Source organism: Pteronotus mesoamericanus, unplaced genomic scaffold (genome assembly GCF_021234165.1).
Source record: "Pteronotus mesoamericanus isolate MK-2021 breed Mesoamerican mustached bat unplaced genomic scaffold, CSHL_Meso_final contig_134, whole genome shotgun sequence".
Classification (NCBI taxonomy): Eukaryota; Metazoa; Chordata; class Mammalia; order Chiroptera; family Mormoopidae; genus Pteronotus; species Pteronotus mesoamericanus.
This window is the reverse complement of record NW_026555061.1, coordinates 1,177,530-1,245,524: the sequence shown is the minus strand read 5'-3', so window position 1 is coordinate 1,245,524 and position 67,995 is coordinate 1,177,530. Positions and strand designations below refer to the sequence as shown.

The window sequence follows — 67,995 nt, the reverse complement described above, 5'->3', positions numbered from 1 at the left end:
TGTGGCCGGAGCCCCGTGTCCAGGCGTCCGTGACCCGCGCACTCTGTCCACTTCCTCGTAAGCCCCCGAGGTCCCCATCGAACAACCGACAGCCACCTCGAGGGAGTTCTCTTTCCATCAGTGTTTAAACGCATGGCACTTCAGTGGGTCTGACCTGCCAAGGCGCAGCCGTGCCAGGCGTGCTGGATGGACGGGGGACAAGGACATGCAAACAGACTACCTAGGGAACCAAAACAAGGAATAAAATAAAAGGCAACTTTCAAAAACACTGTGGATCCAGGAACGTGGGAGCTGCATTTGAAGTTGCATTCGGAGCCCTGGCCGGGTGGCTCTGTCGGCTGGAGCATCGTCCAGGTGCCAAACGGTGGCGGGTTCCCTCCCCAGGCAGGGCACGGCTGCGGGTTTGATCCCTGGTTGGGGCATGTACGGGAGGCAACCAACCTACGTTGCTATCTCTCTGTCTCCCCCCCGCCTTCCTCTCTCTCTAATATCAATAAACGTATCCTCGGGCGAGCGTTAAAAAAAATAATCATAAAATAAAACAAAATTGCATTAGGAAACACAATTAGAGGACACTTGTTCTGACAGGAAATAACGAAGATGTCTAAAATCCCAAAGGATTAAGCTCCACAGAAAGAACCAAAGAAACCGCGTCTGACGATGAGCGTGTCCAACTAAATTCCAGGAAACTCCGAACCACTTTCTTAACACGAACATCACCCTGTGAAGCTGATTTCCAAGCACCCGCCCCACAAGCACCAGCTTCCAAGAAGCCCTTTGCTGGAGAGAGTCCTTCGCGAGGCGAACCGGCCGACCAGCTGCTAGGGGACTGTGTCACGGCCCCGGTCATGAAGTCACCGTGGACTGAGATTTGTGATGTAGCCTCAAGCTCACTGAATCCAGCTCCCAGCACAAACCGTCACTCTGAGGGACGGGAGGTGTGAGGACCCCGCGTGCTCGCTGCCCCTCAGGTCATAAAAAGCATCTCTAGGTCACGGGAGAGCCGCCCCCGCTCCCTGTGGGTTTCTGATAACCCGACGGGAAGCTCCGCCTCCCGCAGGACAGATGTGGGCGTGAAGGCCTCGGTCCCCGGCCCTGCTTCTGCCACGGACCTGGCGTCTCTGAATCTCGTCCCCTTGGCGGAGCGGACAGGGCAGCAGCGCTGACATCTCCCGGGTGACGCGGCCATAAAACAGCGTGGGAGGGACTTTCGCGATCCGAGAGAGGGGACCTGGTGCTTGGGGGCAAAAAGGGCCTGACATCGTGCTGTGATGGACATTTTTAAATGACCCAAAGGCTCCTCCCGGGCTGGCCCACGTTGCGCGTTAATGGGCCCCATTGCCTTGGCAACCGCTTTCATTTCTAGCCGGCGACCGCTCCCCAGAGCTTCCCAAGACTCTCCCCAAACCGCAAATGCAACTGACTTTAATTTGGACAAAAAGATGTGCTATCCATTGTCACAGGCTGAATTGTGTTCCTCTCCCCCGCAAAATCTTTTTCGCACATTGACGTTCGAAGCCCACAACCTCCATGTGGGGCCTTATTTGAAAGTAGGGTCTTTGTAGCTGTAATTTCTTCTGAGGAGGCCACTCCGGGGCAGGGCGGGCCCCCACCCAAGATGACCGGTGTCCTTACAGAAGGCGGGGTGCGGCGCGGATGCCCCAGGATCTGCGCTGTGCGGAGACTGGAGGAGGCGGCCGCCAGGCGCTGCGCAGCCAGGCCCCGGAGAGCAGCCTGGCACAGACCCCCCCAACCTCACCCTCCCCACCCCGCGCCTTCAGGGCGGCCGGCCCTGCCCGCAGGGGACCGCAGCCTCCGGAGCCAGCGACGCGTTTCTGTTGGGTAAGACACCCAGCCTGTGGGGTTTGTGACGGCAGCTGAGCTCCCACAGCCCCGGGAGGCCGAGGAGGGAGAGACCTTGAGCCCTAGGGTCGGGGGAGACGGCCTCCAAGACCCGCATCTCCGTCCCGTCTGCGGGCCCGCCCAGGGGCGTCGGTGTGGTTGGCAGCAGCTGAGCTTCAGAGACGCCCCCGACGCCCCCCCCCCGCCCCCCCACAGAGGCTTCCAGCAGCCACTTTCTGCGAGAACGCTCTGCGGGGTGGTCCTACAGGCCGTGGGAATGCAAAGCCGCCTGCTGTGCAGATCCACCCAGAGCCCCATTTCCAACACAGCGGAGTCTGTGGAGCCCTTGCTGCAGCTTTTCCCCAAACAAATTATTCACAGGGAAGCAAAACAGGCGGAGAGCAGAGTAAACAGCCTCCCTTTATTATGAAAGGTGAATTGTATGCTGGGAGAACATTCGAAAAAAGGAGCTTTGACTGCTAGTCTCGTTACTGAATTTTCTCTGGCTGCTGAGAGAGGTCAACGTGACCCCGCCGGGGCGGGTCCTCGGGCTGCCTCCTGCCCAGCTCCCCCTGCGGGCGGCGGGCGGCGAGGGGCCTCCCTCTGGGGCACAAACCGCCCCGAGCAAATACTTAGGGCGCCCGGGGCGCGATCCTCATGCTGAAGATAAGACAGAACATGCACAAGATGGGGAAGGAATGAGAAAGACGAGGCACCCCCGGCCACCTTTCCAAATCCCTCATCTTAGAGAGATCCTGAAAGGAGAATAAATGTATTTCTAGATTTTTTTTTCCCCCAGAAAAGCACTTCCTGTGGAACCAACCCAAGTTCCTTTTGGAAACAAAAATATTAATGTTGATACTCGCACGTTGAACATGTAAAATGACTTTTTAAGAAAAAACAGTGTGAAACTGACGGAAACAGCAGACCCAGCATCTGGCAGGGAGGATGAGCTGGCGGGGTCGGGCCCCCGAGCGGCACTCTGGGTCCCCTCCTTCCGAGCCTCCATTGACTTGGTAGGAGGCTGAGAATGGAGGGAGGCAAGAAACCAATTCATAAAAACGGCCGAAGACGAAAGCTGGAGACGGTGGCCTCCCAGGTTCCCCACGAGGCCACGTGAGACTTTGGAAGGAGCTGGAACGAGTCAGAATTTGTTCCAACCTCAGAAAAGTAATCCTAGGCCTGATTAATTCTTAAGGGCACTTGGTAAAGCCTTAAAATCCTGGTAGTCACTTTCTTAAAACACAGACAACTGCTAGAAACATGGTATGTATAGGAATCTTCCAAGTAGCTGCCCCTGGGGAGTGGGTTTGAAGTATGTCGGGGTGTGCACGATGACACAGCAGCGACCACCGAGGCGTGGGATCCCCTTCCGTAAGGAACGGGAGACATCTGGTGGGTGGGGGGGTCCTTGGAATCCGCAAATGGATGGGGCTCCGGGAGAGAAGCACGCAGGACGAGAGGACCCCGACGCGGACGCCGACTCCCCGGCCCAGGCCACGTCTCCCCCCGGCCGAGGGTCCCGCCCGCTGTCCACGTCGACTTGCTTTTTCATGCTCTTGATTTGATCTGCTACCTCTGATTTTTAAACATCTTTTATTTATTTATTTTTAGAGAGAGGAGACGGGAGGGAGGAAAAGAGGAGAGAACATCGATGTGAGCGAGACACGTCGACCAGTTGCCCCTTGCAGGAGTCAGGGCCGGGAACGGAACCCGCCCTCCGGGCCCGCGCCCTGACGGGGCATCGAACCGGCGGCCGTTCTTCAGTCGGTGGAACGGCGCCCAGCCCACCGAGCCACATCAGCCGGGGCCTCTACATCTGATTTTTTTTTTTTTTTAAAACATGAAGGCTTGCTTATCTCGTGAGAAGAATGGTGGAACGGAGTGGGCAAGCTGACCTTGACCCACGGTCTTCCCGCGACGAAAGTTTCTCCTGAAGTGTCTGGGTTGAGGCGTGACAGGAACAGTGAACACGTGGGTGCGTCCGTGTCAGGACAGAAGTGGAAAGAACACACAGAACAAAGCCGTAGAAAGATGCCCGCAGGACAATAAACTAACAAACTCAAGGACCACCACGCCCACAAAGCAAATACTTCCTGGCACTTGCCCTGGGGGTTCTCGAAAGGCCTGTCCTCTTGTGAGCGGGTGAATGGGAGGCGCAGGGGCAGGGCCAGTGAGCGAGCGCCACGGACCGGCTGGCCAGGCAGCGGCAGAGCCCGGGAGGTGGGAGGCGGTTTGAGACAGGGACCCGGCGACGGTCCCGCCCGGTGGGGCACGGAGGTGCCGCAGGCGGGCGCGGGCACCGCTGTCTCTCCTCCGCAGGCGGCCGCCGTCCCTGCCTGCGGGCAGCGTCTGTGTTTACAAACAAGCAGGGCTCTGATCGCCTCCTGGGGACAGGTCCCTCTGCCTTCCCCAAAGTGCCCCCACGGCGCTGGGCGCACATCGGTGGGGGTTCATAAGCGTGAATTGGTCATTTGCGAAGGTAGTTTCTTAGGGTACCAACAAAATCGTGTGTCCGTGTGTGCGCGCGCGCGGGCACGCGGGAGGTCACAGAATCGTCCCCCGGCCCCGCGCAGGACGGGGATCCCCAGGGCGCTCCCTGCGGGCAGGGTCTCATGCGGCCCCTGAGGCCCCAGCGGCCAAGGCGGCCCGTGGTTGGCGTTCCGTCTTCGGGGGCTTCGCCCTCAGAGGACTCTGGGGCTCTGGAGGCTGCAGGTGGCGGAGGGGGACCCGCGGGCCTGCCTCCGGGGCAGCGCGTCGATTCCCGACTTCGCCCACGCGTGGCGATGGAGACTGTCCCCGAGTTCCCAGCACGGATTCTGTGAGACGAGCGAGGACGGCCGTGAGCGCGCTGGCGAAGCGTTGCCAGAGCAGGGCGTTTCCCTGAAAAGCTAGGGGCCCTTCAAGGGCACCACGTTATTTCTGGAGAAGAGTTGGCCCTAAACCCGAATTCTCAGACCAGCCTAGGGAGTGACGGAGGGCGTATTTCTTGTAAAGACAAAGAGCCCTGGGAACAGCCCATTCAGGTGTCCCCGAGTCCCCAGGGGACCCCACACACCACTACGGGGGGCGTGGGCCTGTGGCCCCGGACGGGGCAGATGCGGCTCCCGTGCCGGGCGGGCAGGGCGGCCACGCCAGGGCGGCCGTCGCGGTGCTAGGAACCGGGCTGATTCCCGGGGGGGCACCCCCAGAGCCCGGCTCCTCCTCACCGCCCAGCCCCAGCCAGGCCCGCCGGCTACTGCTGCCTCCACACGGGTTCCCCAGGTGACTGGAGTGGCCCCCAGCTCTGTGTGGTCACCAGGTAACTGAGGGGAGGCCTGAGAAGGTCCCCAGGGGCCTGGGGTGGTTCAGGACTTGGACTCAGAATTCATTAGTCCACAGAAGCTAAATGCAACGTGTGCTGTGCAGCGGCCTCCAGGGGCGGGGCTTTCCACCCACCAGGCGGAGACCAGAGTCAGGCGTCCCTCAGGCCGATGCTGGGGGGCCGCGCCCCGCAGCCACTGCCTCACTGCGGGCAGGTCCTATGCGCCTCCTGGACAGCAAAGTCCCCTGAGCCGCCGGGCTGGCTGGGCCGCCTGGGCCGGGAACAGAGGTGGCCTTGCTCTGCCCAGCGACTGCCCTTGAGCCTCGCGTGTCGTGCCCACAGCGCGGTCGCCAGCCACCCGGGCCGGCCCACCTGGAGCCCTGAGCGGGAGCGAGCAGGCACGTCCTCCCCGTCGTCTGCCGGCCGTTTCAGCCCATGGCGAGTGCGCGCACGGACCTGCGCCCCCTACACGCCCGGACGCCGCGTTCAGGCTCTTTGAAACAAGCCCCGAAGCCTCTGATTCGTTTGCTCCAATCGGCTGTTTTGCTCCTTGTTGAGTTTCTCTAAAAGTGCCTTTTGTCCTGTGGGTTGGATGCCTCCCTTCCCCACGGCTGATGGCACAGCCTTTTAGATGGCGACTCCGTCGGCCTGGGAGACGCTGCTCGGCTTGTTCCTTCTCCAGTGAAAACAGATGTTTTCCAATGGGAGTTGATGCGCATCCTCCGCCAGGTCACGTGCCGACGCGCCCGTGCGACTCTGCTCTCTCGTCAGTGGTGTTTTCCAAGTGGCCTTGGAAAAGCCAGCAGGGAGGACAGGGACGCGGGGTCGCAGGCCATGTGGTGAGCACACGGGGGACAGGGCCGTAAGGCAACACGCCCGCGGGAGGCCGGAGGGGGCGGGGACGGTGGCCCGAGCCCGGCCCGCAGGCTCCCACAGATGTCAGGGCGCCTCGCGGGAGACGGCGCCTCCTGGCCTCCTCTCTGGGCACATGCCTCCCCGCCCCCGACCCGCACGAAGGCGTCAGCCCCTGGGCCGTGAGCGCGGCCAAGCAGGGACCACGGGCACGGGGCGAACCGCACTCGCCGGAACCGCCGGGAAGCCTTCCCGCCCTATCCAGAGGGAGGGCAGGGCGGGACCCAGGGGGCGGGCCGTCCACTCTTCCCTCGGGGACCCTGGTCTCAGCCCCACCCAGGGGGCAGCGCCCTCCCCTTTGCTGAGAGCACCGGTCACGCCCGGCCTCCCCCAGCTTCCCTCAGGACGGAGTGCGGAGAAGCCTCCGCAGCCCTACTGACCCCCGTGACGGGTCAACGGCGCCCGTGACCTTCGAGGTGTCCGCAGCGCGGTCCGTGCGTCCGCGGCCGGCACAGCCAGCCGGGGGGAGGCCCGGACAAGGGAGACGGCTTCCCCGCCCCAGCAGCCCTTAGGTTGGAGGAACCCCAGGGAACACGCAAGTTCTCCGCGCAGGTCCCACGACGATCGGAGCGTGGAGCGGGAATGCCGGCCAGCAGGGGGTGGCGGGGAGACAGAATCTAGACAGAGCGGCCGGGGGTCTCGCAGGGGGACCCGGAGGCCGGGGGAGCTCGGTCATGGCCGTGTGGGGAGGGTCCCAGCAGGGCGGAGGCCTGCAGGCTGCCGTGCGCACTGGGGCCTGAACGCGGGGGTGCCGGCCAGCGCAAGAGGCGGCAGCAGGTGGGTCTGGCGGGCAGAGGGCAGCAGGGACAGCGGCGGGAGCCTAAGGCAGCCGGGCCCCCTCCCAGCAGCATTGACGGGCACCCGGTAACACCCAGCACAGACATCTTCTCCGGTGCCACAGCCTCCTCAGAGCCTCTGCGCGTGTCCACGCACAGCCCCCTCCGGCAGACGGGTGCCTGGCCCCACGTGCACCGCCGCATGCGAGCAGGGCCTCCGGGCCACCCGCAGGAAGCTCCCCGGGCCGGCTTGCCCGGGCGGGCGGGGAGAGCGCCGGCCGCCCGCTCCGCCTGCAGCCAGGCCTTCTCTGCGCCGGGCCCCCAACGGAGGCGGAAATGGGCCCTGTGAGGCGGGAGCTCTGGACTGGCCTGGAAGGGCTGGGGTGTCACAGCGCACCTCCCGTGGGGCCCGGGGTCGCGGCCGCGGCTTTGCCCCGTTGAGGCCGCCGCGCGGGCACCAGCCAAGGCAGCGGCGTCCCCTCCCCGCCTTCCTGGGAGGAGGACGGAGGAGCGCGAGCACGACCGTCCCACGGAACTTAATTTTGATTTTAAGTCAAAATCCAATTGTGGTTTACAGCTGAAGAGTAGAAACAAGAGTTTAAACCTAAACAAACGAAAGAATAGAAGTAACAAGAACCATCGCGGGTCTAGATGAGATAACATAGGCGAAAGGCGCGCTCAGCAGAGCAGGACGCGGGGGCACAAAACGGGCCCAGGGATCGACGGGAGGCAGCAGCTCGAGCGCTAACCGTGCAGAATGTATGCGGACTCACAATGCGACGGGAAACAGAGGGAACAGCAACGGCAAGGGGGCAGGTTATTTCATTACTTGTGGGGGAATCGACCATTTGGGGAAAAAATACTTTAAATTCTCACTTCCCAAATACACAAACTTAGTTAGGAATCGTTGAAATCTTTACTGTAAAAAGGAACATGTAGGTGAGTATTTATCTGAGTTGTTTGGGGAATAACGTTTTAAGCATGAAAAATGGAATGAATCACAAAGGAAGAGACGAACAGACGTGTTGCCGCAAACTTTGAGGACCGGCCTGAGCGCCCGGCCGCCCACGGCGACGTTTCGCCCCAATCACGTTTCATAGCGCACATTGTTTTCAAGGCGTGAAGCGATGGGCAAATCCAAATCTTCAGTAACAGGAACGTATGTACGGAAACTTCCCTTTCTTTTCTGCTTAGACACAAGCTCTTCCTCCCGTTTGGGGTGGAGGGTCTTTTTAACCACGAGGTAGCAGCAGTCTCCATATGTTTCAGATGGTTAATGAACCATCTGTCCAAACGTGATTTTCCAAAATTAAGACATTCGCAACTGGGCAAAGTACGGACTTGCTGATGCTTCTGTTACCAACTGTGATGGGACCCTCCGAGCCCAACGTCCGGGAAGCGAGGGGGCAGTTGCAGGCGTGGAAACAGGCCCCGGGCAGGCGGCTCACGATGATGCGGCAGAACGTGCAGGCCGGCCCCGGAAGCTGCCTTGCTCCTCGAGGGACGAGCGTGTTCGTCAATGTGCAGCCTGAGAAACTATTCAAGTGAATCAAAAACACACCAGAACGGCTGGATTCATTTGGACGAGAGCGGCGCAGTGCACAGGGCCCCCCAAGTCAAATACAGAGTCAGGAAGGTGCAGGACACTCCCGAAGTCAGCTACAGAGCTGCGAAGAGCGAGGGTGTTCGCGGAACCCGACGCGGAGGCCAGAAGATGGGAACCGGGGACCCCGTGTGAGCAGCAGACAGAAGGCGACTCAGGACCTGCGTGTGGCAGAGAGAAGGCGTTAGGCCCACCGATGGGCCGAGCAGGGGCTGGCGACAAAAAGCCGCCAAGTCCAAGCTCTGGCTCCGTGATTTCACTATCGTGTGCCCGGGAGCCCAGCCTCCCTCTGCCGAGCTCAGCTTCCTCCCCAGGAGCCGGAAGGCTGAGTGACCGCCGGCAGGAGCGAGCACGCAGGCCTGGGGACGGTGGCCCCGGGCACCCTTCCGCAGCTCCAGGGCTGGCCAAAGGAGCACCTGCCTCTCATGCCACCAGCTGTCCCCACACCAGGGACGGCGGGAGCGCGGGACCCCGGAAGGACAGCGTGCCATCCCGATGGAGCCAAAGCCCCCGAGCTGCCCGTGGAGACAAGCGAGGGAGCCAAGCCGCGCCCCTGCGGGGCAGCCCCCCGGCCGGGCAGTGACAGAGACCCCTCCGTCTTGATCGCCTTCACCGAGCCTGTGGGGACCTGAAACATGGATGCTTGGAACAGCGTGTAGTGTTTTTATATCACAGTCAACTCTACCACCTCAATTTATTCTAGCCTTGTTGGCAGACAGTGGTCCAGACTTCAAGTCCTCCTTGAAAATGTACTGCTGCGCGAGGCGTCCCTGAATCCCTCCAAGGCCCTGCGCCCCGCTGTGCAGGTTGTCGGGTGCGCAGCCTGGGTGTGGGCGGGGCCTCAGGGCAGTGGTGTCGGCGGCCTTGCCCTGGGCCTGCCGGCTGCGGCCGCGCCACCCGCCCGCGGGCCTGCACGATGCTTCTCTCAAACCCACACCGGACTTTGTGAGCCCTTTTTAACAATTGCCTAGTGGGGCGTAACCGCCTTCACACCTGTTCCCTGAGGCTTAGACCCACCTGTTCGCTCTTCTGACCGAGAATCAAAGGATGTGAGGACGGAGACCTTGAGTTTCAACTTTATTTCCAGCACCTACCGAGTGCCTGGGAATTTGCCCCACGAGTTAGTCGTATGAATTTTTACTGTGTGGTGACCTGAAATCTGCTTCCATTGCAGAACACTCAAACCGCCCTGCCGGCGGGACCGTGGACACGCGGTCCGAGGCCTGGCTGAGAGGACCACGGGTCAAGGAGGGGCGAGCTTTGAGACCGCAGCCCACGCCGGCTGCAGGGGTTCCGGCTGCGGGGACCACGGGGTCCTGCTGCCGCTCTCTGGAACCAGAGGGGAGAGCAGGGCCGGCAGGAAGCGCCGATGGGGGGCGGCCGGCTGCCAGGCCACAGGGAGGGCGAGGAGGAAGACGCAGGAGCCGCGAGGACACGGGCACCCACGAGACGCCGCCTGCCTGACAGTTTCCCCCTCAGCCCCTGGCTCGGGTGACACCGGCTCAGACGGCCCAGCGTGTCGCGGGGTGAGGGGCGACGGGGGCCAGGAAACCCCCCCAGGCACGGGTCCCCCTGGGGTGCGATTTCAGCATGAAAACAGGCTGGTGCTGGCAGTGTCTCCCGTGCTCTCTGAAGGCCATAACGTAAGTGAACGTTAGAGCGACGGAGCACGTGCCGAGGGCTCCCCAGGGACGGGGCGGCCCCCGAGCCACCCGGCCTTCTGGCCCCCCTGGTGGCGGCCCACGAGAGCACACAGCAGGGAGGCAAACCCTGGCCGGGGAGGCGGGGCCTGGGGAGCCTGGGCCCCGGGAGGAGCGGGGGCAGGGCGGCGGAGCTGCTCTCCGGGTGCTCGCTGCCTGCTTTCCAGCCGCTCCCTCCTAGACGTGGGCGTCACACACTCAGGCCACAATTCTGCCCTGAGAGTAAGAAGCGCAGCGTGACACTCCGTGTGTCCTGCCACAACACACACCGTCCTGTTTCCCCGCCCACCTCGTCCCTGCTCGCAGCCTTGACTGCGGCTGCGGGAGGGGCCGCTGCCAGCGCGGTTTCCATGGCGGTGACAATGCCGCCCTGCGCTCTGGATGCACGGGAAAGCGCCCGGCGAACGCCCACGGCGGAGAGCAAGGCCGCCGTGGTCTCGGCCCCGGGGCCCTTGGGGCTTTGTGCAGAGAGCTCTCGCCGTTGCCCGTGCTGGGAGCTGTGGGGCCGGGGTGCAGCTGCATCGCTACTCGAGGAACGGAATGGGCTGTGCCAGCAGACAGCACAGGGACCCGTGGGGGCCAAGCGGGACCCCTGACGGCTCGGCGGCCGCCCCTGCCCCACAGTGCTGCGTGGCCCTGGCCCCGCTCCTCACCCCCATCACAAAGGACCACGCAAATGCCCTCCTCTGTGGGGGCGGGACGAGGGAGGCGCGGCGCTTCCCTTCCTGCCGGCTCGCTCAGAGGGGCCCTCGGGGAGCAGGTGAATAAGTGAGTCAAAAAGCAAAGGTGACCCCGAGCAGGAAGCTCCGAAAGGCAGAGGACGCGGGAGGACCGGACTCTCCGGGCCGTCCCTGTCGCCGTGAATAACCTACCCACAACGCGCACCTGGGTGGGGTGTCCTCGCCGCCCGCGGTCTGCACCCTGCCCCTCGCACGCGCCCGATTCGCTGAAGTCTCTCCAGCCTCCCGAGGACATGCCGGCCTTCCCGGAAGGCAGCCCGCCCCGCCGGGGGCCGCGTTCCCGCCTCGCCGCCTGTGCCGGCCCGGGATCCCCTCTCCGCTCCTGCTGGGCAGCTCTGGGCACCACCCGGACGCGCCGTGGGCCCGGCTCCACAGCCGGCCCGGAAGGCTGGACCGCGCCCCGTTCCCCACGTGCCCTCCCAGGGACCCACCAAGCAAGTCATCAGGGCCGTCCTGGGCAGCACCGCCCGGGCCACAAATGTCCTTCCCTTGGAAAACTCAGGGGACACAACCGGGCACGTAGCAGGCCGGCCCCGTCCAGGGGAGCGGAAAGTCTGAATGAAGCGCGGCGCTGCAGACGCGGGGTCACGGTGGACCAGGGCGCGGCCCAGCGGGAAAACAGAGACAGCAGGGCGATGTTTCCGCCCGACTGGGCCCCGCTGCCGCATCAGCGTTTCACTGTTTTCCTGCCAAAGTGGTAAACTGCCTCAACTCCCCAGCTGTCGTCCCGGGCGAGCGCGGCGCATGTAGCAAACACCCTGTCCCTGTCCCTGTCCCCCCATTGCGTGTGCGCTAAACGGTGCAGAGACGGCAGTGGCACCGAAGGCAGGGCGGAAGCAGAGCCGCCGGCGCTCGGCCCCAAACGCAGTGCCCGGTCTGCGGAAGCTTCCGCGAGTCTGAGATGGGCCGCGTTCTACGGCCCCCCTAGAGAGTTCCACTCCGGAAAGTCACGGGGGGTGGACACGCGTCCCGGCAGGCAGGGAAGGAGCCACGTTGTCGCGCTGCCCGGGGGACGGAACAGCACGTCTGTTTATCGGCGGCGCCGAGAGCCCGTCTGTGCTGCACACCAAGGACACAGCGCGCGGGAGCGGGGCGGGGCCCCCACCTCATAGGCAGCACATCCGCTCCCAGGCCCCCCGCCCCGGACGCCCCTCCTGCACCCCTCGGACGTGTCCCCACAGCCGCTCTGAAGCGACCCCCCGCTTCCCTCCGCAGCCCGTCCCCCTTGCAGGACAGCAGCCCCTTTCGCAGGCCCCTTTCCCAGGGCTGGCTGGGCCCCCAAGCCTGACTGTCCCTCACTGTTTCCTGAGCCTCCATCCTCAGGGCTGGAAAACTACTGGCAGCACCCTGAGGGCGCAGAGGCTCCGGGAACTTACGGAGCAGGACGTGCCAGAGCACAGTGACCGCGGGACCCCGCACCCAGAGAGACCAGGGAAACGAGCCGCTGGCCACCTGCACGTCCTGCTGTGCAGCCTCCCCATCGCCTGATGAAAACCTCAGGGCCCGGCCCCTCCCCCGGGAAAGCGAGAACAAAGCCTTCCCGCTGCACTTCCTTCTCCCTGTGCGTCCTTCCCGAGCCCGCCACACGGCCCCCCAAGCCCTCCCACCGCGCCGCCTCCTGGGGAAGCCCCTCGGCAAATGATCCGACTGGTGCAAGAAATACCTGATTTTTTTTTAATTGCTTTTAAAGAACCAGAAAGGTAGACTTAGGCAGACGGGCGTCGGAGGACGTGCCAGGCTCTGCTCTCGGGGACGCTCTGGGGCTGGGAACAGAGCGCCGTTCACACGGGGGTTTGTTCAGATTCCCGGCGGGTCCGGAGTGGGTGCCGCAGAGCCCCAGCCTCGAGCCAGGTGTTTGCAAAATGATTCCAGGGAAACAGGAGCAACCTTTGAACGACTCGGAGACACCAGGCTCCCTGTGACTCAGGGCACTGCGGAGGACAGCGAGGTCAGCCGGGACGTGAGCCGGCCTGGACGCGAGATGAGGTCCCTTGGTTACGTTTCACAAACAGCTGGGCTCGTGAGGTGAACCCACTGCTGGCGGCAGGCACCTGGGGAACGTGGGGACAGAAGGGCCTGAGCGCCGCGGTGACCTCCAAAGGACAAGGCCTCGGGCGCGCCGGACGCCCTCCTTCCTGAGAGGCTGGCCTCGGCCCCGCCCACACGCACGGCAGCACAGGGCCACTTCCGGCCTCTGTTGGAGGAGGCTGAAAACAAAGGTACCGCTTTTGATCAAACTCTGGACACAGTCACTTGGTGACACTTATCATTCAGCATCTGGCTCAGAAAACCGGTTTATAGGGCAGTGCTTACCTTCAGGCATTATCACGCCCCCCGCCCGGCGCCTCCCCACGAGCTTTCGGGGACAAACCCAGCCGCGTCTGGCGTGAGGACAGCAACGCGTGTCCCTGCCATCCCCATTTGCCGGCGATCTCGGTCCCTGTGCGATTCTTACCGTCCTGAATCATGTGTTTCAGGGGTGTCTCTCATACCACGAGCTGGGTTGTGTTTTGGAGCCAACCTGAACATCTCTTCCTTTAAATGGACTCCTGACGACCATTTGCATGAATAGACACAGGGCCCGGCACAAACAACGCCCCTTTTTTATTACAAAATCATAGGCATGTACTTCTGTAACGTGACGACATCCCACTCGAGCACAGCGCAGGACGCGTCAGGTGAAGCGTTCGAATTGCGGCCCGTCCGGCGCGAGGCATCCACGTGTCCCCTGCCCACCGCGGGCGGGCGGCCCTTCTGCCGGGCCCTGTGCGTGTGGCCGATGCGCTCGCCCTCGATTCTCTCGCGTGCCCTGTGGCAGCCGCTGTGGCTGTAGGTTCTGCGCCCTCTTTCTCTATTTGCTGCACCCTTTGGGCTTCGCTGACATTTCTGTGCACAGGAAGCCTGTGGTTTCCCTCCCGTGCTTAGCACGTGTGTGATAGGTGTCCCGAGAGAAGAAAACCATGGCAACAGGACTAACACTGTCTCACCCCTGAAAACATTCCAGAGCTGAAAGAGGGGACTCTCCACATGCAAAAGGACCCATTGGTTCCAGGGGAATGATCTGCTGAGACATGTTCTGGCAAAACCACGGGACTAACCCCACGGCCCTTTAACCACGTTCTCTCCCTGCTCCCTCGCCAGGGCCGGGCTGTGGGCGGCCTTCTCCGTCTCCCGGAGGTTTGTTGATGTGCCGTCCGTCACACCTGAAGTTCCAGTGGCTGTACTGACGCTGTGCACGTCTTGAACGCACCCGTGGAGAACTTAGCAGCTGTGGTCATATCATCAGTCTGTGTGCGCTACCGGGAAGGCGAAGTTACCAACCAAGCCCTCCGGCCCCGACCAATAAAGCCGACTTGCTGGTGCGGGCCTCCTCCACGAGTCCCGCGTTCCTCATTTCCTTACGCAGGTAATTTGCAGCGGGTCCCTCTTTGGGACAATTAGACATCACAGCCAATAAGAACCCAAAATACAGGCAGCCACACAGGTTTGGCTTGTGGGTGGGGCAGGGCGGGTTGTGGGCTCCCAGGAAACATCGCGTTCTGGCCAGGGGGCCCGTGCATGCGGCCTTATTTAGAAACAGGGTCTTCGAAGAAGCCGTCAGTGCAAACGAGGTTGCAGGGCTGGGCCCTGGTCCAGAGTGACTGGGCCCTAAGGGAAGAGGGAGGGAGACGGGGGCACAGAGACAGGCGGGTGCAGGGGGCGCCGCGGGCCCGGGGGCAGGGGCTGGGTGAGGTGAGCACGTCCCACCAGAAGCCGCGAGGGGCGGAGGTCCTCCCCGGGCGGCGCCGCCCCTCCTGGCCTGGGCCTGTGCGGCCGCCGCCTGCCGCTTGAAGCCCCGGCGGCCCCGGGGCCCGCGGAAGGCCTCCGCGCATCAGCCTGCAGGGGGTAAAATGAGGGTTTTCTCTGATGAGCGATGCGGCACTCGTTAATGCCTTCATGCTATTGGAATCGATTACGCCGACTTGTCAGCTAACCAGCATCATAAATCCCGAGGAAGGAAACCTCGCTCCTGAGAGTTTCAGGCCCCTCCAGCTCGCAGCCCCACCCCCCGCACCGTGTGCTGCCCGCACCGTGTGCTGCCCGCATCGGCCCCCCTGGGCGACCAGTCTGCCCGTGAAGGGCAAACCCCAGAGGGACGCTGTCCCCAAGGTAGGAGCCGCCCGCTGCTGTGAGCAGCCCGTGGAGGCCTCGTGCCGCCCGCTGCGCCCACCTGGATGCGGGGCGCGCGACTGCCCCGCGTCTGCCCACACTGTACGCACGCGCCAGGAAGCTGTTTTGAGAAAAGGAGACCATACGCACGTCGCTTTTATTACGGCGTATTGTCAGAATTGCTCTATTGTCTTATTGGTTACTGTTAGCCTCTCCCGGCGCCTAATTTCTAAATTGAGCCTCATCGCGGGTGTCTGTCCAGGAGAGACGGCGCACAGGGTGGGCGGAGGTAGGTTCCGAGTCAGCAGGGGCACGGGAAACACAGCTTAGTCTTGCCTTGTGGTTTACTTGTTTCCCAGACGAGCAGCTGCAAGCTTGCTTTTGCCCCGCCCTGCGTAGATTTTGTTAACGCCCAGCTTGAGGCATCTGCTGGAGGGCCGTACCCCGTGGATGAGGGGGCGCTATTGTAATAGGCTTTTTTTAAAGGTAGGATTATTTTGAAAATATGGTTATTCTAAGAGGATTAAATACATTAATATTTTTAAAGTGCTTAGCATAATGCCTGGCAAAGAGTTCTATTCTAATTGTTTTTTAGATACAATTAATAAGACACCAACATGACTTAGACCAACGGGTCGTATTTTAACCCACATATCCAAAAATGTTAAAAAAGGCAGAGACCGGGGAGAAACGAGGTCAAAGGAGAGTTTTAACACAGCCCGGGACATTCACGTCCCTGACCGTTCAGTGTCCCCTTCACAGATGATGTCCCAGGGCCGCAGGGGAGCCTGGGCCCTCTTCACGTTTACAAGGAGAGCCACAGTGCCACGCATCGAAGGCAGGGCTCCCTGAGGGCGGCCACGTCGGGCCCCTGTGTCCCTAAGGGCTGCCGGACTGGTGGCCTGGGTGGCCTCCCGACAGAAAGGAAGGGGCACCTGTGTAAACTGACCGTGGGGCTCGTGTGCGGGGCAGCACCCGTGCCGGGCAGGACGCCGCCCGGCACCTCCTACCGCACCCCGGCCCCCCCGGAGGGGAAGAGGCCTGCCGCCCCCTCGGGGCGGCCCCCGGGCCCCCGGACGACTCACCCGTGCCCACGCCAGGCCGCAGGGCAGAGGCCGGGGGCCGTGTTCGGTCAGCCCCGAGGCAGGCGTGGGGGCGTCCCCAGCGTGGCAGCAGGTGCCCAGGGGCCCCGGGCCAAGAAGGCTGCTCGCTCCGGGGGACAGCGGGGAGCTCTCCCGGGTCCCAGCCACCTGTCAGACGCTGAGGTGCCCGCCTGGTCTTCCAAAGGTGATAGAGACAAACACAGGAGGAAAAAGAGAAAACACAGCTTTATTCCACGTACCACAAAAACCCACTCTCAGGACGCGAAAAGCAAAAGGAAACGGGCTGAACTGCAGACCACTGTAAACACAAGCCTTCGCTTTGCAGTCACTGTTTTGAAAGCGGTGCTCCGCAAGGGTCTCCTGCTCTTCAAACACAGCGCGCGTCCGGACGTGGGCCTCAGCGGCCGCCCCCAGGAACCGGCGGGTAGAAGACAGGGCCGTCCGCGCAGACCTCCAGGCTCCGCAGCGCCCCCTCCGGCCCCGCACCGGCCCCGCCGCCGGGCTCCCCGGGCTCCGAGCAGTTCCGCAGCTGCAGGTCCTTCGTGAAGCACAGCTCGATCTGGCCGAGCACCTGCACCTCCTCCCCCTGAGCACGAGAGACGAGGGCGGGTGAGAGTTCGACCGGGACCAGCACCCTGGCTCTACAGTCGCCGCGACACTGACCTTGAACTAGGGGCACCTCCTGGTTTGGGATCCGCACTCCAGGAGCAAGCCCTTCCCCCGACACCGACCTGGGCAAGGGCCCCAGGTGCCGCTGGGACTCTAGGTCCCCACCCAGCTGCTTTCCTAGGAGCTCACCCAGCTACTGAGGCGGGCGGGCAAAGCCGCACACACGCCTGCCCCACAACACTGCGGGGGGACGGCCTCCTGGATAAACCGGCAGACAGCACCCTAACCCTGAGAGCCCCGTCTCCCTCCGCTGACAAAACAGGCTACGACCCGTCTGTAAATCGGACAGAGTCTCTGAGACTCGCAGTCTCATCGGGAACGTCAGCTGCGGCAAGAGCCCCTCTCTACCGGCCCTTCAGGGACAGGAGCATTCTGGGAAGGGGTGAGGGGACAAACCCTGTGTGGCCGGGAGCCAAAGAACAAGGTGATTTCAACACCCCCCCCCCACAGAGCACCCACAGTACATGCCCACGTTTACACTGTGTGCGTGCGCACACACACCTGTGCCACACATGAGCACAGACACACAAGCGGCCCCAGGGTGAGCGCAAAGCTGCCCACAAGGGGGAACTTGTCTTCTTGATAAAGACAGGAAGGTCAACAAACAGCACTTCTGACCTGCTCTGGCGGAAGACACTGGACTTTAGGCAGCACTCCGTACAAGCTGCCAAGGGCATCTCTGATGTCTGAAATCTGAAATCAATGGAGTGCGTTAGAAATGAAACTTCCACGGAGAAAGTCTAGCAGCCGCCTACGCAGACGTGACCCTGGCTCACATCCTCGCCAGCGCAGCTGACGGCAGTGTCCTCGCTGAGCGCCGCCCTGGCTGGCAGACAGGGCGGGATGTGCGGAGGAGGAGCCCCCGCCCCCGCCCCCACCCCAGGACAGGACGTGGCCTCCAGCCACCACGCCTCGGCCACACACTCTCCTCTGCCTGCCCCGCTTGCCCGCCTGCACCCAGAGCCTGGGGGACGGGTGCAGAAGCAGAAAATGCCCAATGGCCAATCCAGCCAACGCGCGTCCGCCAGGCCCTGCCGCCGGGCTGCGCGCCGTGCCAGCCTCGCGCCTCGCAGAGCGCCTGCCACGTGGGAGCTCCGGAAGCGCTCGTGGCCGCTGCTGCTGTTAACAGACTCGAAACCTGGTCCTGGGCAAAACGTAACTCACGTTCCCTCATCTGCTTGAACGGGAGTCCAGGTGAATCTGGGGCCTGCAAACACGCTGTCTTCCTTTCTTTTTTTAAAAAACTTTTTAAAATTTGTTTTTAGAGAGAAGGGAAGACAGGGAGAAAGAGAGGAAGAGAAACATCCACATATGGTTGCCCCTTGAGCACCGCCTGCTGGGGACCTGGCTGCCACCCAGGCCTGTCCCCTGCCTGGGAATCAAACCGGCGACGTTTTGGTTCACAGGCTGGCGCTCAGTCCCCCGAGCCACACCAGCCGGGGCCTGCAACGCCCTTTTTCAGGGCTTCCTCGGAGGACAGTCAGAAGGCAGCGGTAGTCGGTCCCCGAGGTCACTGTGCCTCCCCCGCAGCCTCCCTGGTGGGAGGAGGAGACGCAGCACAGACACCACAGAGCAAGGCCCAAGGGCCCCGGGTGTCCCACGCCATCGGCCCCGGTGCCTATGCCACAGCACCGTTACCGGTGACAGTCAACCCTGTTCACTCACACCTGCGACAGATACAGAACCATGTCCGAGAAACGTGAGGGTCAGCAAGCTGACCCAGGAGCAGGCCAGAGTGACCCTCGCGTGCCCTGCGGCCACATGCTCTCTGCTGGCGGCCGCGCAGGGGCCACAGAGGACGGAGGGACAGGTGCGGCTGTGAGCCAGCCTGACCTTGCTTTTGGGTGTGCTTACCTGCCAGTAAGACCTGGTCAGGCTTAAGTTTCTACAGCTTTATCACAAAACAAAAAATCAGCCCCGGCTGGCGTGGCTCAGTGGACTGAGTGCCAGCCTGAGAACCAAAGGGTCGCAGTTCGATCCCCAGTCAGGGCGCAGGCCCGGGGTGTGGGCGGAGACACAAGCCATCAATGTTTCTCTCACACATTGATGCTTCTCCCCCTCCTTCCTACTCTCTCTAAAAATAAATACATAAAATCTTTAAAAAAATCACAGTGCCGCCATGAAAGCGAGAACCAATGTTTCTCCCCCAAACACAGGGCCACACCGAGCGCTCCCCCACCATTCACCCTGCTGCCCTGTCCGTCCGGGAACACGCCGCCAACCACGGGTGCAGGCGCCTCTGCGAGCACCCGATGGGCGGGGGACGCGAAGCTCAGACAGAGTCTCTTTAGAAGCACAACAGTGCGGTGGGACGGGCACCGTCTGGGCCGTTTAAGCCTGAGGGCAGCTGCCAGGCTGACCCTTTAACCTGCGGGTGTCCCCAGGTCAGAAGGGATGCATTTGACAAGAAGCCCAAAGCAAGACTTACCTGATAGTAATTGCCAGATGGTACTATCCCCAATTTTAGGAGCACGCTGAAATTTAAAGTAAAAAAAAAAAATTAGCTGTATGATGAAGGTCTGTTTTCCTTTCTTGATCTTGTCAAACACCACATTCCAGAGTAGACATTCACAGGCTCTCACAGGCGAGTGCTTTGGCTCCTGCCAACAAGGACAGCCAGCAAGTGGCAGGAGGCGGCTGCTGCACCCAGCCCCGCGGACCTGGGCCGCCCTCCGGCTGCGGGCGCGTCCACGGGGCCCGCGCAGGCTCTGGGAGACGCTCGCGTCAGCCCTGCGCTCCGGGCGCACCCTAGGAGCCCGCGCGGCCAGACCTCCACCTCCAGCGAACACCAGCAGCCCTGCCCTTCCTGTGGCCCGCGGTTTCCACCAGCTCCCGCGCATCCGCCCAAGTGCCGCGCAGGGGACCTACTGCACCGCGGAGGTGGAGTGAAAACGCTCCCATGGACAGTGCCCCGGGCCCTCTGGCCCCCCACGCCTCCCTGGGTCGCCTGCGCTGCAGCCGTGAGGAGCGGGCCTGGGGACTGTACGGCCGCTCCGCAGGGCGCCCCGCTCCAGCCGGGGTTTCTGACAAAGGGACCTGAGTTGACAGGCCAGCCCCTCTCGGTCCCGCGCCCTGGGCCGTGACGCCCTGGAGCAAGCGGGGGGCGGGGCCCAGGTCCTCGAGCCCAGGAGCCCAGCCTGCCCGCTGCCGGCCCTGGGCTACTGACCCTGTAGGGGACACGCCAGACTTCAAAGACTTGGTGCCCCAAATGCAAAATTCCTCAATTTACATACTTATTAGGGCGGTGGTGATATATTGTGAATACATTGGATTACATGAAAGTAGTTATAAAGTTAGGCTGTTTCTTTCTGCTTTCTCATGAGGTGGTCACACCATGAAAAATCGCCCCCGGCCCACATGGCCCCCCTGCTGGGCTGCGCCGGGGGGGGGGGGGGGGGGCCACCACCGACTCAGGCCCCTGGGAAACCAGTCACCGCGGGAACCCTCCGGGGACACGGCGTGTGGCCCCCACGGGCGCGTCATGCTTCCTACAGACTTCAGTTTGCCGGTGACCCCCAGTCCATCTAGTCGGTTAAGACATTTGCATTTTTCGGGTTTGCTGCTTTTATATTATAAAGTGAATTAGAAAAACCTGCTAGCGTACGGCAATGTGTGAGGCTCGCCTCTGAGAAAAAGATCCCCTGTAGTAACGGTCTGCGATCCGGAGGACAGCGCAGGGGTGTTAGGGTTTGGGGTCGTTTTCCGGCCCGGCGGGCAGGCTGGGCCCGGCCCTCGGCAGGGCGCCTCGGGGACGGCTTCCGCGAGTCTGGCAGCTCCGAGCAGGGACCTGTCCCCCTGCCCCGGGGGGCGGGGGGGGCGAGGGGCAGGCTGGGCCGGATTCCGAGGGTTTGGGTGCTTTCTAGGCCCCAGGACCGGGCCCATCACTGTCCCTGCTACTCCAGGAGCGTCGCAGCGAAGCCCCACGGGGCGCTGACAGCCAGGCTGCAGAGAAGCCGGCTTGTTAACTCAGCACGCTCTTGCCGGAAATCGCGGCTGGACGAGGCACGCCCTGGTCAGTCCTGTTTCCCTCAGGCCGATGCACCGTCTGATGACGTCCCCACCCAGGGAGGTGGCCCGAGTCCCTGTGTCCACCTTGCCTGGCCAGGACCCAGAGTGACGGGGAGAGGCCTGGCAGGAGACACAAGTATCACTCACAACGATCGCACCAGCCGTTCGTTCAGCGGGGCCCACGGCGCTGAAGGAGGGGCCTTTCCGCTCAGAGTGGCTCGGTGCTCAGCCAGCGATGGGGACGTCACCCCTGAGAGTCAGGCGCAAAGGAGAGGCTGCCACACAGGGGCGGCCCGCGGGGAGCCGCCCGGCCGCAGGCGCCTACCTGTTCAGGGTGAGCCCCTTATACAGGTCCAGAACCTTGCCGAAGTACTTCTGCTGGGAGTTGAGGGCGTCCAGCTGGGCGACGCAGGTCCCGTGCTTCTCCCACTCGTGCTTCCTGGAAGGTCGCACAACAGCCCTGGTTAAAAAGCCATGAAGCTGCTGGCTGGCCGGTGTGGCTCAGTGGACTGAGAGCCGGCCTGCGAACCTCAAGGTCGCCGGTTTGATTCCCAGTCAGGGCACCTGCCTGGGATGCGGGCCAGGTCCCCAGTAGGGGGCGCACGAGAGGCAACCACACATGGGTGTTTCTCTCCCTCTCTTTCTCCCTCCCTTCCTCTCTAAAAAAAAAAAAAAAAAAAAATCCTGAGCTTAAAGCCAAGTTGTCAGTTGCCAATCAGAAGTGATCGTCCTGTGGCCTCCTCTCCTCTCCCCCAACCCCCAGGCAGGGCGCACGAGCAGAGGTTGGGGGGACCCTCCCGTGGCAGCCTGGGCCACCTCAGGGGCCGGCTGCTGAGGCCCAGGGACACCTTCCCCAGGGAAGTTGCATGGCCACACCGGGCCAGGCCCAGCTCTGGTTCCCCTCCCGACGAGAACCAGGAGCAGAGGGCTGTGTGTGCAGCACCTCCCGACACGGCTAACGGCACCGAGAGGGTTAGTCCCCGGGGTTGACCTCCAGCCCTTGCAACACCAAGGCCGCCTGCTCTGCATGCCTGGTCCTTATCTGGCATTAAACAGCACAGCTTTCTGACGGCAGCCTCTCCCTGCTGACGGCTGGCTGGGCGGCGAGGCCGGGGGACCCCTCTGACACCCCCCTCCCACAGTAAAGGTGACCGGGCAGCTGGGGTCCACGTGCAGCGAATGGAGACAGCGCCTCCCGGTGGCCTCCGCGCTGTACTGCGGAGCCCTGGAGAACGTCAATGGCAGTGGGTAGCGTCTACTTCTGTCCCAGAACAGAAAGTTCTAAGTGTGTGAACTATCCGGCCTGAAAAAGTGAATCGCTTTGCCTCCACGCAGCTCGAAGCCAAGAGCGCACGTGGCCCACGCTGTCTCCATGAACGAAGGCGCTGCAAGGACAGACCCACGGGAGACCTTCTGTCCACCTTGTGGACCGAGGTTTGAAGCCGAGGGGCAGAAACGTGACCGGCTCCATCACGGACCACTGCTACCGCCGGCGGCACTGTGCTTCGTGCGCGCCGTCCTCACGCCGGGCAGCGCGGCGAAGCGCCGCAGAAGCGCTCCTTCCCCGCTCAGGTCCTCCGGGCATCGCCCACGTGGACCCCTCAGGCCGCGCAGGCCCGTCCGAGGGCGCCGAACCGCCCCTCCTCGCCCCTGTGCCGCCCCTGTGTCGGGGGCGGGAGGCGGGTGGCTGTCGGACCAGGACCCACCGCCCTAGGCCGCGCTCCGGCCCCGCCCCCGACGGAGGGCCCGTGCGGGGCGCTAGGGACCAGGGGCGCGGACACCCCTGTCGTTCCGCTTTGCGTTCAAAAGCTTTTCTCTCGTCCCCCCTCTTTTCCTGAAAATTCCACAAAAAATATTTCAGGTTAAGTTAACCTTTTGGGATAGAATCTGGTCAGTTGTCATCTGATTTGTAAATTGACAAGTTGGAGTGAGATGGAGAAGATGAAGAACTATCTTCCCTTAATTTAAATATAAATGAAAAGGTTAATTTTGTCTTCCTCAAAAACAACGATTTTTAACAGCCGTCTTGAGCGCAGCACGTTCCTCCTCAGCTGAGCGCCGGCTGCGCTGCAAGGCGCTGCAGGGGCGCGGCCGAGCGGCCCGCGGCCGGACCTCAGGACACGCTGCCCTCCTGTCCTCCCTGGGTCCTCGGGCCAACGGCCTCGCCTCCTTAACCAGGTCTCCTTTTCCCCTGGTCCGTTTCAGCACAGCTTCTTTAAGAACCATTCTGTCCTCTCTGATTCGCAGCGACGGCTTCTCAGGTCTGCAAGGCAGTTGAGCCGCCGCAGAGGAAACCTCGAAGGCGCTGTAACGACTGGAGCGACCGGAGCGGAGCGCTCGGCGCTGCCCTCGCGCTCATCCGCGGGCGGGGCGGGGCGGGGCGGGGCGGAGCGACGCCGCGCACGCGCGCGGGGGAGGGGCTGTTCCCGGGTATCGGCGGCCACGCCCCTCCGCCCGGAGGACCGGCTGCGCGCGCCTGTCACCCGCGCGTCCAGAGCTCCCCTGGAGGGAGAGCACGGGCGAGGGTCTCAATGCGCCTGAGGCTCGCGACGCTGCCAGAACTTACCAGAAAGAGCTGCGATTGGCCGGCGAGTGGAGGACATCAGGCCAGTACATCCTCATGTCTTGCAAAAGATCCTGCGTGTAATCAAAGAATTCAGATAAACTAGCGCGCAGCAGGAACTGTGCCATTGGTAACACTCAGGCGGGCGACTTGTTAGAATTGTGTGCTTACTTTGCATGAAGTATTCAAGATGTACCATATCTAAAAGGGAAACCTGAGTAACCATAACCGCATTTGAAAATACAAGCTCTCACAGGTGAGTGGACAAACCCGCTGTGGTCCACCCAGGCAAGGGAATACTATTCAGCACTCGAAAGGCAGACGGGCCATCAAACCACGGAAGGGCGTGGAGGAGCTCATACACAGACAGCTGAGAGAAGCCAGTCTGAACCGGCTGTAGGATCCCAACTCTATGACATTCTGGAAACTACGGAAATAGTAAAAAGATCTGTGGTTGCCAGGGTCAGGGGAGGGAGGTGGGGGGATGAACAGAGAGGGCTCAGCAGACAGACGTTCAGGAAGTCACATTGCTCTGTATGACACTGTGACAGTGGATACACATCTGCCCAAACCCACAGAACCTCCAACACACAGAGGGATCCTAATGTCAGCTGTGACCTTTAGTTAGTAACAAAGTATCAGCGCTGGTCCATCCATCCTAGCAAGCGTGCAGCATAGCGCCCCTTCCCTTTTCTGAAGGTTTCTAAGACTGCCCTGAAAAGTAGCATCTAGTAATTCACGCAAACCACCACCTCAGGGAACACAAGCTCTCTTCCCCAACCCGGCGGTGGCGGGGGGCGTCCTCCCACAGCCGACTCCCCGGGGGGGCTGCCCGCTGGGCGCCCCGATCACCACCCACTTCCACCTGCAGGCTGGCGTCCCGGGGTGACGGAGAGTCACCAGAGTTTAGTGCCCAAACTCGGCTGCTTTGTTTGGGACAAATGCTGATGTGGACACTGCAGTCAACCAACAGTGTCTGACTCCCACCGCTAACACGGCAGCTGGAGCAACATCAGAAAGACACGCCGGGTCCCTTCGTTCCTCGGCTGCCACACTCCCAGTGACCTCCCTTGGGGTCTCGGGTGAGAGGGACAATGCAGAACCAGCACCCAAGGCTCCGTAGCACCCGGCCCTGAAGGCGGCCCAGGCTCACAGCCCACCCAGCCCCGCGGCTTCCTCCCAACTCCCACTTTCTACCGCGGGGCCTTTGCGCCTGCTGCGTCCCCAGCCTTCCTCGCCTGCCACCTAATTAACTTGGATTCCAGCTCGAATGTCACCTCCACAGAGGAGCCTCGGGGAGGGGGGGTCCACGGCCCTAGGCTCCGGCCACTGCTCTCTCCAGGCACCCGGCCTATCATTCTGTGTGGCTGAGGTGACACCACTAGCACCTGCCTCCCCGACTGCAAGCACCGTGGGCCAGGACCACGCCCGCTTGTGCTCGCCCTCTCCCGCCCTGAGCACAGGACCTGGCACACAGCGGGTGCTCCACGTGTGGTCCCTAAATACATTAATCTCCAGTTCCACTCTAGGGTCTCATGATTTAATCAGGAACATCCCTACGGCATCTGGCGGAGATGAAGTGGGTCTGGGAAGAGGAAACTACGTCTGAGGGGGGTGACGTCACCAGGCTTTGGGGCCCACACCACTGAGGGTCCCCACAGGGACCCTTTGGAAAATAACCCCTTGGGACTAGAGCCTGCGGTGGCTTTAGAACTCATTACTTTGTCCTTTGGAGGCGGCACGTTCCTGGGAAGGACCCACAATTCTAGCACCCCCTGAGCTGCCCCACGGAGCCGGGGGGCCCTGGTGACCTGAAGTCCAGGTACCAGTGGCCCTGGCAGGTGGCTGGCCGCACCCCCCAAGAAAAAGTGAGCACCGGTGTGGATGCACACACACACACGTGCGTGTGTGCGGGAGGCGGCACATCGGCCAGCCTCGCTCCTAAGTTCCGGCCCTGCAGTTTTCTGTAACAGACGCCTTTGGACTGGAAGGACCGGTCACCTCCTCCCCGCTCACAGCCCCAGGCAGGAGCCCACCCCACCAGGGACACAAAGGACAGCCAAGGAGCCGCTGTGTGTCTCTTCTGCAAGCCACAGCAGCCTGGGTGTGCCTGCCGTCTGCCAAGCAGGCAGGGGCGGCGGGGCGGAGGTTCAGGGCTGGCAGGCGAGAGGCCGCCGTCCGACCTGCGGCCCCCGCCCACAGCGCGCTCCCAGGGCCCTGGGCCGAGGAGGGGGGTTGTTCCTATTTCATTTGGGGGCTGCTGTCGGCACTCACACGCCCTCAGGTGCCAGGGGCCGATCGGGGGAGCGAGCCGCGGCCCTTCTGCAAACCCCAGCTCCAAGGGCGCCCGCGCGGCCCAGGGCGACCCCCACGCAGCCATGTCAGGATGAGGAGCTTGTACCTTAATCTCGTCCAGGTTGAAGTGCCAGGAGCGGTTGCACTCTTCAGCTCTGTCGGCCCTTGAAATGTAAAAATAGAGAGATTTTCGTCTTGGTTGGGAGGGGTTCCCAAGGACAGGAGAAAACACCGCACTAAGGACTGTGGAGGACAAAGGGACGTGCAGTGGGGACGCTCCGGCCACGCCGGCCCCTTAACAACGAGGCCCAGGCACCGACCCCGCAGACCCTGCCGAGGCTGGGGCACAGGGCCGCCAGGTGCAAACAGCGGCACCCCGCAGGGGGCGCTCCGAGGCGGGTCCGCGGGGTTCGAGCCACGGATCCCAGCCAGTCCCGGAGCTGCGCCATGCAAGCCCCGCCACCGCCGCGGCGGGGGCGCAGCAGGGGCTCTGCCCCTTTAAGGGGGTGTGGGCCAAGGGGACAATGTCTATAACCGGCTCAGTGCCCGTGCTGACGGCAGGCCAGCTGGGAAGGCTCTTCACAGCACCAAGCCGTCCGTCCGCACGTCCCTGTGTCCTCACGTATCCACAGGTTGAGCCTGGGCCACAGGGTCGCCAAACCTTCTCTCCGGACCCCTGAGATGTTTTCGGCGTCAACAGGTGTCCCTGACCTGGAACAGGTGCCCCACCCCAGACAGGAGCATCCCTGTGCACTGTCATCCCTGGTCACAGGTGAGGCAGCAGAGGCGCAGACAACCCCAGAAAGCCAGGGTCCCTCACACTGAAGTGCCTGGGCCCCGACAAGCGGCGGGGAGGGCGGACAGGGGCCGGGTGAACCCGCTCTCGCTGACCCGCTCCCCAGGGGCGCCTGCGCGGGCCGTATCCAGAGGGGCGCCTCTCACCTGCGCAGCAGGCGAGGCCCGTTAGTGTGCGCTGCCTGGCGCCCCGAACGCACGCCCGGACGGCAAAAGGATAAACTAAACAAAGTGCGGGCAAAAGCAGACAAATAAACCTGGGCGTCTGTGGAGTGCATGTAGCATAGATTACACAGCCCTGGCCGGTGCGGCTTAGGGGCCTGGGGCGCTGCCTGTGAACGGAAGGGCTGCAGGTGCAGTTCCCGGTCAGGGCACGGGCCTGGGATGCAGGCCAGGTCCCCGGCAGGAGGCGCACGAGAGGCAACCACACATCCATGTGTCTCTCTCTTCCCCTCGAAAAATAAAATCTTTAAAATATAAAGAAATAAAAAATGATTATATATAAATTATATATATTTATTTATTGCCCCCCAAAGAAGAAATAAGAAAATTAAAATTTAGTAATCCTAAAATATACCCAGAATCCTTAAATGCATATCGAAGTGGACCTAAACAACACCAACAGAAGTAGGATTCGGTTAGAAACACTAAAGGTATTTTTAAACGAAGATGTGATCTACTGAGTAAACCGTAGGGTCTACTGGCATAAACTCCAGACAGCATCCCAAGCATAAACGTCAGGCCGGGACTCGAGCCAGAGCGTCCGCGGAGCCAGCCTCCTGCGGCGTCCGACTTCCGCGCGTTGGGTACTTGCCAGAGTCCGTGTATCGTCCAGTAATCCGGGGGGTTTCTACAGTCATTTTCAACTTCCTAAAAAAGACAGAGAATTATTGGGACACTGCTTACTGAGATCCACTTAGCGACCTCCCTTTCTTTAGACACACATCGGCGACACCCGACACAGGATTAACACAAAATAAACTTCGCGCTTCGCGCGAACGTGCAATAAATCCGCCCCCGCGAGACCGTGGTGAGGGAACTGCACGGGGCGGGAGGGCGCACTCGCACTGGGTGGGCCCGTCCTCGGCCTGAATGACGGAGCGAAAGACCAGGTTTCGCCCTTTTTTCTGTGCTTGCAGATGAAGTCGATCTGATGCAAACACTCCTGCCTGTGAGCGACGTCCCCATCCCATGACATAGACAACGGCTTGAGACTAAAGGCTGAGGACTAGCCTCCCGTTCGTTCAGGCACCAAGTCCAAGTGCACGAGCGGAACAGGAGCTGTCGACCCCGGAGCCAGGAAGACGCTGGGTGGGAGCAGGGGCAAGCGCGAGTGAGAGACCCCGTCGGCGTGACTCTTTAGGGACCTCCACTTTTAGCTGTTTGGCTAAAATGGAGGTTTTCCAAAATACACGGCCACCGAGAAATACATTTTCACTATCAAGTGAGACATGCAAACAGGAAGGACCGGGTGAGGGCCGGGGAGGGGCGCCCCACCCCCAGGCCCTTCCTCTCTGAACCGCTGTCTGGGGGCACCACTGCTCCTGTGGCCGGTCTGGACATTAAGGGGTCTGGTGAAGGGACTGCAGCCGCTGCCGGGAGGATGGCCAGGCGGAGGGGCAGGGCGGCAGGGCGGGGTCGGGGCAGCGGCCGTGGACCTCGCCCCCGCGGAGGCCCCGGGGCCCCGGCCGGCGGGGTGGGCAGGGCAAGGCCAGCACCAGCGTGGGCCGCCCGCCGCTCCGCACCCTGTGTCTGGGAGGAGCCTTCACGGGGTGCCGGGGGGCAGGTGGCAGCTTGTCTTCATCGCCAGCAAGGATTCCGGCAGGTGCCCGGGGACTGCGCTGAGCGCCGAGGACAGACCTGTCCCCGCACCTGTGGGGCCCACCTCCCGCCCGGGGAAAGGCCCCCAGGGCGGTGCCTGGGCGAGGGGGCAGACCCCCTCCCACGGTGCCCCAGACTGAAATTAATTCCTTGGTCACGTTTTGCTCGTTAATAATTTGCTGAAGCCCCACTTCTAACGCCTCGGGCCAGGGAGGCTCTCCCAGGGGAGGCTCCATCAGTGCCTGACCGCACCCACCAGGGCCCCATCCCCTGCCCTCAGGGGGGCCTCCAGCACGGCCCAAGACACAGCTCTCCACACACAGGTCCTTCCTGCCACCCCTCCTAACTGCCCCGAGGCACAGGGGACAGGCAGCTGGCCCTCCCCTGCCCGCCTGCCCCCAGAGCAGAGGAGGGGGGGGGACGGCGGGCGGGCTGGGGAGCCTCGTGCAGTGCGTGTGCACTGTTAGAAATGTCGCTGCGTCAGGAGGATGACCTGGGGCGGGGGGGTACAAGTGATATTTGATCCTCCTCTGCGAACGGAAGCAGCAGCCGGTGAGGAAGAGGAAGGGAGCCGCAGGGGCCAGGAGGCGGCCAAGCCCCAGGGAAGTCACTGGCTGCTCCCAGCTCTCAGCAGTTAAACGAGGGGCCTCTTGTCTCGCAGATTCGTGAGTGAAAGCTTCAGAAGCACTCTCCACACACTTAGGGGCCGTCGTCCGTGACGCAAAGCCTTCGCTCCGGGCCAGTGACAGCGGCGCTCGGCACCACCCACAGACGGCGGCAGGCTGGGGCGGGCCCCCCACCGAGACAGGGCCCCCCCGCCCCCCGAGCGGAGACGGACTCCCCTCCCTCTCAAACAGGGCCCCCCCGCGGTGGCCCTCTAAGGTCAGCGGGCCCAGGATGAGACCGAGGCACAGGCAGGATGCGCAGCGCAGCCGCGCGGAGCAGAGCCAGGGGGCCTGCGGGCTCCGCGGACATGTTTCGACCCGACTCGCAGAAACAGGGGGAGCCGGGTGGGCCCTGTGGCGAGCTGAGTCCTGGCCCCGGCAAAGACGGGCTGGGTCCTGGCCCAGGCCCTGCGACCGCGGCCGTATCTGCAAACACGGTCTCCGCGGCGTCATCGACTAAAGGCGGGGTGGGACCAGACTGTGTCCAGTCCCTGGGGCAGGGACACAGAACGGAGGCCGCCCTGGGGCCGCAGAGCGGACCGGGCGTGATGTGCCTACAAGCCCAGCACCCCAAGGACTGGCCGCAGTGGCAGAAGCTTCCAGAAGAGGCCAACCCTGCCGCCCTCTCCGCTTCAGACTCCGCCTGCAGAACTGAGAAGACACGCATCTGACACCCCGAGCCACCCGGCTGGCGGTGCTGGGCCGCAGCCCCGGGACCTGTCGCGGGCCCTCGGGGAGGGGCGCCCCATGAACTCCTCCCGCCCCCGGGGAGCTCGCTGGGGCCAGGGCCGCGGGGCGGAGCCACTCACCATGCACACGGCTGCCGGCCAGTGGTGGACCATGATCAGCTTTCTCCACTCGTGGCTGCCCCTGCAAAAGACACGGGACTCCCTTGTCAAGAACTTTTTCAAAGCTACAGACACAGGAGGCCGCCGTCCGTCCGTCCATTCGCGCCCTCACGCCTTCAGGAAGCACCAAGAGCCTGCTGCGGGCCAGGCGCCTCCGGGGGCTGGGACACATCCCGAGTGAGGGACAGGGTCCCTGGGCGCTGCTGTGGGGCGAGTGCCTGCCCCGAGCAAGGGCCAAGCGCCCCCGAGAAGCGCCCCCATCCGTGGGGGGGCAACGCCCCCGTAAGGGAAGCCCGTGGCGTCCGGCAGAGAGGAGGGGTGAAGGCTGCAACTAGGGGCGGCTGGGCCTGGCTGGGTGGGGAGGGGTCGGAGCCGCGGGCAGGAAGCCAGGACGGCCTCCTAAGGGCCGTGGAGACTGGGACGCAGGAAGAGCCACCGAGGCCTTCTTCCCGAGCGCGCTCACGGGCAGGCCCTCCCCGCCCCGTGCCCTGGCGACGCCCACGGGCCCTGCCAACTCCCCTGCTGTGTTCCTTTGGCCCCGGAGGACCGGAGATAGCCTGAGGTCCTTCTGTCAGCGCCCCCTCAGAGAACAGCCGCCCTTGTTCTCTGCAGCCTGGGTGACGGTCGACCACAGGGGGCCCTTTCAGACCCCGGGCGCTGTCTGGACACTAAGACTTTCCTGTAAGGGACCGGGGCTGTGTCACATGCGGACCCCCAGCAGGAAGCTCCACCCCCGTTGGCCAGGCGCAGCAGGCAGGCAGGCAGGCAGACAGATGAGACAGAAAGGGCCACCAGCAAAAGTACTCAGGCTATGGATGGAGGCAGCAACGGGGATGTCCTCAAGCAGAGGACTCACAGGTGAAGCAGGACAAGCCTGCGCTCCTTTGATTTCGTGAATGAGTGAGTACTGCTGAGTAAGTACCGAACCGCGACGCCATGAAACCTTGGTTTTCAGTCTGAAGTGGTGAGGCAAGCGCCCAGCACAAAAGGAAAAGCAGCGGGAGAACTAGAGCTGGGAGAAGCATCAGGAGCTAGCTTTCCCCCGCGTGCAAAAGCCTGGCTTTCCACAGGTGGGAAGCAGGCTGCAGGGTAGGCCACGGCCGGCAGGCCAGACTGGCGGCTTGCCGCTTACAATAAAACCACCAAGACGATCAAAGCACCTGTAACACAGTCCCTACCCCCAGTCCAGGCCGAGAGCGACTGAGTCCAGAGAAGATTCCTCCCAAAGCCACGGCGAAGCTGCCGGTCCCGCTGAGCAGAGGGCAAGTGGCGGCCACGGAGCTCTCAGCCCATCACCTTGAGAAAACGCCCGCTTATCTGTGCGGTCCCCGAGGGTCTGGATCAGTTCTGTCCCAGTGAGGGTGGCTGTCCAGCTAAGGCAGGTGCATGGCACATAAGTGTGTGTGGGGTGGGGGCACATGCTCCGGCCTTGGCCTTTAGCTGACACGGACCGATGACCCTTGGACAGGCGGGGTTTTATGCGCATCCGCTGTAGGGGCAGGAACTTTTATATATAATTTCTTTTTAATCCTCACCCGAGGACACGTTGATTGATTTTAGAGAGAGAGGAAGGGAGAGAGAACGAGAAACATTGCTCCGTTCCCTCTCATAGTTCGCGAAGGGGGCAGGGTAGGGAGAGCGCCGGCGACCGAACCCACAATCTCTACCAGGCAACCAGTCAACCAGCCGAGCCACCCGGACAGGGCAAGGGCAGGTGCTGTTTTTATTTCTGCTTCCCAGGGGAGCAAACCGCCACCCACAGCGCTGAGGTCCCACTCAGCAAGGGCTCCCCCATCGCCTCTCCAGGGCCACTGGCAGGAACCAACCGATGGCCTGGCTCTTCCAAAAACACGCTTTCTGGGAAAACTGAAACATGACCTTCCCTTGAAAAATATGTTATAAAACCGCAATGGTTTAATAAAAACTTTCATTATAAAGTTAAAACCCATCTTTTCCTACTCCCGTGTAAGCATGAAATCCTTCTGTTAGTGCGACCATTACTCAATAAAAATAGAAGGAAACACTGAAATCTGGCCCTCAAATTTTGGTTTCCTGTCCAAAGTCAGGTGAGGGTCCTCTACAACACAGCCCACTCACCTCCACCCTGATTGTCACTGGGACAGAAGGAAGGGGGCGGGGGAGGGCTGATCAGGAAACTTAAAAGGAGGAACCAGCACCATTTCACCGACAGCGTAGTGCGATCTAAACTACAGGTGCGCCCACAACCTCTGGGAGAACTTCGGAGCACAGGCGCACCGCCTCGACCCGGCACGGGTCCCCTCCGATGCCGGGACCCTCTGCGGATCCCGCCGCCCGCCCAGGAACACCGGGGAGCTCAGGGCAGCCGGGAGGGGGTGGGGGACCGGCGCCGCGCGGCCAGGTGCTCACCTACCTCCTCCAGAGCCCCTGCGCGCAGCACAGGTAGCAGAAGGCCAGGCAGAGGGAGCACAGGAGCACGCGGCGAGGCGCTGCGGGCTCCATCGCTTCGAGACCTGCGGGAGCGACGCGGCTGGGCGCAAAGCCTCGGCTTCCAAAGCACGCGGGGCACAGAGGGTCCGGGCCGAGCCTGCGCGTCCCTGAAAACAGACACAATTCCTTAAGCGCGTTCCAGCGCCGTCCGCCCCGCCCAAGGCGGGGAGTTCCGCCCACCAGGGCCCCGATCCTCCGCGTGGTGCTGCCCTACCGAGCGCACCCCGCGCCCCGGCCCTCGGCCCGCCGACCACCCGGAGCGGCCTGGAGCGCCCGAGCCCCAGGGGGCGCGCTGCCTCACCCGAGCCCGCTGGACACGCCCGCGTCCCTGCCCGCGCCGCGATCCCCACTGCCACCCCGCGGTCCCGGCAGCTGCAGTCACCAGGCCCGAGGGTTTCCGCCTCCGGCCTGGCCCCGCCCCGTAACGGACACCCTCCCGGACGGACACGCCCCCACAGACGGACACGCCCCCGGTGCCCCGCCCCGCGCCGGGAGAACCCTCCCCCAGGGCGCCCAGGCGCGCTTTCTGCCGCGTCGCCTGGCGGAGACTTCATCCGGGCTACCCGCTCTCGTCCCAGGCCCTCAAGGTCCGCTTTGGAGCCGCCTGCCCGACGTACTCGGGGCCCCCGCCACCGTGCCCGCGCCGAGCTCGGCTGTCTCTCAGGGTCGGGCTGTCGCAGTAAAGGAGTTGGGCAGGCCCAGTGGCGTGTCTTCTGGCCGCCTTATTGCAGGCCTGCGCAGCGGCAGCCTGTAGCTCCCAAGCTCCCCCGGCCCCACCGAGCTCCGCCCGCCCACTCCCATCGCAAGGCCCCCACTGTGTACAGCCCTTCGGGGCCCCTGGACAGGACCGCGGGGCAGCAGGGCTGGGCTGCCCCTGCCGCCCAGGGCCATGAGCCTTCTCCGCGGACAGACAGAAAAGCAAGCCGGTGGCTGCACACCTGCCACCGGCCAGCAACCAATGGCCTTGGGCGCAAGGGCCGGGAGGTGCCATCCACCGAAGCTGGGTGGAAGCAGGAAGGGAGGCCACTCCTAAATGACAGGTGTCCAACTCTTGGCTGCAGGCCGCCCAGGCCTTTGCCGTCCCCATTCCCCCTTCCCAGTCTGCACCCGCGGCACCCGCAAAAGGTAGCCAGTGACCTCGCCCTGTGTCGCAAGGCTGGCTCTACAGTGAGGGGTCATCTCGTGGGGCCACCCCGTGCAACAATGTTCAGGGCTTGTCGCCCGGCTTTGGATGAGCGCCGAAATGCTTCTCGTGCGCCGGGCCGGGCCAGCTCTGCCCCGCAGCCCGGGATCCCAGGCGTCGGGCATCGGGGCTCCGCCAGAAGTCTCTGCCCTTCTCGTTCCTCAGCCGGTCCTCCACGGGGACCTCCACTCTGCCCCTTACCCCCAGCACCGCCCCCCCCTGCCCTGGTTAGTGCCCGTTCCTCTCTACCTTGTGAGTAAAAACCACACGGCTGCCTCAGGGCCCTCTGCGGCCCAGGGCTGTCTGGATACCAGATGTGCAAGAAACATGTACTCCTGGATGAAGCCCACGCAGAATTCACCGTTTTAAATAAAATGTGGGATTCCTGTGGGTGAAAAACGGGGCACTGCAGTAAATCTAACCAAAAGTCACCTCGCAGGGTGACCTGATCACAAACTCCCGACCGCACGGGCCATGGTGTGTCGTCAGCCTCCAGGCCTCTGACTGCCTTCGGAGGAGGTTTGCGTCCGTCCCTCCCATTGTTCTTGTGCATCTGTGTCGCAGGTGGGCACAGGTCACCAGGTTCTTGGTGATCGCGGACAAAGAATTGAACTGACCACACAGAGTTTATAGCAGCAGGGATGGGGCGGGGCGGGGGGGGGCGGGGGTGTTGCTAAGTGCCAGTTCACTCTGCAGAGCCCGGGAACGGGCCGGCCCCCAGCAGAGGCTGACCTCCAGGGCTGGAGGGATTCTATCCGTACAGGGCGGCTATTTCCTGGCTAGTTTTGGTGGGTTTTATTGCACATGTGCAAGTAGTTGTATTACTTTGAAGCTACTGCGCGTGTGGTCTCCCACGATTTTCCTTGACTGGCCACTGGGGAAGGGGGTCCCACAGGCTAATTTATTGTAATGCTATTATAATGAAGCAGGGGTCACGGAGCCTCTTCTGCGTGGGTGTGTCCTTGATTCTCCCTGATTCAGCGCTTTGCCAGAGAACGGGAACAACCGGTCCTAGAACAGGGTCTCTGTCCAGTATCGATGCCCTTTATCTTTGCCCCGGGTGCCTCCAGAGTTTCCTCCCCCACTCTCCTGCCTCACCCAGGTTGGCACATCTTGGAAATGCCAGGAGTAATTGCCTCTTCCAGATGCCTAAAGGGAGCACACTGTCGCGATGATCCTGTAACCCTAACCCCGCCCTGCTTTCTCTCCCCTCCCGTAATCTCCTCTGCGTTCCCTTCTCAACTCTAAACGCACAAGAGAGACTGCAAGACTCACTCTCGGGACCATTTGAGATCTTGTTTCCCTGCAACGTCATCCGTTCAGGTTCAAATTCTTATAAAATTCTCTACAGGTTTGGATGTTTCTTACATAAACATTATTTTGTAAAAATCTGTCTTTCCCTCTAGGCAGCAAGGCCAGACCCATGTGCACCGTGTTCACCTCTGAGTCCCCACTGTCTGGTAAAGTGGACAGCACACAGTAGGTGCTCGATAAAATAAACCCGGGGACAGAACGCGTGAACCGCTGCCCCACGATCTTCTTGTGCCGTCCTCGCCTCCCCGTCTGTCCCACTACCTCTTTGTCCCCTTCAGGTTCCTTGAACGTCTTCCTTCCTCTGAATAACTAGGTGTGCTCCACAGTTCCATCCCCTTTTCTTTTAGGCTAAAAAACATCTGTTTCTTAAACACAGAACTGCCTCCCATAATCCCTTAATTCCAGTTTTCCCTCAAACCACAGTCCCTGTGTTTAAATGCCTCCTCCTGCAGGAAGCCTTCCCTGACCACTGCCAAATAAAAAACAGGTCACGACTTCGGGGAGGCTTTGTTCAAGAAGATCACCGCAGGGCAAAGGGACGCTTGCGACGGCAGAATCCCCGACCTTAAGATCTGCAGGCCTCTCCGGCTTTGCGCAAAAGGCGGCTTTGTAGAGGGAAGTAAACAGAGTTAGAAGAGCTGGGGGAGGCCGTCCGAGAATGTTTGCCCCGAGGCCAGCTTGTGTCCCTGTACTGACCAATCAGAGCGGCTCCACAAGATCAGCGTAAAGGACACCCAGACCTGTGAGAAATTGGATGAATTTATTTGAGTCACACTGACAACAATGGCCGGGAAGCCAGACCTCAACGGACTGAGAAATGCTCTGAGAATCGCAGTGTTGCACCTTAGTTTATCCATTACAATCAAAGGAGGCGGCTTTAAGAGGGGGTCACAGAAGAGCCACTGGTGAGAGCTTAGGGAAGCGGGAGAAAGCAAAGCGCGGGATCCTCTGGGATTGGATGAAGGGTAAAACGAAGAGACACAGACTCTTTTGCCTTGGTGGGTACGGGATAGTTACCAGTTAACATTCATGGCACACAGAGGTGGTCTGCGGGGAGCAAGGTAGCACTGAGGGGCTCCTGGTCCTGTGCTCCATGGGGGCGGGGGCGTAGGGACTGTGCCCTGAGGGGCCGGGAGGAGGGATTGCTCAGGCAATGGACCGGCTCAAGGGAAAGGTGGACCTTTGCCGAAGGCAGCCCCTGCCTGGGACAGGACTCCCTGCCGTGGCCCACTGTGGTTAAGAAGTCTGACCTTCAGTCCCTCCTATGGCGAGACTCTCCGCGTCGGAGGTCTCTGTGTCTGAAGGCCGCCACGCGCACGCGGGCCACCCCGAGGGTGTCGGGTGTAGTACACGGCCCCTTTCTCACGCACGGTCACGACTCTTGAGAATGTATGAAGCCACCCAGTTAGGACAGTGCTGTTTTGACAGATCAGACTGTGCACATCTGGATTTCTCATCTGCCTAAAAACGGACCAGTCAGGAACCAGGGGCGGAGCCCTAGAAAAAGCAGCCCCCTCCCCTCCTCCACTGCACGCGGCTTTGGTTTCCTCCGGTGGCCGCCTTTCCCTGTTCTGCTCGTTGTTCGCCTGAACGAAGCCTCTGCCCTGGAAGGGCCTGTCCACTTGGACTGGCGGCGGCCGACGGGTGCCCGCTCTCTTCATCAGCGAGAGTTTCAGCTCCCCCGTGTTCATTGCCCCCAGCTCTCCGCCTGGCAGTGCGCGGACCCTGAAGCCGGAGGATTTGGCTGGGCCGCGCCCCCGGGTGGACCCTCCCAGGCCCTGCGCCTCGTCCGGTATCTGCGACTTGGTGTTGCAGTTCTCCGGGTGGGACCCCACGTTCACCGGGGCCCCCAAACACAGGGCCCTGTCCTGGCCAGAGGGGCGGAGTCGGCACAGGGGGGAGGGAGGGGCTCGTGCTCGTGGGCAGGCCGTCTGGGCGTGAGTTCCAAGTCTCCGGGCGGTCACCTGGGTAACGCTGGTGAACCAGCCGGCTTCTCTACGCTCAGGCGTGCTCCTCTCTGGGGCAGGGGCGTGGAGCTTTGTGAGCGTGAGCTGTGGTGGTTAAAAGGCAAAGTGCCAGGCGGGGCTTAGCGTGAGCCTGCGGCCCGGCGCACATCGGGGACCCGCTGCAGCGTCCTCTTGGATCGCAGGGCCTGCGCACCCTCAGCAGGAGGGGGGACAGCAAGGGCTTCGGGGACGAAGCCCGGAGATCCTGCCTCGGCCCGAGCCTAGTGTTGGGCATTTGGCTCTAGACGTGTGTTAGAGGTGTGACGCGAGCGACTTTGTCCCAGGCTCTGTGGCGTCCCTTTAGGCTTCTCAAGCCCCGAGTAGCTTTGTCGCGCTTTCGGGAACCTCCCCTTGAAAACTGCTTTGCATCCTAAGTTATTTTTATCCTGGGAAAGTTGGGGCATGCTCTCAGTGCTTCCCCTCCGGCCCCGCTCTTCACAGACAGCCCCGGCGTCCGCGGCCTCGCCTCGCCCCGCCAGCCCGCAGCCGTGCGGTGTCCCCTGTGCCGCGAAACTGTTTTATTCCGAGCTACGGCTGTGGCCAAACGGGGCAGAAAAAGACCACGCAAGGGTTTTTCACTGTATTGTTCTTCTTGAAGGTGTCACTATTATAGTTGGAACCACGGGGGAGACACTTTTCGGAACAGAGAGTAAGACTCAAGCAAATCCAACACCATGATAGTCTGAAATGGGAAATAAAGGAACATGTTACCTTTATTCTGTTTTTTTAAAAAGGTTTTTTTATTCTTATTCAAGAGAGAAGGGGAGCGGGGGAGGGGAGGGAGAGAGAGAAACAGCGATAGGTTGCCTCCGGCTCGTGCCCTGACCGGGGACAGGATCTGAAACCTGCGGAAGTGCCCTGACCGGGAGTTGAACCAGCAGCCTTTCGGAGTATGGGGCAACGCCCAACCCACTGAGCCACACCGGCCAGGGCCGCTTCCCTTTACTTTCTGACAACAAACTTGAGAACGCGAGGCCGAGGGATCATCTCCTAATGCGCACCTGGAACGTCGGGTTCTGAGTCCCCTCGTCAAAGGCTTTGGAAAGGGAAACGGAGCTCCCTGTCACACGTGCGTGCCCCGCACATTAACGTGCTCTCCTCCGTGATGTTAGAAAAGGCTGTTTACTCAGACGGTTTTCGGAAATTATCTGTCTTAAAAAAACAGGAAGACTCCGGAGGGTTGGTTAGACACCCGGGCTGCTTTCCTCCAGAGCAGCGTCCCGCAGCAGCCGGAGGGAGGGGGCGCGTCAACCGTGCGCGCGGCAGGGGGCGACGGCTAGTCTCGGGGGGGGGGGGGCGGTTTCGCAGCTGGTGTGAGCACGAAGAACCAATGCCCCGATCTACCGGAGGGGGGCTGGCAGAGGAGCTGTCCTCGCTGCGGGCCGGTGACTGGGCCAAGCGCGGCTCAGGTTCCTAGGCGTGGTGGGGAGCGCGTAGGAGGGGCCCGCCCACCTCCACCCAGAAAGACCCCCTCAGGGGGCCCGGCAGGAGGCCCCTGCCGTTCCGTGGGGGGCTACCCCCACAGGGACCTGCTCTCCTGCAAGTCCCGTAAGGATAACCATCCCCTTCGCAGAAGCATTTACGCCTCAGCCTGAGCAAATCTCAACTCCTTCAAAGAGCAAAAGCTTCCTCTTTCCCCCAAAGTAAATGGAGAAACGAGGGCTTCCTGTGGGGGTGCAGCCCGGTTCTCCTTCTCAGTTCTCGCTTCGGGGGCCTCAGTTCCTCTTTCGTGGGTTCCTGAGCGTCGGGGCCGCCACCGCGGGCGCCGACTGTCCCAAGGCCCCACAGAGCGCGGGTGGACAGCTTTCCTGTCCTCAGCCCGTCTTTAAACGTTTCAAGTGGAAGGACAAACCAAACCTCATCGAAATGTTGTGGCACTTGGTGTTTTCCGTAACTAGCATGGCGCTCTTCCGGGCCCGGCCCCCCGCCCCGCCCCGCCCCAGCCTTCCCTTTTGGACCCCCAGGCGAGGGGTTCCGTCCCAGCCCCGTACCCGGGGTGGGCTCGCTGGGCCACGCAGGGAGGGGGCCGCAGGGAGGGTGTGAGTCGGTGCAGGGCTTTGGTCTCCCTGGGCCGCCTCCGTCTGTCCCAGGGCGCTCACGGCTGGGAGGCTGCCTGCAGGCAGGGAGGCCGGCGGACGCCCGAAGGCCGAGGGCTGGCAGCCCCGCCCGCAGGCCCTCCGCCCGCCTGACGCTGTTCCGCTGTGGCCCTGGCATCGCAAACCTCGTGCTGCTGTGGCCCTTCCGACCTGCTGGCCCACGAGGTCTGCGAGGCTAACACACGGTTGTACGTGCCACTAGCTTTGGGTAATTTGTCCCACAGCCTTAGTAACTGGGACAGTGGTGTCAGCAGAGGGAACTGACAAAAGGGACAGGGGTGGAAGCCAGAATTCTTGGAAAGCAATTGCTTTGTCGGTGTAACTTTGAACAGCGCCAATGTCTTACGTGATTATGAAACGCGACTTAACTCTGAAAAAGGTAGCGCCTCATAATTGGAAGCAAAGTGGAAGGAACGCGGGGTCCCCTCCTAAGGCCCGAAGGGCTGCCAAGGAACCGGAAATGCTTCTCAGTTCCCGTTCTGTTACCAAGTACACAATATTGTTATTGGAAAATGAAATAAAGAAAAAAAGCAAATGAGGAATGCTGTTAATAAAACGAGGGTTGTTTTAAGTACAAGAGAAAGACAAGACAAAAATAAAAATCAAAAAGTGCACTAAAAATGAAGTAGAGGTTGTGTCATGCTAAATATTCAGCAAAACGAATGAACAAAAAACAAAAACTGCCAAACAGAAAGCCTCACTTCCTAGTTCTCACCTCTGAAAAGCCCTCGCCACGAGGCCCAGCGCGGTGCCCGCAGCACGGGGACCACGGTCTCTGGGCACAGGTTTCATTCATGGGGACCAGGTCCCTGAGGAATGGCTGCTGCCAGGCCTGGGGAAGGAGACACCCCGCCTGGGCCTGGGACCCTGTCTCTGCAGAAAGGGGCACGGCCGGCCACACTGCTCGGCTGTGTCCGACGGGCTCCGAAGCAGGCTCGAGAGGCTCCTCGGGGCCAAATGAAATGCTTTTTGGGCATCAAACAGAATAATAACTACGGCAGGTTGAAAGACATCCAATGTGTCACAATCCCTAAGCCCGCGACGACGTCGCCGCCGGCCCCCTCGGGGACTGCAGGGGAGCCAGCTCGCAGCATCTCCTCCTGTCCTCGTTCCGCAAGGCGGTCAGGCCTCCGCTCCTCCCTTCCTGCGGGGCGCGCCCCGGGCTCATCCGACAACGGGTGAGGAAGAGTTCCACCTAAAAAATGGCGGAATTCCACCTAAACAATGAAGAAGGACTCTGACTGGTGTGGCTCAGAGGGTTGGGCATCATCCTGCAAAACCGAAGGTGGACAGTTGAACCCCGGTCAGGGGGCCTGGGTGCCTGGTTGGGGCGCAGACGAGAGGCAGCCGATGGCTGTTTCTCTCTCACACCGATGTTTCTTTCCCTCCTTTCTGCCCCACTTCCCCCTCTAAAATAAATACATACATACATAAATACATAAATAAATAACATGTTTTTTAAAAGGAGGAATGATAGTATTGTTATGACACTAACATTTCACAACCCCCTGTCCCCCACGGTGGCTCCGGACGTTGGCCTTGAGCGGAAGCTGCATCGCTGGAGGAAAAGCCGAGAGGGGGTCTATGATGGGCGGGCGGGCGTGGCGCCCCCGGGGCCAGGCCAGCGCTGACACCGAGGAGGCTCACAGGACTCGAGGGGCCCCTGGTCCAATGCCGCAGCAACCGCGCAGCCCGCCCGCGCCCGCCCCGGCGCGGTCCCGCCTGTGTTTTGCTGCTGTGTTGTTTGGTGCTCTAATTCCAGGGTTTCTTGATAAAATTTCCCTTTTATAGTTAAAAAAAAAATAAAACCTTTTAAAAAAATATTTTGTTTATTTATTTTTAGAGAAGGGAAGAGAGGGAGAAAGAGAGGAAGAGAAACATCAATGTGTGGTTGCATTTCGCACACCCCCTGCTGGGGACCTGGGCCTGCAAGCCAGGCAGGTGTCCTGAGTGGGAATCGAACCAGCGAGCCTTTGGTTCGCAGGCCAGTGCTCAATCCACTGAGCCACGCTAGCCAGGGCAAGCAAAAAACAAACAAACAAAAAGAAAAAACCCAAAACACACAAACTTTTTTGTATTATAACAGGTTCACCCCAAACTCCACACCAGTCAGTATATACATTGCTATTGCCACCTTATTCTGTTAAAGGAACCCTGGGTCCTCCTGGTGAAAATTTACACTTAAGAGACAAGAGTCCCGGTCCTCATTGCTACGGGGTTAGTCATTGCTTCTAGGCCTTTCCAAAGCTAGGACAGAAGTTTCTTTTGTCCATTTGTCTTTTTTTTTTTTTTTTTAGGGAAAATACATCATGAGTTTATACTGTCATTCATGAATAAATTTAGGATGAAAGGGCTTTCTTATTTTATCTTATTTTCGGACATCTGTGCATCTCCCTTTAATCTCCTTTCAAGTGTTTAATTGGCCACAGATTAAAAAGGGGGCTCCATTTAGTCTAAATGCTATGTGCTGCATCTTCCAACTGCAGCTAGTCATTAAGGTAATTTGCCCTTTGCCTGGGGCCGGTTTCGGCCGGGGAGGCCAATTAAGCCCAGGAGAGCTCACCTGGGCCGCTGCGGACGAGTCAGCGTGTCCTAATTGGCTTACACAGGCTTCACCATGCCTGGGCTGTCACCATTTCTTAAGAAGCCCGTGCCCTGTTGTGGTCATTTGGTTCGTCTCTGATACCAACCTGCTGTACCTGTTAATGTTACCCAACATCAAACAGGGCAGGGGAGGCGCAAGTTAAAAAAGTGGGTCGTGGGGAAGGCGAGGAGGTGCACCTGGCCAGGCCAGCAGCAGGACCAGAGCCCGTAAGCATCCGACTGCCAAGGCAGCCGCGGGCCCTGTCAGGTGGGCCGAGAACACCGAAGTCCCACGTGCCCCCGACTAGCCGCTCGCCGCGCCCGCTGAAGCCTCGGGTCTTCAGTGCCGCGGGGAGCTGCCGCTCCTCCCGCGCTTCTGATCTAGTCCCATTGGGATGTGCGGCGTGGTGGCTGGCGTTGACAATACCGGACCGGTCATCCCAACGCCGCTCAGCGAGGAGATTGTACCAGTTCTCATCCCAGGGAAGAAATGTGTCACTACGTGTGGGGAGGGTGTCAACTAGAGGTACTGGGGTGATCTTGTCACAATATGGTTTGAATTGCACAGGCGCACTCACGGGTTTTTTCAATAAACTGTAAATATATTTCATGATTTCTCAACATTTTCTTCTCTCTAGCTTTCTTGTAAGAGCACAGTACATAATACATATAACATACAAAAATATCGTAATCAATTTTATGCAGCGGGACGCAGCACCAGCCTCTGCCTGGGAGGCTTCCGTCAGCCCTCGGACCCACAGAGCGGCGGGGTGACCTAGCCGTACTATTTCAAGCCACTGAGTCTGGGGCTGGTTGTCATGGCGCTGGCGGAGGCGCCCGCAGCACGTGTGACTTGCAGCAGCAGGAATGTGTCCTTGGGAAGTCGTGGTTCACCGACTTATCCTCGGTCTCCCGGTGGTGACGCGTCTCTCTACAGCAGCAGCAGTTCACCTTCATCAACAGGCCCCTAACCCGGCCTGAACGCCCTGCATACTGGGGAGCTCTTGAGGGCCCGTGACGTGGCTGGCACCAGCTTTCCAAATTTCCTCTTGGAAACTCTGATTTTACCTTTGGCAACAAATACTGTGAGTTGTTTTCCTTTAAGTGATAGGCTAACTTCACTGTTTGTTTGTTTGTTAATAAAGGCTCTCCAAGAAGTTGTACAAAATGGAAGGATTTATTTTATTTTACTTCTTGATTGCAGAGAGAGAGAGGTCGATTTGTTCTACTAATTTGTGCCTTCAGTGTTGCTTCTTACCTGTGCCCTGACTGGGGGTCGAACCTGCAGTCTTGGTGTTATCAGGATGACGCTCTAACCAACTGAGCTACCCGACCAGGGCCTGCCTTCACTCATTTTTGAAAAGGTGTCTTCTGCAGACTGAAGCCCGAGAGACCAGCCTGTCTGCATACCGTCCCGCTGTGCTCTAGGCACCACGAGGGCTCTGCGCCGCGCACACCTGAGCTCTCTGGCAGGCTGCTAAACACCTGAGGGCACAGGGTCAAGATTAGACGTCCTTATCAAGGACACCGGGACGGGAGCTGTTTTCTTGAATTCTGTTGTTTTAGTTTAAATTTTATTTCATAAAGTAGCTTTTTAACATTAAAATGATTTTTGAAATGGCTTAGTGAATGAAATTGACCGAGGATCAGGGTTCGTTTTTCAGCACTACAGACACTTGGGTGGTCCTCCCATGGGCCTGCCTGCAGCGCTTGCTGGGGGTGGGGGCAGGGGCCAGGCCAGCGCAGGAAGATGTCCAGCAGCACTGCCAGCTTCTCCCCCTAAACACCAGGACCACCCCCCAGTTACAACAACCAAGTGTCTCCAGACGTGGCCAATGCCCCCCAAGGAGCAAGGTCACCCCAGTTGAGAACCAAAGCTCTCTCAGGGGTGTCCCACCTTTTGGCATCTCTGGGCCACACATTAAATATACGGTGACATGTAATCATACACACAAAAATCTCATAATGTTGCAAGTAAATTTATGATTTTTGTGTTGGGCCACATGCGTAGCCATGCTGGGCCGTGGACTGGACACCCCCACTAAGCCTTCTGGCTTCAGATGCCCGGACACCTACCACTGACCCAGTTTCAGAAGCCAAGCCAAGCACGGATGGCATTTGACGTGACGCATGCGGTGGACTTCAAAGGGCTGTGCTCTCACACTTCTAGAATAGTTTTGAAAACCTGTGAATGCGTTTGTAAGTTACCACCTAAATATTTTTATCGCAAGTTCGAATAATTATAAAGAATCTATTTTCTGATGTCTTATACATTATAGCCATGCTTTAAACATACTTCACTGAAAACCTAAAGTGGAAAAGGACATTAGATTTGGGGGGAATGCCAGCTAGAAACGTATTCTTGTCTTTGGAATACACGAGTCAGTCAACTCGGGCTACAGGGAACCGGTAAAACGGAAAAAAGAAGAAGACCCACGTACTTAGAAGGGCTCCTGGTGGCTAAAAAAACCACAAACACAGAAAGGAGAGCCTCGCAGCCATTTGCAAACCACAAACTCAGAGACTCCCGCGCTGGCCCACCGCCTGCCCCGCGCTCCAGACGTGGGGCCCTTATAAAGGTTTCCTCGACTAGTTCAACCAATAAGACTGACGCTTTCCAGCGGGAGCTGCGCAGCTTCGACCAATCAGAGCGGCTCTGCTCTGACCAATCAGGGACCCTCTGGCAGGGGGCGCGCCCTGTCCACTGCACACTGCGTTTTTCAGGAGCTGGTCACGGAAGCCGGCTGGGGGCACAGCAGAGCGCGCCGCCTCACTGCACAAGGGCCTGGCCGGAGCGCGGCCCCCGGCCCTGCCGGCCTCCCCGCCACGCCGTATCACTGTTGCGTTGCTGCGCAATGAGACTGTGCTCGCAGCCTTGCTCTGTCACTCACTGTGGAGCTGTTTTCGTGGAATCAGGTTTCCCCGTTCCACGCGCAGGCACCGCCCCCACGTCCTTGGCCCAGCGCCTGGCGTAGGCCCAAGGCCCCGCCCCCACGTCCACCTGCGCCCCGAGGCCCCGCCCCGGCGTGAGGGCGGCTGCGCGCTGGGACTGGGGGCGTGGTCTCGGCCTGCCCGCCCTGCGGGATCTGCGGCGCGGGCGGCGTTGGCTGTTGGCGTGGCTTGGGCGGTTGTCTTGGAGAAGCAAGATGGCGGCGACTGCGGCCCCGGTGGTGGCGGAGGAGGACACGGAGCTGCGGGACCTGCTGGTGCAGACGCTGGAGAACAGCGGGGTGCTGAACCGCATCAAGGTGGGGCGGGAGGCCGGCGACCTGGCGGAGGGGACGCCGGCCGAGCTGCGGGCCGCGGGGCCCTGGGTGGACGGCGGGCGCCACAAAGGGCCGGGGGCGCGTCGGGCTGACCGCCCGGGCGGGGGCGGGGCCGGGGCCGCGGGCGGGGGCATGAGTCTGGGTCACTCCAGGTCCCGGGTCCCCTGCCGCACGGGCGGCGGCGTGTTCTCGGAACCGGCTTCTAGACGCGGTGGGTCCGGCGGGCGTGATCGGGGGAGCCGGGCTGCGCCGGCGGTGGACGCCGGGGACGCAGGCTGCGGTCTGGCCGCCGCACCTGCCCGCCGGCGTCACTGTCCTGCTGGTTTGCGCTTGGGGCTTCGCTGTTGTGGATGAAACCCGGGGAACTTGTGTGTGTGCTTTACTTGCCATGAGAACTGTCTGGAAGCAGTTTTTGTTCCATTACCCTTTTTTATTTTTAAAGGCCGAACTCCGAGCAGCTGTGTTTTTAGCGCTAGAGGAGCAAGAAAAAATAGAGGTATGAAATTTACAAATTTAAATGTGACTCCATTCACTTATGTTGAATTTCTGATTATTTAACCATTTTAAAATACTACTTATTGTAGTGTATAAACAGGGATAATCTTGAACTATTAAGCATTACATTATTATAGGGAGAGAGCCAAAATTATTCTTTTCGTGAATATTTCAGAATTTGGCAATGGTCTGAGGCCAATACTAAGTCTTGATTATCATAGATCCCGGTTGTAGGCAAACTCTGAAACACAGCTTATGGGACTGGTGTGAAGAAATGGTGCCATTGTCTGAGTTTTCTGTGGGATCCCTGGGAACCTTTGCTAACATGCGGGGTGCACTGTGAACCCCGCTCCGTGGGGGAGTGGAGCGAGCAGGACACCTTTCCCAAAACCGTCAGCCCATCTACTTGCTTCCAAATCACATGATCTTTCTTATTGTCAAAGTCCGCTTCTCTGTATTTTGAGTATTTAGTTTTTCTCTTTACCCCAAGTGCTTATACCATCCTGAGTGAAGAGCCTGGAACTTGGCCACAGGAATCGCCCCATCTTCATGCTCTTCAGCCCCCTCTGGGGCAAACCAGCCTTCTCTGCTGTCACTTCTTGAGACCTCGAAGCCTCTGTGGAGCCTGTCGACTTGGCTCTTCTGTGTTTGTCCGGCATCGGTGTCCTCTTGGCTGCCTCTCTCTGATCCGGACCCCGTGGCCCACGCTGCCGAGCCTCTCCTTAAAGCCCCACTGGGTCTGGAAATACGTCCGAATGGGGGTTGAAATCACACCAACTCCCTGTCCCACTCGCGCTGCACGTGTGCTAAAGCAGTCACCCTGGCCTGCGCGTGCTGGTGGCCCTGAACGGTGGGCGCCACAGTCGCGAGTCCTTCCACCGCATTCTTGACTGTGGGTCTTGTCTTTCCGGGGTCGCAGAAGCAGCAGGCCCTTGCGTTGCGCCCACCCCCAGGCAGAGCCCCCTCCTCCCGCCTCCGTGGGGGGGGCCCTGCGGGACCCGGCGCGGCGGGCACCCATGGGCTTGCCTGCCCAGGACGCTCAGCCGCTCGCCTTGGCCTTGCTGGGGCTCGTCTCTGGCGCCTGGAAGCAGGTTCCCTGGACATGGGTTTTGCCCTTAACACCGCCCTGCTTTTCCTTCCCGGACTGGTTTTGAAAGTGTGTGTCTTAAACAACCTCATAGGTTCCAGGCAGCCTTGAAATCATGATCGTCTCGTAGTCCCTTGCTCCTGCGCCTCAGTGATTTATTTTACCGGGTCAACAAGAATCCTGAGCGTATCTTGGGTCTGTCTTACTGAAGTTACTCTCTATGGCGCTGGACGTTCTGAATTCCCGCCACCTTCCTGAACATCTCCTTTGACTTGGGATTTTTTCTGTTGTGTGTTTTTTTTTTTTTTTTGACCACTCCTGGGTTTCTCCAGCACGATCTCTGTCCTGCTTCCCTCACTGAAATTCCCGGGGCGGTGTCCCGTGGTTGTCATTCGCCCTAAGGGACTGGGACCGCACGGGCAGCACCAGCCCTGTACCTCCGGTCCGCCCCGCCCTCCTGAGTGTCAGGCCTGCCTGTCGCCCTGCCTGCTCTCCTGGTCTTACCTCCGGGACCCTCTCTCGGCCAGGCAGGGGACCCGAGAGGCCCTGCCCTTGTCTCCACGCGCCCCGTCGGGCTCCGTCTGCCCGCTCTGTCCTGAGGCGTCCGAGGAGCTTGGCTGCCCCGCGGCCTCTGCTCCGTGAGCTCGTGCCCAGGCTGCTGGGCCTTCCTTGCCGTCTGTGGCTGCTGCCCCCACCGGTTGCCCCAGGCAGTCTGTTCACAGTGCATGCTCCGCCTCCCCCTCCATTTTCTTCAAATGTTTCAGTCGACTCGGCGTCTTAAAATTTCCTAGACCAGCCTACTGAGGACCTTTGTGGTCCTTACCCTCGTCTTTTTTGAGTTTAAAAAAAACTTAATTGAGGTATAATTGACCAATAAAGTCAATAGACTAGACACGTATAATTTGATACCATATTCATATTCATATGCATCCGTGGAGCAATCAAGATAGTGAAAATATCCACGACGCTCAGGAGTTGCCTCTGCCCCTCCACACCCGTGTGTCACCCCTGCCCCCAACCCACGCGGCCCAGTGTTTGGAGCAGCTAGGCGAGTGGGACCGCGTGTATGTGCTCTTTGGGTTTTTCTTTTGGTCCAGCTGCATTTGTTTAGCATAATAAATTTAAGATTCGTTTGCCTGGTGGTTTTAGTAGATGATTCCATTGGGTTCCTGTGTCTTGTTCCGTAGTAAGAAGCAGGTAGCCTGTAGCTGTTCACCTGGTGGTGGGCATTGGGCTTCCCAGTTTTGGACTCTGATAAGGTCGCCTGCTGTGAACCTGAGGTGCCTGTTTGCTGCTGGGATCTGTGCTTGCTTTGCTCGTGAGGAAACCCCTGGGGGTGGATTACATGATAGGGCATCTTCAACTTGTTAAAGCATCCCAGACTGCCCTCCAGAGGGGCTGCACCACGTCACCTCCGCCACGCATGAGCCCGCCACTCCGCCTGCAACCACGGGGTCTGCCCAATGAGGCCTCGATGTGCCGGAAGTGGGTTCTGTTTGTTGAAAGGAGTGTCTAAGGACAAAAGCAAGCTGGCCGGTGTGCTGCATGAAGTCATCTTGCCTGCTGCTAGCGGGCTGGGCTTGAATCACGTGTGTGATTCAAGTGTTCGTCGTGAGCATGTCACAAGTGATGGATAAAATGACTGTCAAACTTCATGTAGTTGAAATAATGATCAGGTATTTTTATAAGTAAATTTAATGTCATTTCACATGAGTATTTGACGATCTGGCTTTTAAAGCAGTTTAATAAGCAATTTATAAAACATACAAAAATGGAAATCATATGTGGTTTTGTTAACTTGGTGAGGTGTTACGTAGTACAAACCATTCTGTTAGTAATCAGGAGGTGTGGAAATGGGTTAACCATAATTTTATGGGTGACAATATTTTACTTATATCTTTGCCAAAAAATTACACTTTGATCCACATTTTGTAGTTTTCTTATGATAAACACATGACACTTAACCACTTTTCATCTTTTCAACAGAACAAAACTCCTTTAGTCAATGAAAGCCTGAAGAAGTTTTTAAATACAAAAGATGGTAAGATATTCAGCTTGTTCTTGTTCATTTATCTGTCTAAATTTTCAAATCCTGACTCCATTTTGGAGAACGCAGGAATTTCAGGCCATGTTTTGAAGTCTGTGATTCTTATAGGTCCTTATTTTAAAGTCACGTTTCATTAGACAGCTGGTGGGTTGCTCCACACGCTCTTGGTCCTGGGAAACTGCAGGACAGCACCAGTGTTGCTGGAGGACGCAGGGCGCTCTGGCCTGTCACGAAGTGTCACACTGCCTGGTGGCCACTTCCTGAGTTGGGGGCCTAATGAGAAAACGGGGAGGCCGGGGTTTCCATCACTTTGTTGGCCGTTCAGAGAACTCGCCGTTAATAGCGGAGGACTGTGCCCCTGTTGCGGGGTGCCCTGCCGCCCCAGGCCGCGGGGGAGGCCGCCCCTCCCGCGGACGGGCTCGCTACCTCTCTCTCCCTCCCCGCAGGCCGGCTGGTGGCTAGTCTGGTGGCAGAATTCCTTCAGTTCTTTAACCTCGACTTCACTTTGGCCGTGTTTCAACCTGAAACTAGCACAGTAAGAACGACGATTTTCCATCGCCTTTGAAGCCTCTGATGCAGATGCGTTTGTAATAAGCTGGGGGTCAGCACTTGACTACGTGGACTGTCTTGCAGGGAGGTGATTTGTGCAGTTACCTGTTTTCCTTCAACACGCTGAGCCGTCCGCTGGCACCAGGGTCCCTGTGTTGTTTAACTTGAAGGGAGTGCTGTTGTAAAGTTGACTTGTTATGATGTTAAACCAACCTGTTAATGTAGACTTTGAACGTAGAGACTGGTCACAGAAAAATGTAATTTAAAACAATTGACTCTTGCACTTGGCATGTGCAAAATGCCCAGTAGAAGTTTGCTCCTGTTGGGGCCTTGCATCCTGCGTGTTGATGTTGCACGGCCGCTTCCCCAGCGGGGAGAGGCGTCCTCACACAGGGCGGGTGCTGGGCCCCTGTCCCGCCCCGCGGGCCTGCTGGACGGTGGACAGTTCACTCACTGGGAAAACAGGCTCTGAGTTCAGAGATGTCTTTAAGTTCTGAAAATATTTTCCTTTAAACTCTGAAAATAATGTTGTGTATTTGTGCACTTAAAGCTCACTTTCCCATCTTTCTTCCCTAGTTTCAAGGCCTGGAAGGGCGAGAGAATTTGGCTCGGGACTTGGGCATCGCTGAGGCCGAAGGTGCTGTGGGGGCGCCCCTGTTGCTGGAAGTGATCAGACGCTGCCAGCAGAAGGGCAGCGGCGGGGCCGCGGGGCAGGTGCGTGCGCAGCCCCGAGACCCGCGCGTGCGCGGGGGTCCGGCTTCCGCGGAGGCCGAGGGGGGCGCCCCGCAGTGGCAGGAGCGCACATTTAACGGACGCTGGAGACGTGCGTGCTCTGCGGCCGCCGCCCCCTTCCGTGGGCCCCCCTCCCCCCGCCCCGCTCCGAAGCGGCGCCTCCGCCCCTTGTGGGCGGGGCCCGGGGCCACCGTCGCGAGGGGGAGGCCGCTGGGCCGCTGGGCCCCGTCCGCTGGCTGTCACTTCACCGCTGTTTTAAATGCAAAAGACTAACGTGTAGGTTAGTTAAGTTTTAAACTGAAAGGCTTTTTAAAACTACACCTAAAGCTGTATAAGCTATTAATTTTGCTTAGGTTCTAAACATTTTCAAATTTCTGTGTTTTTGGTTAGCCGTTACCTTTTTTACTCTTACCCTTTTTAGAAGGACTGTCAATGCGATTAATGGTGTGATTTCAGCCTGCGTTCATCAGGTGTACGGTGCGCCGTTCACAGGCGCGGGCTGCATCGTAGCGGTCGGGCAGCTGGTCGCACGTGCGCGCTGGGCGCCCGCTCGCGGGGGCCGACGCGGGGGCTGGGGGCCGCCTGCCGGTCGCGACACCTGGGGAGCCTCAGGGCACGCCTCCTATTAGAACCTTTGAAAATCGGCCGAGCTTGACAGCGTACTCAGGGCGTGATAAATCGACTCTTAATTAAAAGATAAAATGTAGGAAAATTACATGCTCTGGAAGAGTGGAGAGCCAGTCAAGATAAGATGCTTTCCTAAGGAAGTGGACAGTCAAGTGATGGTTTGTGATGACAGGGGAGTCACCGTGCGAGAGATGACTCGCTGTAGGCGCGCGAGCAACTTTTAGTGGAAGGGGGCGCTGTCGCTCACGCTGAAGGCTTGTCTGCCTCCCTGAGTAGGCGGGCTGAGGGGACGCCTCGTGGCCTCCGGCGCCCTGGCCCCTGCCTCTCCACCTTCCTTCCCCCCCCGCCCCCCGTCCAGTGGCCCTTGGGGCCGCCTGCATGGTGACGGCCCACGTTTCCTCCCTGGTCTGCTCTCCCTCCCTCAGCACCCGGCACCAGCCTGGGCTGCGCAGCCAGGCTGTTGAGGTTCGCGCCCGGCTCGGCCGCGCCCCGTGCAGGGCTGCCCTCGACCCCGAACCTCCGCCGGCCTCAGGCTGCTCGCCTGTGCAGGGAGGTGGCACGAGGCGCCTGGCGGGGCTGCCGGGAGGGCTGAAGGCGCCGGTGCGGGAAGCCCTGGCCACGACGCTGGGCGTTGGGTGACCCTTCCCGCTCTCTGTGGCTTTGTCACCGTCACTGTGGGGACGGCTCCTTGAGGCCTGCCCGGTCCTCTCCCCCGGCTCAGCCAGAGTGTCAGGCTCCGCCCTGGACACACCTGCCTGGCTGACCCTGCAGCTTCCGGGCGGAAACCGGCTTTATTATCTGTCCTGCTGACAAAGCGGAAGCGGCACAGGTCAGGCGTCCCCGGTCTGTCTGCCTCCCACACTCGTCTGTGTGGCCGCTGTTCCTCCGGCCCCTTGGTTCCAGCCAGGGAGTGGCCTGCCAGCCCCCGAGGAGCCCCTCCGTTTGCCTGATGGTTCTGGATGGTTCTGTGCGAGGTGTCCTGAGAGGTGCGAGGACAGTGGTGGGGGAAGGAAGGCGACGCTGCCCTCTGGAGAGCCCCACGTCCCCCGGAGCCGCACGGGCCGGGCCGCCCGCCCAGGGGGAGGAGCGGCGTCTGCGGGGACGCGGGACCGGGAAGGGGGCCAGGCCCGCTGGTGGGGAGGCGGGGAGGGCGCAGCTTCCCGGGCGTGCACTGACCGACTGGACGCCTAGCGGGGAATCGGGGCCTGAGCGGACCCCGCTTTCCTAAGTAAACGTTAGGAGCGCCCCTGGCAAGGGCGGCGACGTGAACCTGGGCGCAGCCAGCGTGTCGGCGTAGACGGCGGTTTTAAATGCTGAAGTTCTGTCGCGGGGTTAGTCTGGTGTTATTTTTAAGTGTTTCCATTTTAAATGAATGTTTCAGGGGACACTAGATCCGGCTGCTGCGCACTCGCCACCAAAGTCGCCGGACGGCAGCGCCAGCGCACATGCGGGCCCCAGCAAGGTGAGTGGCACGGGCTGGCGGCCGCCCGGCCCGGGGCCCCGCCGCCGGGTCTCCCCCCCTGCTGCTCGCCCCACGCTGGGCGGTGGTTGTGTCGCAGGTGCTGCTCAGTTTCTGGCAGTGCTTTTTTCCTTTGGATGACATATTTTTGAAAATGAACTATTTTGCTCTACTGGCAGTTGGTTGAATTTTGTGTCACGGAAACAAACATGCTGTTAAATACAGAATTGTGGAATGGGGGCTCATTTGGTACTTAGAACACTTGTTCCCTTCCTTGAACAAGGAGGTTTCCTTTCTTTTCACCTGTAGGTGGCAGGCTCCAGGGTGTAGAATGTTGCGTTGAATGTCACAGCTGGGTGACAGGTCTGGAGTTGTAGGTCATGGTGAGTTTTGTATCAGGGAGCCTCTTTGAAAATCTGTGAGGAAACCCGTGTGGTTTCTGAGCTGTCCCCGTGGATGCCTGTGGGCTCCGGGGCTGGTGTGAGGGGCAGAGGAGGGGAGCGGGGCCCCCGAACTTCAAGTCAGAGGTGCTTGTGCCAGTGGCAGGAATGGGTGGGATGGCGGCCGTCAGGGACCCGCCGGAGCCCACTGTCCCCCGGAGTGCGGGCGTGTGGGGACCGGCTGCTGGCCCCACACGCTGTGCTGCAGAGTGAGACCCGGGGACCGGGGGGTGGGGATGTGGGGGCCGCTGTGACCTGGGCGGGCCCCGGGGGCGGCCCCTGCCGTGGTGGGACCTCGTCGGTCCTCTCTGTCCTTGTGGTTCGGAGACGGGAGGGACCGGGTGCGGCGCTCCCAGCCGAGCAGGGAGGCTCTTGGGCTGTGGCGCAGGCTCCCCTTCTCTGAGCCCAGGGCCTGCTCCGAGGGGAGGCGGGTCCTTGGAGGCCTTCTCCTGCTGCTCCTGGCGGGGGCGGCGGACGGGGCCCGCTGGAGTCGAGTCAGGGCCCCCGCGGTGACCGCCCAGGGGGAGCGAGCGCCTTTGGAAGGGGCTCGGCGTTCTAGGGGCCGCAGCTGACACCTGTTCCAAAATACTTACTAGTGCCCAGCGCGCCGAGCAATTTGGAAGATTCCTTTTTAGCCAGTAATTGTGTTTTAAAGCAGATTAATGATACTTTTCACAGATGGTATGTCTGCAAGATGAAATATTAATGTCTATTTTACACATAATTTTCTTTGCATTTTTTTTTCCTAGACTTAAGAATTATGAGACTGAGGTTTTGAGTCAGTTGGGACATGTTGCCCTAAATCAGCGATTTTCAGCCCATGCACCGCATGCATTTTTAAAACATGCAGCACCTGTCGACTCAGGGGCACTGATCTCTTCTTCCTGAGATTGTCCAATAAAAAAATGACCACGGCCAACACAACAAGCCGCCCAGTGTGAATGAATCAAAACCGCACCTGTTTTCTGTGGGCGTGGCTAGACAGCGCCCTTGGGTGCGCCGTGGCCTTGTGTCCCGCCCGCGCCTGCTGTGCTGCGAGGGGCTGGCAGTGCCGCTCTGCGCGGTCCTGGAGTGGGGCTGGCGGTTGCCGGAGCCAGCAGGGAGGGGGCACCAGGCCTGCGGGCGGCCCCACGCTTCCCTGCCGTCGGATGGCCCTCGCTGGGGCCTGGCCGGGCCTGTGCGGCCGCGGCCGTGTCTGGATCATTGGAGCCCAGCTGTGCTGGCCTGGGCTGGGGCGCGCTTCTCCCTGCACCTGATGGGTTTGCATTTGGGGTTCTGGTCATCTCCTTCCCCGTGCACGCCAGCCCCCTCTTTCCCTGGGTGGTCGTTGACCCCCCCGGGGCTCCAGAAGGAAGGGCCTGGCCCGCAAGGCCTCCCGGCCCGAGGCCTGCGGGAAGCACGGGGCCCTCGGGCCAGCGCCTGCTTGGCCTCCGCGAGGAGCAGAGGTCTCAGGTGGAGCCGGAGACGCCGCCTGAGGTGCGAGCCTGGAGCTGTGGAGGGAGGGAGTTCAGGTCAAAAAGTGGGTTTCAGAAGGGAACATAATATCTCAGTTTTTAAGACATTGATAGGCATCCTTTTCAGCTTAGTTACGAATTGGTTTATTTTTAAAGATTGACATTGTGTGGTAAACTGTCATTTTATTCCCACGCTCAGATCCCAAGGTATAGAGGCCAAGGTAAGAAGAAGCCCAGCGGGCAGGAGTCGGCTGCCAAGGTAACGCGCGTGAGGGCGAGGGCAGAGCAGCTGGGGGCCGCCCGTGCCCCGCCGGCCCGCGGGCCTCCTGGCCGCGCCGCCGCTCCTTCAAAACGACATTCTTTGTATCTGTCGTCAGAACACGACAGAGTCGTGGGGCCTAAAACAAAATGTGATTTGACCGTCCATTTTTATCCAGGTGAAAATCACATTGTTTCATTTTTAAACTATACTGTCAGTTTCATTTTCAGGGTTCCTTGGTTTTTGACCACAAAAAAGTTGAAAATACTTATTTTTTGAACGGATGGTCATGTACATATTCTCAATATGATTTTAATCCAAGATCCGCAGAACATCCTCTTACTGTTTGTACGTCCTAGTCGGTGAATTAAAGACCGAATAGTTTCCTGCAGGACGTTTTTGGGTTCAGCAGCTGTGAAACCACTGCCCGTTGGTGCGTCCTCACAGCCCGGCTGCCGTGGCCGGCGGGGACACGCGGGGTGGGGGGCGCAGGAGCCGGCGGCGGCCACTGGTGCCTTGGCTGCTTTTGTTTCCTCCCCAAAGCTCACGAGCTCGTAGACTAACTCCTTTTAAAATTTAAATGTTAGAGGTCTTAGAAGCATTATTAACCAGCTGGTTCTTACACTTGTTTAGAATGAGATAAGCTCATTGAACCTTTAATTCTGTGAGGTTCGCCAGTCCTGTTGGGCCGCAGTTCACATGAGGGGCCGCGGGCCTCCAGAATTAAAGGGCGTCTGAGGCTGCGTGTGCTGTGGTGGCTGCTTCCTCCCGTGGCTTTCAACCGTGACTTTCTGTTGCTGTGTGTGTTTACGCTGTTTTTTACGCCCTACCATGTGAGAAGGTGTTTAAAATGTTCCCAAGCAGGTACGTTGGACGCTTCCGTAGAGGAAGTTGCTGGTAAGTCCCTGGCCCGAGCGGCTCGCAGCCCACCCTCAGCGGCGGGGCCCCACCTGAAGAACGAGAATTAGAAACATAAAACAGCGTTTTGGTCGGGGTGCTTTCCATCAGTTTCTTGGACTTCTTTAGAAAATTCAGAGCATGGGTCACAGTAATGAATTTTCGAGTCTTATTGGCGTCCTGGGTTTTAGAGAGAATCAGACACTTGGAGGGAGCGGCCCCGCGGAAACCAAGCACACGGGGCAGCGCGGCCGCCAACTTCCTCCGCGGGCGGGCCCTCGCTCTGGACCGCGTGGCCTGAGGAGGCCGTGGGGCCCCGGATGCTTGGCGGCCCCGTGGCGCCCTCCTCCCTGCCCCTGCCCCTGCCCCTGCCTCTGGCTTTTAGGGAGCCTGTGGCTCCAGCCCCCCGGAGGGACCGCCCCCAGCCTTCCCGCCTTGCCTCGCGCCTGCGGCTGCTCCCGCGGTCCTGCCAACCCCCCCCTGGCATCGTGGCCTCCCCGCACCCCGCTGCGAGGGGCCATGGAGGGGCGCTCGGCAGGCGGGCTCCAGGGGGCGCCCTCCCCGTGCGGCTGGGCTGGGAGCACACTGACTTGGCAGGGCCCCCGCGTGGCCCTGGGTGTTGGTGGCCGAGCCGGCCTGCCCTGCGGGACGTGGGGGGCGGGGGGGCAGCAGGAGAGCCTGGGCACCCAGCAGGGCCGCCGGAGGGTGGTTGCTCCTTCCTGAGCTGAAGGTGCGGGCGTTAGTGCTCGATCAGAGCTGTTTCCAGGACACGAAGTTCACGCTGCAAATGGACCTAGTCGCTCGTGGGCACACGAGCCTGACGTGTGCTCAGGGCTGTGAGCCTGTCAGACAAAACGAGGGAGAAGCTGAGGTTTTCAAGCCGATTTAACTTGGGTAAAATAAAAGTTGTGTCTCTGGGTTTTGTTCTTGTGATCAGTGAGGGGCAGACGTAGACGAGAGCACTTTCCCCATGAGCAGCGGTTGTGAGTGCTCGCCAGCGCTGCCGCCTGGAGTGTCCTTTGCGCTGTGAACCGTGTTGCCGTGTTGTCTGGGAAAGGATCAGAAATGACACCAGGCTTTTTTTTGGTCGGCCCTGCCCACTTGGGTTTTTACCACTCAGTTGGAGAACTGAGTGAGATACTCCGTTTTTGTTTTTAATATTTAGCATAAGCTGCTTTTTCGCATCACATGAAATGCAATGTGTAAGGTGGGCGTTCCGTAGTCAGCCTTCAGCCAGGCAGGCATTTTGAAGCTCGTGAGTATTGAGATATTTTTCTTCAAGTTCTTAAAAAAGGGCTGTTGCACAAACCCTTGCTCCTCGGATGGGCCCGGCTCTGGGTGGACGTCGGGCCGCGAAGGGCGTCGCGGTGTGTGCGTCCGGAGCGGGCGTCCCCGGGCTTGTGCGGCCCCTGCAGGGTTCACTGGGCAGCCGGGCGCTGTCTCCTCCTACACGCGCGCACGCACGCCGCCGCCGGGGGCCTGCACGCCCCCGGGGCAGCACACTCGCCGCGCTGACCGTCCTCCCTGCCGGCATCCGGTCCTGCCTGGGTCAGATCCACGGCTTCCCAGCTGGCGCTCCTTGCCTGCGGGCCCCCGGGCTGCTGGCCGGGCGGGCGCGGGGGCGTCTCCGGTGCGGTCCCAGGCCCGGGGCCTGGCTCGCCCGGGCTCCTGCGGCGGTGGGCTGGCCTCCAGCCCGCGGGCGGAGAGTTTCTCCAGGCGAACTGAGTTTTCAGAAGGGCTCTAGAATTGTGGTTCTAGAATTCTACAGTGTTTATAGGTGAATGAGTTACACTTTTAGATGTGTGTTACAGGTGTAATAAAATTACTTTTCTAAATTTATTTGTAAGTTTTGGGTCAGACCCTGCCTTTAGTGGGTTTGGGGTGGGGAGATGGGGTGGGGGTTAAGACATGGATAGGAGAATTTGCATGAGCCTTTTGAAAACTGAAAACCTGGAGAACTTTCTTTGTCTTTGATGTTTCTCCGTTACAAGCAGTTCAGAAAACAGCCTTTAGTTTGGAAAAAGTTACTTTTTTCGAGGTTCATCAGACATTCCAGTGATAATTTAAGTCTTTGGCTGCTGGGAGATTGGTAGTTAATTTCACTGTGAACCCTCTCCCCACGGTGCTGATTTTCTGCTAATCTAGAAATGGTAGAACGTGTGTGTGTGTAACTGTGCCCGTGGGAAGTTAAATGTATACCAAAGCTTCCTTACAGCCTCGCTGGAACCCAGTGCGGAGCTGCCTGGCCCCGAGTGGCCGCTGTCGCGCGGTGCGGCGCAGCCGGTCTCGCGCTCATGAAGAGGCAGAGCTTTTACAGTAAACGGCTTTACTGAGGGCGGCCACTCACGGCCACACCGCCGTTAGTTCCCAGGGCTGCGGTGCCAACGTTCCGCAGGTTGGTGGCTCGAGCCGCAGAGGCGGGTCGTCATCACGGCGCTCAGGCCGCAGGTGCGGACTGGGGCTCCACAGGGCGGGTCCCTCTGCTGCCGGCCCAGCTGTCCGGGCGAGTCTCCTCTGTCACACTCCCGTGGTGCCCTCCCGTGTGCCCGTCTTCCCTCGTAAGGACACAGGCGTGTGCAGTTGGGGGCCTGTCCTGCTCGAGCCTGGCCTCAGCCAGCCCCCTCGGCCGTGACCCCGCTGTGAATAAGGGCCGCTCGGAAGTCCTGGGGCGAGGGCCCGGTTTGTCTTCTGGGAGGAGATGTGTGACCCAAACGTCGGGGGGCCCCCCACGGTGGGCCGGGGAGAGGATTCTAAGGCGTCGTCGGGGGTTCTTTTTCTTGTTGCGACACGTCTTTGTTCTAACCAGTTCTCGGCCTCAGCTATGGAGTCATCCTGAGTCCTAGCTCTGGCGTGCCCGCAGCGGGGACGGGACCCCGGGGCTGCCGTGTCCGGGCGGAGCGCGGACAAGGCTGCCCTCAGCCCCAAGCGGGCTGTGCGCGGCCCTGGGCCGGCGAGGGGACCGGCGGCTGCTCCGAGGGCGTGGGCGTCGTGAAGGGGGCTGCTCCCCAGGGGTGGCTGGGCGCTTGTGTGCGTCTGCAGACTGTGTTGGCAAACGTCCTCTTCCCGTGGGCTTTTTTAAAGCAGTAAACGTTACGTGGAATTAGGTCTCCCGAACACGTCAGTGGACCCAGCTGGGTGATGGTCTTTGTGGTGAAGCGGTAACGACACGTCCCTGTGTGGGTTAGAAATTGATTCTAGGGCAGTTCCGAAGCGGGCGGCGTGCTTTTACCCCGAGGGTCAATAGAACTGTAGTTCTAAAGCAGACTTCTTGCTATTGGAAGGCTGTGCCTTGTGCTCAGGAGGCATCAGGATGTGCTGTCCCTGGGACCCGTCGCCCCCGACGAGCCTGCCTCCACGGCGCTCACGGGGAGCAGGGCCTCAGTGGGGGGTCGTCGTCTGTTGTGCGGGACCCCGTGCCAGAGGGTCGAGGGTTAAAGTGACGTCCCCCGTGCGGGACACGTTTGAGGGCGTTTTGTGACGGCGAGCCCCCGCGGAGTCGCTGTCGTCGTGCGGCGTGTCCGCGGCTGCGGGCACGGGCGGCTCTGCAGCCGGCAGGCAGGGCCGAGGCGGGAGGGTGTGCGGAGCGGGGCCTCTGGCGCGGCCCCCGCCCCCCGTGCCCGTGCGGGCCGCCTCGGTCCTGGGGCAGGAGTGGGGATGCGGAGGCGGCCGTGGGCCCCTGTCGCTGCCGGGGGCCGCGGGCACGCGGCACGTGGTGGCTCCGCATGTGCGTGGGGACAGGGCGGGCCCGGGCGCTGCCCTGCGGTCTGCCTGGCGGCCGGCGCCGCGCGGGCGGCGGTGTCCCCTGAGAAGCGCGCGTGGGAAGGCGCCGTCCTCCCCTCGGTGGCGCTTGGGCCGCCTCTGTCCGTCCCTGTGAACGAAGCCCCCTTCTCTCCTAGCGGCGGCGCCTCCCATCTCAAGCGGGAAACGTCAGTGGGATCGTGCGGTTCATGCGGCGGTGACGCCCGCACCTGTGGGAGGGCGCAGGGCAGCTATGCAGGCGCGGGGCACGGGCTCGCGGGTCAGGGAGGGTGAAGAGGGCCGCGGCGAACGCCGTCCTTCAGCGTTTCCCCCTTTAAGTGACCGGTGCTCCGAGACTGGGGATGGAGGGACAGGTTGTGGGTTACCCCGACCTCGTGCACTTCGCTGCGGGGGTCCCCCGCACGCGCACACGGGTCCGTGCCCGCACGCACACGCACTGAGACTTGCGCCTGTTCATGACTTGTGTCATTGAAAAGATCTTACTCAGGTTTCCCTTCCCCTCCTCTCTTCCCCTGTCTCCTTCCAGAAGGCCAGCAGCGAAGCCAGTCCGAGCGAGACCAGCACCTCCTTGTCAGAACCAAAAGGCAAAAGCAGCCTTCAGCTCCCGGCCCCGGAACCCAAAACGGGGTCCTTCTTGAACAGCAAAAGCCTCGGCGGCGGAGACGAGGCCGGGCTGGGCCCACAGGACGACGACACGGACGGGGACTCGTTCTTCGATGACCCCGCCCCGAGGCCCGAGGAGGCCTGCGGTTGGTGAGCGGTGTTTGGGGGACCATCGGGGCCGAGAGGCTTAAAAGCGTGATTTCCAACTGTCGTACTGGGTTGGCTGTAAAGTCCGTTTAGTCTTTTCTGTAAAGTAAGACTCACTTTCCCCAGTAACGTGATGGACTTGCATGTTCGGAGCACGTTGTCTGTGTCGCGCTGTGGGCTTGCAGTGGGCAGAGGCGGGGGAGCCGCTCAACACCCTCCAGCGCCTGAGTCGGCCCCACGCGGGGGGTTATGCGGCCGAAAGGCCCACAGGACCAAGAAACTGCGCAGACCACTTTGGACACATTCGATCAGTCACAGCCCCTTCTCCGTACACGGCGCAAATCTTTTTTTGCATTTCAGCTGCATTTTTACCTTTCTTGAAATCAAAAGCATAATATGCTGAAAGTGTCACTTTTTTTGCTAAACAAACTTTTTGGTCAACCCAGTATTTACATTTAAAAACTAATGAGCTGCTAAAGGTTCTGTACTTAGGGAATTCTTCAGCCTGGGTGTGCGGCACTGGGGCCTTGTATGCGGCCGGACACCCCAGCTGCTGAAACCCCGGGTGTGCGGGGGCCCCCAGGCGGGGCGGCACGGGAGGCCCAGAAGGAGGGGCCTGGGGCGGGGGCCGGGTGGGGCGGGCCTGGAGGGCCGAAGAGCTGGCTGGGCAGCGCCGCGTCTGCGGGGTGGTGGCCTGTGCCGCCCACGCCCGCGCTGTCCCTTGCCTGACTTTCTGGGCAACGCAAGGGGCTTCTGACAGAGTCACGGACAGTGAGGACGATGACCAGCCGATGTCACAGGGGACTGTGGGAGGGTGCGTTCTGGGACGCAGGGCTCCGGGCGGGTGGGCCCCCGCCTCTGACCCGTGCCCTCATCTCGCGCTAGGAGAAGCGCCCCCGGGGAGCGCGGGGGAAGCCTGGCCTCGCTCTCGGACGCGCCCCCCTTGCAGAGCGGACGCAGCGCCCTTGCCGCCGCCGCCGCCGCCGCCGGAGCCCCGTCCTGGAAAGACGCAGAAAGTGAGTGTGGGGGCCGCCCGCACCCGCTTCTGGCCTGGGCGCTCAGGGCCGCCGTCCCCTCTCTGACCGGATCCGTGGTCTGTGACCGCTGCCTCTTTTTTCAGCAGCATGTGTGTGAATCATAAACACTGTTCCTGCTTCCACCCTCCAGAGGCATTCCAGCTAATGCCGCCTTCCGAGCTCTCCGTTTCTTCCTCCCGTCGCCTGGGTTCTGTTTTCTCTGTACCATCTTGAGAAAGTTTTCTAGGAAGTGGAGCTTCTCTAGGAGGTCACTGTGTGGCTTTGCATCCGTCTGTGTGGCACACACGGTGGACTGGGGCTGCTCCCCACCGTCGGCCGCCCCGCCGTGTGGCCGTGGCTGTGGCCACGCCTCCCTCCCTCCCTCCCTCCTCCCCACGGGCCTCGTCGCCCTCAGGGCTGGGCAGGGAGGAGGGGTGGCTGAGGACCCAGGAAGTGAACAGCGAGGGGCCGGGGTGGGGGCGGGGGCCGGGCGCGCGGGGGTGTGGGCAGGGGGTGGGGGCCGGCGGTGCTGGGAGCAGTGGAAGCAGCCATTCGTCGGTTTGTCATTTTCTCCTCGTTTTCAGTTATTAAGCTTTAAAGAAGCCTCTATGACAATAAAGGTGACGTGTTTTACAGACAATCGTGTTCTGTTGGTTTAAGGAGAATTTTTTCTTCTCTTCACAGGTAAGAGAGAGAACACAGTTTTGAGAGACCTGAAGTTGGCCAATGACAAGCTCGGCTCCCTTGGACTAGGTAACCGGGTTTCTCCTGCCCGGCGGAGGCCGGAGCCGGTCCTGCCTTAGAGTGGAGCCTTCACGGCGGGAGCCGCTGGCCGCCAGGGAGCCTCCGGGAGCGCGCGTTTGCTGGCTGAGGGGCCTGGTGCGCACCCGCTGCCGCGGCGACCGGCGACCAGCGACGGGGGCTCCGGGTCGGCTCCGGGACAGCTGGCTCCGGGGGTGGCGGCTAAACCCGGGGCAGCCCCTCTGCGAGGCGAAGGGCGTGGTGCGCGCGCCTGTGAAAGCGGGAGGCAGGCCTTGCGCCCGGCCCTGGCCCGCGCTCCACAGAGGCCCCCGCTGGGCGGTGGCACTGAGCGTGTCCGGGGCGCCGGGCGCCCGTGGCCCTGGGACGGCGGCCCGAGGGCAGGGCAGGCTGTGGTGGCGCCGCGGGCGTGGGGCGCGCGGGCCCGGGCCCCGCCTCCCGTCCTCGCCCGCCCAGCACCTGCGTCCGGGCACTAGGCACGTCCGTCCGCGGTCCCTCCTGGCGGCGGGCGGGGCGTCTGGCACAGACGGCAGCCCTCGCAGACGGGCCTGTCCTCTTTCATGCCCCTCCTCCATCAGTGTCCAGGCCTCGGCCGCTGCACCCTCCCCGTCGCAGGCCACGCTTCCCCGTCGTGTACGGGCCTGGCGCCTGCTTTGGGGTCTCTCACAGCCATCCTCACAGAGGCTCCCGAGCCTTCCCAGCGTCCAGTGTGTTCAGCTGCTCGCCGCCCCTCCCTCCCCCGCCCCGCCGCCAGAGCTGAGCTCTGCAAGGTCAGAGATGCCCTCTCCTCCTTGCTGGACCCCAGGGGACCCTGTGGTCACTGTTGAGCTGGACAAACGAGTACCCCAGGCAGCTCTGCCGGAGGAGGACCGCTTTGTCTGATGGCCTGTTCAGAGCGGGACCCCTCAACAGTGCCCGGGGCGTCCACATGGCCCGGCGGGTCTTCGAGGGGCCTGGGGCCTGCGCAGTGGGGCGTCTGCCCACCCGCGGCTGGGCTGGGCTCCCCCTGGGTCCATGCTATTCTCTCGGCCATGCGTGGTCTCCGTGTCTTCCCCGTTCCAGCCACCTGCACCTGGGCCCCCCACGTCTGCTGCGAGGCGATACCCCCTCCTCTGCCGCCCCTCAGAAGGCGGGGCAGCTGGGGACGCGCTGTGCAAGGCCACGGGACCCCGCCGCCCGCAGGCGTCCCTCCCCGTGGTGTCCGCTCTGACCGGGTTGGCGTGTGCTGACGTCTGTTGGAGAGGTCACCGCTGCCAGCAGAGGGGACAGCCGGGCCTGTGGGCATGCAGTGCCAGCTGGTCGGCCGCTGGGCGCTCTGTGCCTGTTCACATCTGACTGCCGGGCAGAGTCGAGAGCCTCTACGGCAGGGGCCGGGGGCGGGGCCGAGGCGCGGGGGGGTGCGGGGCGGGGGTCGCCGAGGCCGGGGTGTTCCATCGCATCCACCGTTTGGTTTGACTCTCGCATGGCAACGTCAGCGGTGCACATGCAACGTGACTAAGCTTTTGAGTACTTGGAATAAAGGAGTGTATTTATTCACTACATCTTGTGATAGGACGTAATGTTTCCTAAGTAGGTGGTTTTATCGTTTGCTTTTGTATTATGGTGAAAGTATTGTTTCTGACCTTTGAGACTTGTAACAATGTGACATTTTTCACTGGTTTTTTGGAAGGAAACGTGTGTTTAATCGTAGATAGTTGTGATGTGTGTTTCTATAAATATAATGTGTATCTTTCTCTGAACTCCCCAGGTGCTGGAGAGGGTGACGACTACGTTGATGATTTTAACAGGTAAGGCGAGTGGCTGGGCGGCGAAGAGGTCCGTTGGGAGCGGTTGCTAGACAGTCAGGCTGGTGCTCCTTACGGTGGACGGGCCCCCCTGGCTGGCGCTGAGCGAAGGGACTGGAAGGGGGTTTGGAGTCACTCGTGGGCCCTTGGGCCGTGGTCCTGCGTCGGGATGTGGGTGTCGAGGAAGCCCGGCGAGAGTGGGACAAACGTGTAGCTGGGGCGCGGGCGCGGGCCCTCAGGACCACGAGACCGCCACGGGGCGAGGGCCCTTCTGCCCTTCCCCCCACGTCGGGCTGGCCCCGGCCACCTTGGAATGAGAGGCCTCTGCCTCTGCAGCTGTGTTTCTGCTTCAGCGTTTGTGCACCGGGAGTGGGCTCGTTACTAGTTTGGATGTAGTATTTGTTGTGGAGATGAGAACTTTTAAATCAGAGTCTGGGAATTTTCTGTGATTGACAGGTTGCCCCCCTGCCCCCGCCCCCACCTTGGAGATGTTTCTCTCCAGCAAAAGGTTTCCCACACAGTGTTTTCCTTGAGGACGCAGTACGAGAGCAGGGACGGGGAGGCCCTTGCTGGCGTCTCGCTGCTCCGGGACCTCCGTCCCCAGGAGCCTCTGCTGCCCTGGACGGTGGGCGGTACCTGCCACCCTCCCCCAGCTCGGCCCTGGGCCGGGGGCGGGGGGGCCCACGGCCAGCGTTGCAGGCTGTGTTCCTCGGCTTCCTTTGAAGGGTCACACACAGGGCAGGTTGGAGAGCGGCGGTCGCTCTTCCCGCACCTGTGCTCAAGGTGCCTGTTTCCCCATAACCAGCACCAGCCACCGCTCGGAGAAGAGTGAGCTGAGCATCGGCGAGGAGATCGAGGAGGACCTGTCCGTGGGGCTGGACGACGCCAACACCAGTGACAAGGTGCGGGCGCCCTGGGCGGGCTGGTGCCACTGCTGCCGCCCGCCTGTCCTGGAAGCTGGGGCAGCAGGTGGGAATGGGGCGTTGGCGACAGGGACCGGCCTGAGTCTGGAGAGACTGTCTTCAGTGAGGACGTAGGACGGTGTTTATCGTCGCTTCCTCTGGGGGCGGATGAGGTGTTCCCAGGACGTCTGGGCGTTGTTACTGGGCACCCCTGCAGTTGGCTCAGCGGCCACGGGCCAGGGGGTGGCGCTGCGAGGGGCGGGGGAGGAGGCGTGAGGCTGGGGGGCGGTGCCGCACAGGGCGGTGCGGAGTAGGAGTCGGTGGGCCTGGGAGTCTGTGCTGGAGACGCGCCTGGGCTGCGGGCTTAGCCGGGAGCGGAGTGCGCCCAGGCGTGCGGGGGCGGGGGGGGGGGGGGGGGGGGGCGGGCGTCTCAGATCCTGGGTTGGTGCTGCAGGGAGCGGTGCCGCCGTGGGGCTGCGCTCCCGCTCCGGGGCTGCCCGCCTTCGAAGTGCTTGTGACCTGACACGCGAGTGACCATGTCACGCGAGGAGGGGCCTGCGGGGAGGCGGGTGTTTGTTGTGAAAACAGCGCATCTGAGCCCATGGAGCCTGGGCCCGGGCCCCGCCCCTCTGTGCGCTGTTTGCTCAGGTGGACAAGCTTTAACCTTGCAGTTGGCTGTCCGCTGGGCCTCGTGGTGGGTCACAAGGTCCCCAATAGGAAGCGGGGCGGGGAGGCCTGGAGGGATGCAGCCACGGAGGGGCGGGGGCGGGGTCTGGCCGTCTGCACTGCAGGGTGCCCCATAGCCACGCGTGAGCCCCTTCCATGCTGACGCCGATCTCCCTTTGTCTCACACCAAGCTCGACGACCGGACGCAGGACCTGACAGTGTCGCAGCTCAGCGACGTGGCCGACTACCTGGAGGATGTGGCCTGCGCCTGAGACGGGGCTGCGGCGCCGTCCGGCGGGCCTGGACCCTGGGCGGCCCCGGGTCTTCCCGGGCCGTCGCTCCTGCTGGAACGCCTGCTCTCCGCTGGTGCCTTGTGTTTCAGAAAGACGGCAGATATTTTTGAAAGTTAACTTTGCATCGCACTAAACAAGATACTTCCGGTTGAGCCCCCGTGTGGAGGAGTGAGTCGTCATAACTGGGTTTACCGTCACGTTTCGCTGTGGAAGCTGATTACGCGCCAGCTCACGGCAGGGGGCGACCCCCCGGGCACCGTGGGGTTGGAGCCCAGTGCACAGCGTCGGCACAGCCACAGGTCCCCACCCGCCGCACGCGTGTGTGTGCGGCCACGGCCACCCGGTGTGCCGCTGCGGATCACGGAGGGCCCGGGCGGGCCGGGCGGCGTGGCATGTGCGCTTCCCCCGCGAGGGGCCATCGGACCTTTCAGGCGACCCGAACACGCCCTGGGGCGTGCTGCTCGGCCCGGCTTGTTTGCAAAGCGTCCTAGAGGTGGCTGTGATGTCTCGTCCTGCTGTGGCGTGGTGGTGGCCAGTGACTGCCCTGTGTCCCGGGAGCAGCTTTAGTCCCAGGGCCTCTGTCCGCGGGGGCGCTAGTCACTGTTTGTGGCGATGTCTTGAGACCTCGCGCACCAAGCTGCCCCGAGGCCGTCCAGCCGAGCTGCTCGTCACACCTGTGAGTGCACCGTGTTGGATCCACGTCGGGCCGCGGCAGCGGCCACGGCAATGGCCTGGGGCCGCTCCCACGCCGGCGAGCCCGCCCCGCCGTGCCCGGTCTCACCGCAACCCTGGGCACCAGAGCCCGCCGTTGCGGTGCCCTGTGCTGCTGCCGATCGCGACGCCGCCGAGCTGTGAGGGTCGGCGGGTGGTGACGTGTGTGTGTGTGTGTGTGTGTGGCGTGTCGTTACAAGTAAAGCTGTGATTGCATGGTGGATTCTGTACTTTTTTATTTCAATTAAATTACGGGTTTTTACTAAAAGTTCTCTGTACTGATAGAGGGGAAACCCCTCCACCGGCCTCCGCAGGGGAGCAGGCCTGAGGGCCGGTTCGTTGCCAGTGGTTCACGTCCCTGGAGCCTTGGTGTCACCCAAGTGCCCACTGGGCCTCGCAGGTGCAGGGACATGGCTGCAGCAGGGCGGAGGTGCTGGGACGTTCGCCTCTGACTCTCGGATGTGAGCAAAGCCGGGCCACGAGCACCGAGGGGACCAAGAATGGGCGGCGACGCCGGCCGCAGGGGCCGCCCTCGGCTCGTCCTCGGGCCGGAGGGGCCCCGTTGCGTCGACGAGGTGCGGTGGCTCTGCCGGGCCCTCTGGGGGCGTGTCAGGTGCGTGGCTTATTTTTACGTTACTGGGTAGGAGCCAGATTCCAGAGAAATGGAAGAAGAGCAGGAGAGGGCTTTTAATTTGTGGAAAACTTTTGAACAGAAGCATCTGGAATATTCAAAAGGGCATTTTCCTGTTGCCAGAGAACCTAGTCTCCTGGCGGTGTCTCGAGGGCGGGGGGCAGCCTGGGGATCCCCTTCCGCCAGCCCCGCATGCGCCGCGCCGGGGCAGCACGCAGTCCAGCTGTGCGGAGCCGCGCTCCGTGCGCGCCCCGGGGTTAGCTGGGGTCTGCGTGTGAGCGGGTGTTTTTTGGTTAAACATGTACTGATGTGTTAACCGGTGAAATACGTTTCTGTGGTAGAATCTGTGTTTCGCAGTGGAGTTTCTCGAACGCTAGGCCTCGTGTCACGGGTGATAACGGGAAGTGAATGAAGAGCCCCCCCGCCCCCGCCCCCCCCCGTGCACCGTGTCGCGTGGGGCAGCAGCCGCGCGTCTGCGCTGCCCGTCGGGGCCCCGCTCCGGCCGCGGCCCCTCTGCCCCGGCCCCGGGGCCTGGCGCGGGGGTGCCTGTTGCTCCTCTCCGGCTGGTTTCCCTCTGGTTCTCAGGGAGGCTCCGGCCTAGAGGGCCGTCCCTGGCTTGTCCTTGTGTCCTATTCGCCCATGTTTCGCCGCCTCGCGCGTCCGTCCCTGGGATGGACGTCCGGGTGAAATTCCCTTGTCGTTGAGAGCGTGTGGCGTTCCTCGCCCTCTCTGTTCTCGGCAGGCGTGGGGCAGGCCTGCTTGTCTCACTTTTAAACGGGGTAGAGGGGACGGTCCCCTGCGCCAGCGGCTGTCGGGCGGGGCCCGGTGCCTGTGCAGCTGCCTCTCCCTACCCCACCCCGTCCTCACCTCACACCTGGGCAGCTCCTCTTCTGTGTCCCCTCACGGCCCCGGTCACAGCCATATTCTGTGTCCCCTGGGTGTGCTGGGAACTGGAACCCGCCCGCCCTGTCACGGGGGACCTGATGCTGGTCGTCCTACAGACGCTTGGGGTGCTGGGTACCCTGCATGACGCCCCGGCCTGCGCCGCAGTTAGGACGGGCCCTGGGACCAAGAGGGCTGTGCCCCGCGTGCCGAGGACCGCAGGAGCTGGTGGCCTGGAGGCCGGGCCCTGCACGGGGCTGGAGAGGCCCCGCCCAGCTGCCAGGGACGCGGGGCTCTGAGGAGGAAGGGCGCCCTGCAGCGGAGACGCGGGGCCCCACACAGGGCGGGGCCCCTCCTGTGTTGTCCCTGGCAAACGGAGCGCCCAGGAAACAGTGATTTTTACCAGGGAGAGCAGAGCCCTCAGACTCAGCGGAACCTGAGTGTGGAGGGAAGGGGAAGAAGGGCCGGCTCCCGGGGGTGGGGTGGGGCCGCAGTGCAGCTTCCGACAGGTTTCGGTTCCTCCTCTGAGGTCCCGTCACGAGTCACTTCCCCTACTGTCTTCCCTGGGCCACCTCCCGCATCAGGGGGCTTGGGGACTGGGGCCCTCTCAGGCGCCCCTGGGCCGGGCAGAGCCTGGGTGTCAGTCACGCCGCCACCGCGGCTCCGAGGGGAGGAAGCGGAGACACCGGGGCCCCCCGGCAGAGGCGCCCCCGAACCCGGTTCCGGCCCCCGGAGCGCGGCCCGGCTCTGCCCTCGAGACCGCAGGGTGAAGAGGGGCCGCGGCACCGGCAGGGCGAGCTGGCCGGGCAGGGCCGTTTGCCCTCAGGCGCATCTCCTGGAGGCAGGGAGCTGTGTCCCTGGGGGCAGGGGCGGGCGCGTTGCCCTTGGCCAGGTAGGTGCCTGGAAGGCGCCCCCGAAGGCTCGTCACCAAACGCGGGGCCAGGTGGCTGCTCGCCCCGGAGGGCGGCGGGCTCCTGCGGCCTCCTCACGGTTCCTGCCTCAGGCCCCTTTGAAACGCGAGCGTAGACGACAGGAAGGGGACCTCTGTCTGTCTGTTCAGCAGGTTCCATAGTCTGGCCCGTCCCA

At 61.2% G+C, this 67,995-nt stretch overlaps 2 protein-coding genes across 3 annotated transcripts; one reads left to right on the top strand and one right to left on the bottom strand.

Moving 5' to 3' along the window:
• Positions 1–16,351: 16,351 nt before the first annotated feature.
• RNASET2 (ribonuclease T2) lies at positions 16,352–32,656 on the bottom strand. The gene is made up of 10 exons (XM_054595070.1): positions 32,564–32,656; positions 32,186–32,369; positions 29,755–29,815; positions 27,274–27,329; positions 25,771–25,828; positions 23,373–23,443; positions 21,132–21,245; positions 19,227–19,272; positions 17,417–17,491; positions 16,352–16,715 (listed from the first exon to the last, which is right to left on the bottom strand). The coding sequence occupies exons 2-10, from the start codon at positions 32,272–32,274 to the stop codon at positions 16,527–16,529; spliced, it is 759 nt and encodes a 252-aa protein (XP_054451045.1). The 5' UTR covers positions 32,275–32,369; positions 32,564–32,656; the 3' UTR covers positions 16,352–16,526.
• An 11,859-nt stretch (positions 32,657–44,515) lies between these two features.
• On the top strand, positions 44,516–65,328 carry CEP43 (centrosomal protein 43). 2 transcript variants are annotated; one of them, XM_054595061.1, is made up of 13 exons: positions 44,516–44,692; positions 45,153–45,206; positions 48,279–48,333; positions 48,786–48,874; positions 49,465–49,602; positions 51,629–51,709; positions 53,800–53,859; positions 59,042–59,268; positions 60,151–60,281; positions 60,966–61,034; positions 62,788–62,827; positions 63,630–63,726; positions 64,584–65,328. In XM_054595061.1, exons 1-13 carry the CDS (start codon positions 44,591–44,593, stop codon positions 64,662–64,664), a joined length of 1,224 nt encoding a protein of 407 aa, XP_054451036.1. In that variant the 5' UTR covers positions 44,516–44,590; the 3' UTR covers positions 64,665–65,328. The 2 variants fall into 2 exon arrangements, with proteins under 2 accessions (XP_054451036.1, XP_054451031.1); XM_054595056.1 differs by lacking the exons at positions 51,629–51,709; positions 53,800–53,859.
• Positions 65,329–67,995: the final 2,667 nt, after the last annotated feature.

Coding starts and splice junctions, on each gene's coding strand:
- RNASET2 (XM_054595070.1), bottom strand. CDS start 32,274: ATGGAGCCCGCAGCGCCTCGCCGCGTGCTCCTGTGCTCCCTCTGCCTG. Junction 17,492..19,226: donor CATCTGGCAATTACTATCAG/GTAAGTCTTGCT, acceptor CATTGATTTCAG/ATTTCAGACATCAGAGATGC. Junction 16,716..17,416: donor AGTGTCTTCCGCCAGAGCAG/GTCAGAAGTGCT, acceptor TCTCGTGCTCAG/GGGGAGGAGGTGCAGGTGCT.
- CEP43 (XM_054595061.1), top strand. CDS start 44,591: ATGGCGGCGACTGCGGCCCCGGTGGTGGCGGAGGAGGACACGGAGCTG. Junction 59,269..60,150: donor CCCGAGGAGGCCTGCGGTTG/GTGAGCGGTGTT, acceptor ATCTCGCGCTAG/GAGAAGCGCCCCCGGGGAGC. Junction 60,282..60,965: donor GTCCTGGAAAGACGCAGAAA/GTGAGTGTGGGG, acceptor TTCTCTTCACAG/GTAAGAGAGAGAACACAGTT.